This window comes from Cimex lectularius, unplaced genomic scaffold (genome assembly GCF_000648675.2).
Source record: "Cimex lectularius strain Harlan isolate CLEC.00 unplaced genomic scaffold, Clec_2.1 scaffold25, whole genome shotgun sequence".
Taxonomy (NCBI): domain Eukaryota; kingdom Metazoa; phylum Arthropoda; class Insecta; order Hemiptera; family Cimicidae; genus Cimex; species Cimex lectularius.
The window spans coordinates 644,496-716,584 of record NW_019392633.1 but is presented as its reverse complement, the minus strand read 5'-3'; the positions used below and the strand labels follow the sequence as shown (position 1 = coordinate 716,584).

The 72,089-nt window shown below is 33.7% G+C and overlaps 4 protein-coding genes and 1 long non-coding RNA gene across 13 annotated transcripts; 3 read left to right on the top strand and 2 right to left on the bottom strand.

Annotated features, from left to right (window-relative positions):
• Positions 1 to 715: 715 nt before the first annotated feature.
• Positions 716 to 22,198, bottom strand: LOC106668775 (ATP-binding cassette sub-family A member 1-like). 9 transcript variants are annotated; one of them, XM_014397851.2, is made up of 47 exons: positions 22,019 to 22,191; positions 21,844 to 21,937; positions 19,633 to 19,768; positions 19,417 to 19,568; positions 19,075 to 19,202; positions 18,846 to 19,016; positions 17,491 to 17,606; positions 17,258 to 17,434; positions 17,051 to 17,203; positions 16,838 to 16,997; positions 16,032 to 16,132; positions 15,888 to 15,966; positions 15,674 to 15,828; positions 15,364 to 15,585; positions 15,080 to 15,302; positions 14,732 to 14,953; positions 14,461 to 14,665; positions 12,939 to 13,043; positions 12,696 to 12,870; positions 12,506 to 12,637; positions 10,894 to 11,088; positions 10,751 to 10,836; positions 10,466 to 10,656; positions 10,353 to 10,401; positions 10,103 to 10,290; positions 9,337 to 9,388; positions 9,178 to 9,261; positions 9,055 to 9,099; positions 8,498 to 8,634; positions 8,200 to 8,426; positions 6,997 to 7,135; positions 6,850 to 6,938; positions 6,631 to 6,787; positions 6,411 to 6,577; positions 5,894 to 6,071; positions 5,701 to 5,816; positions 5,501 to 5,645; positions 5,097 to 5,220; positions 4,895 to 5,037; positions 2,664 to 2,777; positions 2,488 to 2,601; positions 2,228 to 2,425; positions 2,031 to 2,165; positions 1,678 to 1,874; positions 1,371 to 1,602; positions 1,214 to 1,313; positions 716 to 948 (listed from the first exon to the last, which is right to left on the bottom strand). In XM_014397851.2, the coding sequence occupies exons 1-47, from the start codon at positions 22,082 to 22,084 to the stop codon at positions 929 to 931; spliced, it is 6,594 nt and encodes a 2,197-aa protein (XP_014253337.1). In that variant the 5' UTR covers positions 22,085 to 22,191; the 3' UTR covers positions 716 to 928. The 9 variants fall into 9 exon arrangements, 8 of the variants coding, with proteins under 8 accessions (XP_014253337.1, XP_014253338.1, XP_024080469.1 ...); XM_014397852.2 differs by having other exon boundaries at positions 17,258 to 17,431; XM_024224701.1 differs by lacking the exon at positions 9,055 to 9,099 and having other exon boundaries at positions 9,214 to 9,261.
• Positions 22,199 to 33,972: 11,774 nt separating this feature from the next.
• LOC106668837 (rho GTPase-activating protein gacO) lies at positions 33,973 to 49,247 on the top strand. The gene is made up of 5 exons (XM_014397973.2): positions 33,973 to 35,738; positions 43,652 to 44,105; positions 48,691 to 48,814; positions 48,877 to 49,071; positions 49,126 to 49,247. The coding sequence occupies exons 1-5, from the start codon at positions 34,225 to 34,227 to the stop codon at positions 49,221 to 49,223; spliced, it is 2,385 nt and encodes a 794-aa protein (XP_014253459.1). The 5' UTR covers positions 33,973 to 34,224; the 3' UTR covers positions 49,224 to 49,247.
• A 123-nt stretch (positions 49,248 to 49,370) lies between these two features.
• On the bottom strand, positions 49,371 to 51,582 carry LOC106668838 (adenine phosphoribosyltransferase). The gene is made up of 4 exons (XM_014397974.2): positions 51,440 to 51,582; positions 50,681 to 50,918; positions 50,357 to 50,435; positions 49,371 to 50,294 (listed from the first exon to the last, which is right to left on the bottom strand). Exons 1-4 carry the CDS (start codon positions 51,520 to 51,522, stop codon positions 50,158 to 50,160), a joined length of 537 nt encoding a protein of 178 aa, XP_014253460.1. The 5' UTR covers positions 51,523 to 51,582; the 3' UTR covers positions 49,371 to 50,157.
• An 893-nt stretch (positions 51,583 to 52,475) lies between these two features.
• Positions 52,476 to 55,229, top strand: LOC106668857. Its single transcript, XR_001340818.2, has 2 exons — positions 52,476 to 52,750; positions 55,040 to 55,229. It is a non-coding gene; the product is annotated as an uncharacterized LOC106668857 (long non-coding RNA).
• Positions 55,230 to 58,214: 2,985 nt separating this feature from the next.
• Positions 58,215 to 66,676, top strand: LOC106668847 (mucin-2-like). Its single transcript, XM_014397987.2, has 8 exons — positions 58,215 to 58,313; positions 58,392 to 58,539; positions 62,282 to 62,422; positions 62,486 to 62,612; positions 62,670 to 62,838; positions 63,020 to 65,641; positions 66,298 to 66,375; positions 66,446 to 66,676. Exons 3-8 carry the CDS (start codon positions 62,334 to 62,336, stop codon positions 66,535 to 66,537), a joined length of 3,177 nt encoding a protein of 1,058 aa, XP_014253473.1. The 5' UTR covers positions 58,215 to 58,313; positions 58,392 to 58,539; positions 62,282 to 62,333; the 3' UTR covers positions 66,538 to 66,676.
• The last annotated feature ends 5,413 nt before the right edge of the window (positions 66,677 to 72,089 follow it).

Below are 72,089 nucleotides of genomic sequence, written 5' to 3'. Positions count from 1 at the left end.
TTAGGGCAGCGTCAAACCTGAACCGTGAAAATAACTTTTGCACTGAGCCGTCAGCAATTTTGACAACTTTGAATTTTCCCTCCTTTTCGCCATTTTTCAAATGTCGTGTAATCTATTTGATTCTCGGCGACAAATGAAATGGCCACGCAGAACTTTAGTATACATACTCAACCACAAAAATGGCAAAAAGAGGGAAAATTCAAAAGGTGGGGTTGAGATGGGAAGTTGGTGTCCGAGTGGATCGAGGTCACGATAGCTCAAGTGGTAGGGCAGCGGCGTATCTAGCCAAAGATTGTGGGTTCGAATCCCGCTCGTGCCATTGACTTTTTTATCTCAACTAAAAACCTTAATTAATTGTAATATATTAATTGGTCAAGTGGACCACGAAATTAGTGAATTGAATAAATGATATTAATGATATTTAAATAAAAAAATGAAATTAAACCTTTTTTTTTAAATGAAATTTTTTCTTTACAAAGTAATAATTATAAACAGCCTAGATTAAGGACAGGGACTTACCCACGGAGACTGGAACATTTTTTTCTAATTACTATTTTACAAGCAACAAGGATGGTAGCATCTTCACCAGCGAGCAGATTACCTCTGTTCCTCAATGTTTACTTATTCGCGGCCTATACTCGGCCCCTCCTTTTCTTAGGGCTTTATCGCATGTACATGACCAATCCAAACTGNTATATATTTAAGAACAAGATAATAATTTTATAATAATTTAATTAAAAATTGAATCACAGAAAACCATCAACTGACTAAAAATTACGAAAAATGTACATAAATTAATCTAATAATATATTCTAGCCGTGTAATAATATTAATTTCTAGTGTTACTTTTCACTAATTAGTTAAAAGAATTAGAAATTTAATAACCAAATATTCATAACATAGTGTATATTTTATATAACACTTTTCGTCAACCGATTTCTTCTTTACCTGTACAAAGAAACAATTTATTTACTCATCTAATCAAATAATATATATAGATATGTTACATATAGATGTCATATTATACAGACTATATATAGATTTAAATGTTAAGCATAATTTGTCTTGAAATATTTTAAGCTTTTGTTGAAAATTTTAAAACATGCATTCATACAAAAACTGAAATAATCATAATTTAGTTGTTATATTAAAGATAAATAAAGAGTGATTTTTATTACCATCAAAGCATAAAATTACAAGTGTGAAAACTTACCTTTTCCATAGCAGGCTTTACAAATTTTTAAAAAACCTGGGCTCTGTCTATGATTATTATCCAATATTTCCACCTGTTCGTTTGCAAATCGCAGGAAAACCTGAAAATGACAATGGTTAAAGAATATTACAGCACTAAATCCTAACATCAAACTCACTTCCTCGAGAGTTGTTTGGGAAAGTGTATAATCTGTAATTATTTTCTTTTCTTTAGCCCTTTCCATAACAGAAAACAATGTAGTAACTTGTATATCCTTGACTTCATAGCGAATTTGATTATAATGAGCTTCAACCATCTTTGACTTCGGTAAATTGGTCACCATAAAAGTTTTGGCTTTTTCCATATCATCTTCATGGCATCTTAATATAATGAGGTAGCCACCACCATACCTACAGTAGGAAAACAATTATAATATGAACAAATAAATAAAATCTTTAAAAAAAAAAAGCTAAAATGATAAATACTTGTTCTTCAAATGCTGGGATGACCCCAAGCATTTAAACTGCCCATTAACCATAATCGTTAGCCTTGTACAAAGAGCCTGGCATTCTTCCATGCTGTGTGATGTCAAAAGTATACATCCTCCTTCTCTTACAATTTCCTGGATGCATTTCCATAAGAAACGTTTTGCTTTTGGATCCATTCCTGTTGTTGGTTCATCCTGTAATTTCAAATAGCTCAATATTTTAGGTGTATTTATACATTTATCAGGATAGATATGACAGATCTTATTCTAATACTGTACGTTTTATAGTATACTATTGGTCACCACAAAAAATATAGATTAATAACTTGTTAAAAAATTAGTTTTGCTTACCAAGAATACAAGAGGTGGATTACCAATCAGGGCAATGGCCGTAGAGAGCTTTCTTTTGTTACCTCCAGAAAGTGAACCCGCAAGTCGATGTCTATAAAATCCTAAGCCCATTCTCTTAATTAAACTATCGACTCTCTGGTGGGAAAAAAGTTGTAAAAAAATATGTAAAAATATGTTTTATTTTATGAACACCTTACTGCTTGAAGGATATACGAGTTCAAATTTCTGATTCTCCCATATAAGATCAAATGTTCATAAGGTGTGAGTAGTGGATCTAAAGCATCAAACTGTGGGCAGTAACCAAGAACAGATCTTGCTTTATCTATTTCTTTTGTTATGTCATATCCTAGAATAGTTGCTGTGCCAAAACTTGGGTCAATATCTCCCGTGAGCATCTAGTTGACAATATTTACATGTACAATTTATAATCAGAAAAGAAAAGTAAACTAAGTCTTACCTTGAATGTTGTTGTCTTCCCAGCTCCATTAAGTCCAAGAAGGCCAAAACATTCACCTTTTTTTATACCAACACATATCTGATTTACTGAAGGTGTCACCTTTCTGGGATAAATCTTAAAAATTGATTTGCAATTTAGTATAGAATTTCTGTGAGAAAAAATGTATAATTAGTTACCTTAACAAGATCTTTTATAACTAATACATCATCTGAAGTTGAACTGTTGTTAATTCTTCTTCTCTCTGCAGCGACATCATCTTCTTCACCAGTAATCTGTGCCTTGATATTGTGCTGTGGAAGAGACATGTTAATATGGAGGAAAATATTCTCCTAATAATCCATTTTTAAACAAAGTAATTCAACTGTGAAGTTATATGAACCCCAGGGTGCCAGTGTTTTTGAAAAAAGCCCATTTGTAAGTACATTGCAAGGGACCTTTACCTTACAATGATCAGTGCGATGTTAATGCCTAACCCATTGTGGCTACCGACCCCCCCCCCTTTTCATACTTATTAAAGTTTACTGCACATCTTTGCATTTAATTATGAACCCTTAACTTCACAGTAGTGGTTTTAAGATTTACAATTTTTTTCTGAATTTCTGACCAGATGCTCATTTACAAAAATAAAACAAAATCATATATATGATGTAGCAGAATATAATTTATAAACTGTTTGCTAGAGTGCGTAATAACTTATGGAAGAAAAAGGGGATGGAGCCTCGAACCAAAGAACTCGCGGAAGTGGGCATTGTTTGTTGTTGTCTCTTGAAGGAAGAGAACTCCTTAGAAATATATCAAAAGTGAAAAGAATGTTATTTTATAATTCAACACTTGATTTTTCTTCAAATCTTCCTATGAAGTATTTCGAGCAGTATGCTCAGAATGAATGAATTACAAACCAGAGCAGTGCGAAGGGACAATTAGCAGGAAGCTACATTTGTAACAAATGATTGTGATAATCCGGTAGTCATTTGAGGGTGGGAGTTTGGCAATTTGAGCAAACTTATTCCAATCTGCCATGCGGGTATTCCATTTAGGACAAAATTCAAAATCCGTTTTACGTATATGGGATTCTATTTTAATGGGGAGGTGATCACTTTGGACATCCGTTTCTAGGACGTTCCATTCAAAATTGGTCGCTAGGGACGGAGAAACAATCGTCAGATCTATTGCACTAACTGACCGGTATAAGTATTTAGATGAGTGTATGTTCCATCATTCAGTATTACCCAGAAGTGCAAATTGTATTTTGTTTTTAGAAATAAAATCAATCCAAGAGTTTTTAATTTTTTTTTTTTAATCGATAAATAAAACAGTATGTACTATGTAATATTTCAAATGTTTTAAACAGTTGAGGATGTCTTTGATGTTAGTTGGCCGTGTTGCAGCAGAATCAAATTTATAAACAGCCTACTGAGAATTCCAGAACTTATGGAAGAAAAGGGGATGGGTCCTCAAACCATAGAAGCCTTTTGTTTTCTTTGTTCATTGTACCTCTTGAAGAAAGGGAACTCTTTAGAAATACATTAACAGTGAAAACAATGCCATTTTCTAATTTCCGACTCGATTATTCTTTTGTTTTTGCAAGAAAGAAAAAAGAAGCCCATTTGTAAGTATGTCAACACCTTAACCATTGTGGTCACTGACACCCCCTCATAACATATTATCTTTAGTTAAAATCTAGGATAAAGAGAAAAATAAATTTATAAGTTGTATACAAAAACTGGGAATCACTGTAGATTTGACTCGCACTATGAACTCTCATATTTTTTACACTTCATCCATTTAATCATGGATAAGTAGTCTAACCTGTCCCATTTTCATAAAAAGTTACAAAATGAAATTTTCATTTTTCATTTGCAAAATCATCAGATCCATTAGATTGTATGACAAATGGCAAAAACCATGGTTTAGAAAACAGTTAGGTATTTCAAAAGTAATACATTACATCAGATACTGCACCACTTTTTATCTATTCTATATAAATTATAGTGTATTTCTTTTAAAGGTGTTTTATTTTAAACATGGGATTTTAAATACTAATTTGTCTTATTTAAATTGGTTTGTGTTAGAAAAGATTTCCATTTTTTTATTTTTAAAAACTCATTTGCATATAACAACCTGACAAGTAAATTATAATATATATTATTACATAATTAATTTTATCTTTAACAAAGAAATGTTTTACAAGTTTGTTACGGAAAATTTGTAATAAAACTATGCTAAAATACAGTATTTTTAAAGACAGTAAAGGCAAGGGGGCTTGTGTCGTTCTGGGATGACACCTATATGTGTAGGAAAAGCTTACTTGTAATAAATGTTACAACCAAAATAAAAAATAAATAAAAAAAAGTAAAACAATATAAAAAAATTATAGTATATGTTGTGTAAAATATGTTTTACTTACCTTGTAAGATTTCTTCCAAAGCCTGTGTATTCTATACTCAATTGCAAGAGTAATTAACATGAACAGAATTCCCAAGAAAAACATACATACAAGATTTTTACCAAGAAAACCCCAGCTGAAAACACTTTGTTCGTACACAATATCTAGAAAAATAGAGGTCTTAGAGTGTTATGGTTGATATTAATAATTTCTACTATTCTACCTAGGTCTAACAATAGTGCTGATGTGATATAGCTGCTTGAGAGCTTCATAAGCCCATCGCCGAGACAGAAATGTGGAAATATCATAAATACCTGTCCAATTATTTTTCCTATTCGCTTAAGTTCCTATAGGGAAAATTACATAGTATTTTAAAATATAGAGTTTAATAAATAAAGAGGCAGATATTTTCATCAACATAGAACCATTAAGCATCCCCTAGCTAATGTTGACGGAAACTGCCATGTGTTTGTAATTTGTTGTTTGTGCAAATTATCTCTTTATCATTGGGCATCTATAATGTTTGGTAACAACTGAATGCTCAATGAATGTAAGAAAGTGCATTATGAAACTTATTAAAGCACTAGTCAGTTATTAAGTATATAATAATTGTTAATTATGTATTACCTCATCATCAAAGAAAGAGAGGACAGTGGTCGTGACTGTTGTGATAACGCCAATGAACATATTTACACAAGAAAGAGAGACAAACGCTGAACTTGGAATGTCAAAAAAAAAGCTTGCTGGGTACATTAGAGGGATACACGACCATCTGAAAGTGAAATGCTTTGTAAATTTTAATTTTACAGATCCAAAAAGGAACTTACCCAAAAAGTAACATCAAAGAGAGAACTCCTGGGAAGCGGTCTGGTGCTATGAATGCTTGTTCATTAAATATTAAAAACACCAGTATGCACAAAATAACAGACAAAGAAAAAGCACACTGGAATTTACAAAGATAAAATAAATACTTACTTAAAAATAATATATAAATGTTAATACAATTTAAATCTTACAAACCATGTCCCAAACAAATGCTTCAAACCAATATATAAGCCTATTGACACCAGAAACCAGTTGCAGATGTTTAGAATTTGACTTCCTTTCTTCAATTAAATATAGACAGAATGAAGCTGTGACAAAACTTAAGGCAAATATGACTGCAATTGCCATTAAAATTATACCAATTCCATTTCGTCTTGAAAAAAAAAAGAAAAGAAAAAAGTACATAAATATGTTGTGTGGCAAAGGAATTTCAATTTTCCATTATAGTTTTTGACTGGTCAGTTTTATATCCTGATAATACATAAAATCCATAATAGAAGCAAATGTTCATGTGTTCAACAGGTTATGTTCCCTTGTACCGTTATTTTAAAGATATTTTAAGATTTTAATTAAAGAATTTATAACATTAATTTTATAATAATATAAATCATCAATTGTCAGTTGGACAACATGAATCAAATGCTTATTTTTGATATTGCTCACGGGTTTTATAGTCACTCACCATAATCATAATAGTTTTAAATTTACTTACAACAATTCAGCATATTTTTGTTTTTCATTGAACTTCAACGGATGATTAATTGTTCTGATACCATGTTCACCAGACTTACTTGAGTTCATCAATGCTCTCAAGATAACATTATTAATAGCATTTAGGTTAGCGACTGAGGCAATCCAGTTCTTATTGTTGAACCAAACCTAGAACTAAATTGTCTGAAAATCTATATTCCCATATTAATAACGTATGGTACCTTTATATTATTATCAGTAGAAATTGATTTTTCAGGTAGATAATTTTTCAAATATTCAAATAAAAGCTTGAATTGAAAAGGAACGTTGTGAAAGGGAATTTTTTTCAAATCAATCGATTGTGTCACTAGGTTGGCATTTAATGTATACCCACCCACTCTGAAAGAGTAGACATAATGAATAAACACTATTTAAACATATTTTGTAATAAATAGCCAAACCTTTGGTTTTTATATTTAGGCCAAGTATTTATAATCCAGTCACTCAAATCTGATAAATTGACAAAGCGTAATATGTCATGAGAGGTTAACTGAAAATAGTGTGTTGTTAATTATTTGTCATATAAGTATTATAAAAATTCTTATTACCACTATGGAAGGTAACGAATCATCAATTCTATATGGACAGACTTGAGCACCAGTTTTACAAGAACATTTTGTTACTCTTGGGCGACTCAAATTGAACAGAGATGGAATTGGTCCTGACGCTACAGAGCACTTGGTGTGGCTGAAAAAAGTGGATGAATGAAATTATTTATTGAACGTATCAAATTATCTATGTGTATGACTAATTATCATTCTGAATTATGAACTACGTATTTTAAATTTACATGTTATCTACTTAGAAATTACGACATATTAATTTTAATATAACAAATTAACAAAATTAATTTTGTTCCATCACACGTCCATATCATCAGCAAACTGGCGGGTGCATGCATTGCTTTGAGTTTTGGTGTTCCATCATGGCACAAACCCTAACTCAGCCTGCCGGTCTGTCATTTCAACATGTTTTCAATCCAGGTTTGACTGGTTTTTGACTGTCAAAACAGTCCGATGTGCAGATGTTTCCTAGTGCTTTTGCTCTCATCAAATCACAAAGTTCTTACTTCACCAACGACCAGATTTATATATGAAATGAAATTCAAAGTATGTACATATATATGTGTTATTTTTTGTTATTTGCAAATAAAAAATATATTAAAAAATAGTTATGCATTTCTTTAAAGAATTTTATAAATTGCACATATTAGTTGAACAATGTGTCAAAAAAGAAATGCAACTACATAGTTAATAAACTTTTAATTTTCAAATTTATTTTAAATAACAAACATTTTTACATTTTAAATGTAATACATTAATGTAAATTTTTATAAACTGTACAGTGTGTCTTTTTTAACATGCGCCAATCTGCTGGTCTGTACTTTCTGAACAGATACAAAAAGGGGGTGTTAGTGGCGCAATGATTTAGGCGTTAACACGGTGCTCATCACTATAAGGTAACCTGCATTTGAACCCCACTTTTTTCAAAAACACCGGCACCCTGAGGGTCAATGTTTGGACATGCACAGATATAAGTCATCGGTTAGTTGGCAACTGGTTTGTGCTTGTATGTTGGAACAAACCTGATTATAATTATTGAAGCAATTAAAGTGTACATAATAAGAATATTTGTAAGTCTAAAATTTTTATCTGTCAAACATTTTGCTAATTTAATAATAATTAAATCATAATTTAATTTTTAATTTATTGAACATATATTTTTTCTTTAATTTTTAAATTATGACTTACGTGACATTGTAGTCAGCTGGTAAACAAGATGTGCCAAGGCCAAAGGATCCATCAATTTCATTTACAAATAAATCCATGTCATTACCACTGTGATCAGCACTCAGAAAAAACACTAATGGCTGGGTATATTTCCATGGAGTCAATTCTAATTCTGGCCTATGCCTAAAAGATGGTAAGATAGATAAAACTAACATTGCTGCACAGACCAAAAGAGCGGGGAGTATGAGCTGAAAATAAGAATATATATTATGTGATTATAAGTACAATTTTAAGAGAGAAATGATTAAATTTTATTAACTTCTGAAAACAAAGCCTTCAAATTCCTTTTATTGTGAAGGAACCTTTTAGTGTGCAAGGCAATAAACTGTTTCCACAATTTTGACTGTCTCTTCTCTACTTGTTCTTCGTGGGTTTTAACCACTGTTACTGCAGAATCTGAAAAACAAACATTATTTCATATCAAAAAGTGCAATTGTTTAAAATAAATCTGTCAATTAAATAAATTATGTAAAGTAGATTTATTGAGTTAATAATCATTACATTTGATTTTAATTGTTTATATTCACCATTTTTGTGCAAACTTAACATAAACAACACAAGTGACAGTATTATGAGAATGTATGAGAAAAAGACTAGATATAATTTTTTCCCCATGTTTAACCTAATTTTAATATTTCTACATTTTAAATTGTTATTAAATTAAGATTACTTTTCTTTTAATGAAATGATCGCTAGAAATATGAATCCATTGTTAATAAAAAGCAAAGCATTTGCAACAAATTTGAACTTCAAAACTATTAAACAGCACAGAAGAAAGGGAAAAAACATGGCCACTTAAAGATTGTACACACTTACACTTCACATTTGTACCATTAACTTGGACACGGATCTCCTTTGGTTCTAAAATGACAAAAGGAAACAGACTACACATGTGTATAAACAATATGCACTTTATGCACAGCATATATCAATACAAACCTGTTTTACTTTGAACAGTGGAATGTGAATATTTACCAATATCCGCACTTTCTACAGATAAGGACTTTTTGAAACAGCAGCAACCTGTGAATAATAATCTCACAGGTTATACATGCAGGACAGACAGACATGTACACATTTATAAATAGTAATTTGTACCTGTTGTTGTGGAATCATTTTTCTCTTGGTCGGTCGCTACAGACAAAAATATCTACAACAAAATTTAGGTATTTTATAAGAAGTACACATGTGAATAACTGTTCTAGGCTATTTTTTAATTTAAAGCCAGGGAAATATACCATAACAATCCTGGCAAATTGCATACCTAGTACATAAAATACTTCTCAATAATAAAAACATTTTGACCAGACATGAATTAATCAAAAAATAAGTTATGATGGAACAAGTATATCAATTGAATAATTGTAAAGAATAGTTCTACTCACAAACTATTTTTGGCAGTTATCTCGATTTCAAGCATTTGAATGTTTGTGAGTAGAACTATCTGTTACAACTATGCACTATGTACAAAAGCTAAAAAAAAAAAATCAAGTTTTACTTAACAAAAGTGCCAACCACTACAACCAACAATGCACAATTTAAACTGTGTTTCTACTACTGATTTTTATGATTTGATATTTTTGAGTTAGGCTGCCCATGGTTTTTATATGTTTTACTTTTCTTTTATACATAAGCTTGAGCTTTGTGTTGTATTTGAATAGTACACTTCTCTTTACATACACCTTCAATTATGAATTTTAAGAATTAAAAAAAACAAAAAAACATTTGGTTAATAAACTAAGTTTATAGATACACAAAAATAAAACATATACAAAATCATACTTTAATATCAATTGTTCTATGCAAACGTTAATGAAGCTCTAATATCTTTAGTAAAATCCATGAAGTGTTACATTAGTCTTACTTCTTCTAAAGAAGAATCTGAAATTCCATAAGACACTATGTGCAATCTGTCCATCTCTGAATCAATCATTGAACACAGTCGAGATAATTGTGATGGGTTTTTACTTGGGAGATTGTAAATAACTTCTTGTCCAATTTGATCCACAATAGTTGCATTTGGTATCACATGTTGAATAAAATCTGTTATATCTATAAATTTAATAAGACATTTAATTGTAATTCAATTTATCAAAACAATATAAACTTCCTACTTTTAATGTTTGTTTCAGAAGAAATGGATACATCGCTTTCTGAATTCAACTGAAAAAAAAAAAAAAAAAATTGGATAAATTATTGCAATAATTGACACTAAAGATAAACACACATCTGTCTTGGGTACTAATGTTGGAGTATTCAATGCCAATTCAACAGTTAGATTATATCCTTTTCCAAGCTGGCTTTTTAGAAAAACACCCGATCCAACACAAACTAGCCTGCCTTGAGCTATAATGGCAATCCGGTCACCAAGTAGGTCTGCTTCGTCCATGTAATGTGTTGTTAGAATCAACGTTCGACCTGAAAACATTCATTAATTAATAAATTACTACTACCACAAGTACTATTATTATCTCTACTGTTACTAGTAATAATATGTAGTAAGTAAAGAAACCTTTTTTGTATTTTATTAGCAACTCCCAAATAGAACGCCTCGAATAAGGATCAACGCCAGAAGTTGGCTCATCCAAAATGACAGTCCTATAATATGAAATATATAACCATTTTAAATAAAATGAAAAAGTAGAATTTCTTTACTTTGAACCTCCTATAAAAGCCACAGCTATTGAAAGTTTTCGTTGCATGCCACCTGAAAGGTCAGTGGAGTAAGCATCACTTTTGTCAGCTAAGTTCAAGTCTAAGAGCATCTGTTCAATCTCATGATGAAGTAAATTTCCTTTCTTCCCACCTCTGAGCATTCCATAAAACCATAAATGCTCTTTAATTGTCAGCCTAGATAACAAATAAAGTATATGATAAAAATGGAAATTTGTGTGTAGCAAATGACACAATGAAACAGAAATGCAAAAAGTGAGTATAATGCATATTTATAAGCATAAATAGGAAAAGCTAATGCAGGAAACACACCCGATGCAACCCAACACCTTGTGTCACTTTTGGTATGATGTGCACATCTATTCGACGTCAAGCACACGCCATGTACAGTCACACAGCGTGTATCACGCCTCTTTTGTTCTTAATGCACTATTTTGAGCAAAACCTTGTAATAAATTATTATTTAAATTGTTATTGCAGTGTTTCGATAAATTTTCTGCCTAACCATCATAATTAAATAATTCTTATAAAAACTCATGAATTTTTGATCTCGATTAATTTGGTTCACAGTAAAATAAGCATGTGGTAATTAATATAACGACAAAATTACATATACATAGTTCAAAATAAACTATAAAAAAATGTCCGGTTCTGTCGCTACTCGACGAAAATGGTGTAATTTTATGAGCAAAACCATGTTAGTTGACCATAAACAAAACCACATAACAAATTGTAAGTTAAATTTTATGAGTAAATCCATGTATTAGTCCAAATTGTTAGTTAAATTCATTCTATCAATAAATGGCGTTCCGGTGTTTTGATCAACTTTCTGCCAAATCTTTCAAATTAATTTAAACAAATTAAAACTAATGAATTTTTGATCTGGCTTAATTTGGTTTATATTAAAATAAGTAAGTTATAATTAATATAACGACAATAATACATGTAGTTTGAATAAAAATATGAGCGTCCGGTTCTTTTGTCTTCGACTGTACACAATGCTACCTGACAAAAATCTGGACAGTGGGGAGTAGGGTAGTGTTGCTTGGCATCGGGCAGAAGTGCAGGGGATAATACATTCTTATGGAAAATTGGACTTTGGATTTGCATTGAGTAGTATCAGGTAGTGTCACATAGCGTTGCATTGGGTAAGTGTGTTCCGTGCTCTAAACATAAATTTTTAGGCAAGAGATGTATTTTGTTATAGTATGACAGAAGTACTGAGTACAGAGGTACTCCTACCAGAGTGAATGATAAGCATACTAGATACTAGCAGCCACTTGAGCCTAATTGCAGTGGATAAGTAGCACCATGGTAGGCCATTTTCAGTGTTTGACTTGCAAGTGTTCAATCCAATAATAATAATTTTAAGAATAAATGTGTATTTAAAAGAAATTTTTGAATCTTCTTGTTTGTTGTAACCCTTCGGAATATAGTTTTGATGTTTGCAGCCTAGATTAATTATTTTGTCATGGTATACATAATAACCTATGTACATACATAAATAGAGATGTACATAATTACCTCCTTACATTTGAAAGCAAACACGACAAATATTGTATTGTATAATATTAAATAATTAAAATTTGTGAACCTGTGGAAAAGAATGTTGTGCTGTGGGCATACTCCCAAATTTTTTCGTACTCTGTACATATCAGTTAGAATATTATTTCCATTTATCAAAGCTGTTCCTGATGTTGGAGGCAATAAGCCTGTCAAAATGGAACTGAAATAAATGACAAAACTGTGAAATCTATCACAGATTATATCTAATCAAATCTCACATGGTAGTTGTTTTTCCAGCCCCATTATGGCCGAGGAAAGAAGTAATCTGACCTTCATAAAATGCAACAGAAATATTATCAATAGCTTTTTTTCCATTGGGATACACCTTGGATAAATTGATTATTTTAACACCACTTATCAGGCTAGACGGTCCATCTTCTCTGGTTTCATTAACTGTTAAGTATGATTTAGAATTATAATAGTTCCTACTACAAACAAATATTCACAAGGCAGATTCTTACTATCATTTAAGTTTTCTGCATTAGTGTTTATCTTTGTTGGATATACTCCAGTCCAATATGAAAGTGTAAATGGGAAGTTCCAGGGCTTAGGTATGCCATACTCCCCTGTAAAAAAAATTATCCTACAGAATCTATTTAGTGAAAGAAAAATATATTGATAAGATTTAAGATTTTCATATTTAGCATTAACACTACTACACTCGTATCACCAAATAATGGACTCCTAGTAACACCAGAGCAGGTGAAGTTTAATTTCAGTAATAATAATAATAGCCATTGGAACCTAACCCCATTGGTAGGGAAGCAACGATCTTCTGGGTATTTGGCTTAAGGGGGATACTAGCGACCTGGTGGGTAAACTCCCTGATGTGTAGCACTGTCAGCACATCAGGGAGTAACAACCCTTTGGGGTCAAAGTCCGAATAATAACAATAGACATTAACCCTGGTAACTAGCTGGCTGGGGAGAAAATACAAAAAAGAAAAAAATAATAACCATTATTGTGATACCAATGTCTTTCTTAATTTATTTACATACCCTTCACTCAATTAGGATGAGTGAACACTCAACACTTCACTCTCGAGATTACTCCATCAACCTTTACACCTACATACTTACAAAATTAACCTAATTGACAGCTGATGGGGTATCCACTATTCCGCCTTTAGACCTTTCACACCACACATTCAAGTCAATAAATATATTTGCTCTCAACACACACTAGGGACACAAAGGGAGTGGGAACAAATCTAAGAAAAAGATAAAATCGTCAGTACTATATACAATAACCATATCGGGTAGCATTCCTACACACTCTCTACATGGAGTTGCATCCTTCAATAAGGTAGGGCACATCAAGCAACTTTTCTCTACCAAACACATATGCGGGCATTGGCCCAAAAGTGTCCGTGTGTGAACATCAGATGGCCTATCACTGACCAGGTGAGGAAGACCCTCACCCATGACTCTTCTGTGAATCAGATCCTCTGAGGGCCACCTATCGACTTGATATGTCAGAGCTTCTCTACCAACCCTGCTACACACCTTGTCACAAAGGTCTCGGCCAGATAATGTTACTCAACTGACCGAGTTGAATTCCTGTGACACAACTCTTCTTTTGTGTCTTCTTTCTTCTTTTGCCTTATCTTCAACTCATCTTCCTTTCTTCTCTTCTTGGCAGGTTACACCAGAGATGTTGGGACATTTGGTTCCAGCCTTCTCATCCGTGAGTGAGCCAGTGTCTGCTCTTCTCCTCTTTGATGAGGTGAGCTTCCACTCATTGTGTTCAGCCTGGCAGCCTTTACCATGGACTCTACTGGCATCTGGCCTCTTTTTGGTTTATCACATTGTTATTTTTGGCTGCTGTGTGGAGTGTTAATCTTTTGTTTCAGGTTTTTGTTTATTAAAACAAATTATAAAGTGCAACTTTATTTTGGCTAAATAAAAACCTATACCATAACATACCCAAGAAGGTATATAATAAAAATGAAGACCATGATCAAACTATTAAGAAGCCACCTACCTGGTCTCACTGTTTCAATGTACCATGTCAAAATCATGTAAAGTACTGCATCTAATAATAGCATGTAAATAATATACAGCATATTGTATTGGTCTCCAATCATTGGACTTTTGTTGATGTTACTCCAATGCATTCCAACAGCAGACTCTTCATACTGAGCAAAATAAGCAGCACCAAGTCCAAGAGCAACGTTAGATGATAAAGACTAAAAAAGAATTAATATATTTTATATTAATTGAATCTAGGTTCTTGTACAAATATGTAAACATACCATCAAAATTTTTGAGGAGGTAGACAAAAGTGGAAACCAACGAGCCAAAAGAGCATATGGCATGTAAAGAATAAAATGGATGATTCCTGCGCAAGCAGCAGCTAAATTGGCTTTCCCAAAGAATACAGATATCAGAAATGCTTGAGCAACTGTTGCTAAGCTGTATGCAAGTAGAAATATGAAAACTACCATTGGATTGCTGAAGGTCAAAATTCGCCCATACTGAAATTTAAAGCTCTTTAATAAAATTCCTGCAACTTGCATTTAATTAAATTTTATTTGAACTCTCATAACTCATAACAGCTACTGTACCCCACTTATACAACCAGAGAAATAAAAATAACTCACAACAAGTATTATGGAGAGAATGGCAATGGTAAATAGCATTGGTACCAGACTGTCTATTGTCCAGCCGACCCAATGAATTCCATTTCCTAAACCCATCACTCTCATCGTCTCTTTTAATCTAAGTTCTTTCTCGTGCACTATTGACTTGACAATCATTGATGTTGTATAAATCCAAGCAAGGACCATAAACAAAGGAAAAGTTCTAGAAACTGCACCTATGAATCTAAGAACCACTAGTTTTAACATAATGTAAAAATTGTTCAAATTTATTAAACATCACATACTCATCATCAATGTGACAAGGGTAAGGAAGTTGATGTAGAATGGCACCAGGTATTTTTTCATATTTTGTTTTCTCATATATAATACTATGATCCAATAAATCTTGAAGGTAAATGAATCCGTGTGTGATATACTTTAGATCATAAGTTGGTCTTACCCTACCACCAGGTGTGTCTATCCTGTCAGTTATGTATTCTGTGTTATCAACTTTATCTGGGCTCATTCTAAAGAAAAAGTAGTAAAATAAATCCAATAATTTAGAAAAAATGTAAAACATACTAAAAAAAATTGTTTTTATTGGTCGTGAAGTACCGTATCTTATAAGTAGTTAAAGGTGAAAGTTCATTCTGTCCAGGAGAAATAAATTCTACCAATGCCCAAAGTCGATCAAACAAGATCAAATCCTCTCCATCCTTCTCTGCTTTCTTCAAGTCTTTATATGGCCTGATTTTGTTTCTTTCAATGCACTTTAAGACAAATAATGAATTATTTCTTTATTTTTAATTGCTTGTATATGTTAAAAAACCTTTAAAAAAGAGTCAAATGAAGATAAGTTTCTTCCTATGTTTTCCAAATTGTATTTTGACTCAAAAGAATCGATTGTCCTACAATATATGATATATTTTTAAATATGAAACAAAAATAAAAATAGATCACCTTGATGAATCACCATTCTAATAATTTAGCTATTCTTTCTAAGTCATCTTCAAGTACATTGGAGTCCGATTCATTATCAAACAGGGTCTGCCCCTTATCTGATCCAAAATAATTCTAAAACAATTAAATATTTCATCATAACAAATTTTAATTTTTATCAATTTAAAAAGCAGGCATATTTTTCGACTTTATTGTTTGGAACATGGCCAAACACTTAACAACACTTCTTTGACAAATCAATCTATCACTGAAAATTAAACTATTGATAATGAATAAATTATTTTTATTTTGATGTATTAAATGTAAAATTTAATTGATGATAAATGATAATAATAATGATGAAGATAATAGTAGTATATCCTTTGGTAGTTCTGTTATCTGAAACTCAAAATTCACATTACGAAAAAATGAATACGTTTTTTAAAAGTATTTTTGTAAAAAGAAGAAAAATAATTACACATAAATTCTGAAATATAAGAAAATATTAATAGTTAAAGCAAAGCAATGTACAGAGTACATAGGTAATTTAAAAATTATTATTGTTATTCCAACAAATTTCAATTTTTTTGTTTATATAATGAATTGTTTTCAATGCTTTAGTGAATTTAAACCAACAAAGTAAGAGTTTTAATTATATTGTTTAAGTTTTATTTATTTATTTATTTTTTACTTCATGCAATATAATTTGATTGATGAATCATATCGTGTTGTAGTCAAATGAACACAACATAAACCTAATTTTGGTTCAAAATGGCTAAGCTAATTCACTTAAAATAAGAATTTATAAATTGATTTATACTTTAGGGAAAACAGACTTACTTGAATTGAACTAAGAATGCGATTTGTTTCTACATTAGGATCTAGTGTTCCAAGAGTAATAAGTGTGTTTATTGCATCCCCTATCTTTACAAAAGTCATATTAACCCTTTGCATCACTCGTCTAACGACAGGCGTATCAGGGTAATAAAGAATTTGGCCACTAGAAAGATATATCTTTTAATTTAAAAACAAAGGAAATAGTCAAATATTTACCATAAAAATGGTTTGTAAAGTCTCCAAATGATTCTTCCCAGAGGGTTCCTTTCAATTGCTTTGAAAATATCATTGCATTCGGGTGTTGTATAGTTATCATATTGGTAGTTAATGAAGGCATTGTCAAAAAACATTTTCTGCATATTTTCTATTCTAAACAAATGAAAATATTTGTAACTCTTCAATTTTATTTTGACAAAAACTTACTGTTTTGGATTGTCTTGAATTATTCCTGTACTAATTTTTTGTAGTCCACCTTTTACTCCACACAAATATTTAAACACTAGTGAATAAATTTTAAAGAGTGTACTGTTGCCTAATAAGTCTGGGTTTTCTATTTGGTTATCTTGATTAGAATTTACTACATTTTGTTCATATAACCTGCTGGCATGAAAATAAAATATATAACAAATTGTAGTTACAAAAATGAAATGACTTACTCTGTCAGTCTTGTATTGTGAGTAATTTTCTCAAATGAATCTATGACCTCATCTAATGCCATCCAATTGTCAACAGATGCAAAAGAAGTTAAATTAAATTTTATGTATTTCTCAACCTACAACAACACCAATCATCATTAATAAAAAATAAGTATTTGTTTCTTTACATAGGGCCTTCACAAGAATAAACATAAAAAATTTTGTTCTGCATTTTGTTCTCAATTTTTTCCAATTTGTTATGCCACTTGGATACGGTACCATGATTATCTTAGTCCATCTACTTTTTTATTTATTCCAATTTTCCATACACATTTTTTCTCTTCAAAAGAATTTTTTTCTTCAATTATTATATATTATTTTAGGAATAAATAAGAATGAGCAAATTATAATCTCCCAAGCCTAGAGGCAATATTTGACATGAAGTGACTATATTCACCACAATTGTTCAAATTTGCAATTGAATCTACCGACAAAAAGTTTGTAGAAAATGATCGAAACAAATCAATTCAAAGCGACTTTTATATTTGACACTAATATGGCTCATATGGATATACATGACCTAATTTTAAGTTTGGCTGCAGACAGTCTTTTGAAACACATCCCCACAATACACAACAAAACCGGGTTTTGAGATTAATCAACAAAGCCCAACAGTTTATCTGTAATTCTACACTTCATATAGATTTCGATATCCCACAAGTATCCTCTCTCCTACAATATGTGTACTACAAGATACATATATCAATCACCATTCATGCTAACCACCCTCTTATCAAACTAGTAAATAGCATGCCACCTCTGCCAAAAATTCTGATTGAAAAGGAAAATGCTGCCTATTGGCTTTTTCAACTTTCAGTAACTTTTAGATAGGACAGCCAATGAGGTGAAACCTATAAACAATTGTTATTTAAATTGGTGTACATAATATGTTGTGTAATTATATACTACCACATATTTCTTCAGCTCAAAGCACAATTGAAATATTTTGAAAACAATAACATGATCAAATTTTGTTAAAAAGTGCAGTTTTTTTTGTTAAATTAGCATTTCCACAACCAGAAAGATCTGAAAAGTGTTTTGAATTAATAAGTATATAATAAGTGTCTGGTCATCCTAGTCTGTCTGCTTTGGTCTGTGAATTTTTATTCTGTTTTATAAACTACATTTACAAGCTCTACAAGAGCTTTGAAAATAAACCATGTTTTACACTACTAGTATGAGATTTATTAATTTAAGAAGAATTAAAGAGCTGCAATAATCAATGAACAAGGTTATAGTTTTAAAATATAAGATAAGATATGAGTATTTATAAAATAACAATAAACTTAAAAAATTAAATAAAAACAGTAACATGCCTTTGGTTTTGCATAAAAAGAATTCCACATTTCATCAATATTTGATTTTATTCTGTATAGCTGTGCTCTGCTCAAATTACACAATACTTCATCAATATTACTGGATAATTCATCACCACTGAAAGAGCAGTGTTTAGGTGTATCATTGTTGAAAATTAGATGAACTAAATTCTGAAAGCAATAGCTTTATGTAATGCACATTTATTTACTAAATTTTTTATAAACATACAGAATCAGTCTTTAGGTCAGCATCTAACATCATGTCAACTATTTCCTTATTGATCGTCACTCTATCAGTTTTTAATGTTTCATATAAATTATCAGGATTTTTTAATAAATTCCTTAAAACCAGCATTCCTAAAAGTAAAAATGTTACTTATTATAAAAATTAGATACAATTTAATAATATAACTATAATATGCACTCTATGAAGTATAATTAGTTTAGTCTGTCCCAAATTTAAGAAAATATTCTTTATTTTATTAAAAGACGCAGATAAAGTGTTAAAAATAAAATAAAATAATGTGAAAATAAAGACAAAGCTGACACTTTATAAACTTCCTCTACTTACTACTTTCAACACTGTCATCATCTTTTGCAATTTTCTTAATTGCATATAAAAAACGTTCCGAATTTTTGCTTACACGTTCAAAGTGTTTAGTCAATGTACCATTTGGAGCGCTGTCTAAAATTTTCATAATTTCATTTAACAGTTGGGTTATTCTAAAAAAGCATTCTATTAAATGTAGACCATTTGGATAGTGCACTCATTACATGAAATACTTACGTCTCTTCGTTAATGGTTGGAAAAAAAGTTTTAGCAGATTCTTCATCGGGAAAACAAGTATTGTTGGCAGTACAAATAAAACTTTGAATAAAAGGAAAGAACCCAGTTGAAGGCATTGGTTTTTCAGTGAGATGGCCTTGTAACAAAAATCAAATCAACAATTCTCATCAGATGAATAACTGAAATTAAGCTAGAACTAAAAAGTAAAAATAATTTATAAATCAATTGACTTATCATCGTATGATAATATACATATTTAAGGATATTGTCAATGGTCGATTATCTTAAACATTGTGTTTTTTAGCGACCAATCGTTCAATACTTTGTTGAAGAAGCAGTCCAGGATGAAGTATTTTAGAAAAACACCTTTTTCATTTTTTTATTTTTTTTTTGCCGTAAATTTGAACTTTATTTCTTTATTTAGATCATCTACAGGTCCGGGGTGAATTACAAAACATGTTGATTGGAAAAAATGCAATACAGATTATATTATTTTTAATTTTTAAGGGTGTTTTAACGGCTAAGATCACGCCATAACATTAAACCTTCTTAGGTTAGTTAGATCCCTTCTGAATGCTATAAAGCTCTGACTACAAACAGTCATTCATAAACTAACCTATACTATTGCCATCCAAAGCTTTAATTTATTCTTTTAAAATTTTTAATTTGGAAGGCAAATGTATGCAAAAAAGGCATTTTAAATTATAAAATGTATCCCTGTTTTCTTTAATTAGACTTTCAAATTTTTGTTCCATAATTTAAACATTTCCCATAGGCTTGTATGGCCAATAATAATAATAATAATAATGGAGTCAGACTAGCAGCAGTCTCAGCACGAGTATAGGCTCATCGTTATCCTTTTATTCTTCCATTCAAATAAGATAATGCTACTTAACTATGATAAAAAAACAAAAACATGAATAACACTTTTTTGAGGGAGCTATCCATTATTATTATTATATTATTTATCTAGTATTATTTACATATAGAAGTGAACAAGTAAATAATAAGTTAAAGCAGGTTTGGTTGTCTTATGCGTTTCAGCTTTTGCCATCTTCGGTGGTAGGTTTATAAAAATAATTGATACTTTTACAAAGGGTTTTAGATTCAACAGTGAAGATGGCAACATGCCGAAACACATTTGACAGACCTTTCCAGTGAGGAGATACAGACAAAACGATCGTTAATGACCAAGTTACAAGTTCATTACCAGACCACATAGGAAAATCTCACAATTAAATAATTTTGATTTAAAATCAGGGATAGGGACAGTTTGAAAGAAAACACTTAGATCCTTTATCAAACTTTCAAGTTATGCATCCTTTCCATAAGGAATTTGGAACTATTATTAATAATTTACAAGTTTAACAAATATAAAAATCTATTTACAATATTAAAACTTATGGTTTCAAGCATAATTAAATCAAGAACTGAATTGACAGTCTTTTTTGTCAAAAAAAAAAAAAAAAAAAAAAAAGCTAGGCAAATAGGCAAAGAAACTTTTTCTTTCAGATTAGCCTTATTCCTGATTTTTAATATGAACAGTTGATATTAAAGATATCTAAGATAATTTAAATAAATATGCACTGTAGTATTATAATTCCAATCACCTAAACGGAAATGGTATAATAAGTATAATGAATTTTGTAAGACTTTTTTTGAACGGTTAATCATTAATGTATAATAGCATGACCATGCAATAAAAGGCCTTGAGGATTAGTAATCAATCCAATCCAAGGCCAACTTACCATAAATTGTTAGGATGTAACTAGCCCACCTACATAAAACCATGTCGTATTTGAAAAAGACCCTTTACCATATTCCATCATTTATGATCACGTATTAATTCTATTACTATCAAACTATGAACTTTGTTTTGTTTTAAAGAACATTAAGCAAACATTATGAATCTATGAAAGTGTAACTGCAGTGAATATTAACAACTTTAGATTTAAAGCTATCATTTAATGTTATGAACTGTAGACTGAATATTTTATTTTTTAAAATAATTATTTTGTAAATGTTTATCTAACACGTTATTTAATAAGAAATCGTATTACTTGCTTGTTCTGGTCTGAATAGTTAGTTATGTGTCATAAAAAAATTCAGTGATAAAAATAAAATGTTTGCACTGTTCTCGACTGAAAAAGCCAAGGGCAGTTATGACAAAAGTAAAATTGTAAATTAAAAATAATGAAAAACCTTACTTACATTCTTCGATTCTTGTTTGCAATCCTCTCGTTCGGACCCACATTAAAATGAGGAAAAGGAGCAAAGGCCATATCAGCTCGACGACGAGTCTAAACTGCAAGCAGAGATGAAAAAAAATTCTTAGCCATTCAATACGAAGTGAACTGAAGGATTGTGAAAAACGAGAGCCATCCACCTTGTTTCGCTTCCTTGTGACCGTGTTCTTCCAAACGATGAGCTTGAGCTGAAGACCGAATCCCATCCCGCTCGCCGGTCAGTAAACCAATTTCGACATCAAGTCAGTAACGACTAGGGAGTGGGAGCGGACGCCGGCTTCGAGGGCCTGTCAAGTGTCAAACTTCGAGTGTCACGGACCGTCGTAGGGAAGGGGGATGGCGAAGAGTGGGACACCAGCTGTTGGCCAGGACTTGATCTAACCGCTTACCGAGAAGAGGAGCCGCGGTAATGAGTACCAAGCTAAGCACTGGCGCTGCCACCAGGTGTCTATCTAGTCTAAGTCCAAAATGTTCCAGGAAATTTAGTAAGCTAGTTGTGTTCAAAGTATGATTTCAACTCCGTTGTAAATAGCAAAATAGAAATAATGCTTATTAAATATTTTTCTTTACTACCATAACTTCTTTTTAAACAAATGTTGGGTGAGGATGATATTATGGATCGTTGACAATTTTGTAGGTGCCATCAGTCCATAGGATAAATTAGGGATGACAACCGGTTCCACTATATTCTTATATTATCTTCAGGTGTGGTTATGAAGTTATTGCCTTAGGTTGATAGTTTGAAGAATAACTCAAGAATTGTGAAGAGTGTTGTTCGGAAAATAATGCAGGTTTGCGGTTATAAAATAGAAACAATTAAATAAATAATTTTAAACATTTTGTATTGATTAAGAAACCCTAGATTACTTACTATCAATACCCTAGCCACTTCTCTATACCCTCTGAATAGAATTTTTAAATCTTTATTAATAACAAATTCTGTAAATGCATTTTCTAACGAATTTTGATAAATAAATTTTTTATATTGTAAAACGTTGACCAGGTGTCCAGGAGAATAGGGAGGATGAGGCAGAACTTAATAACCAAGATCCGACAGTTGTCCTGTGAAACATGGGGCCGTGCGTTGTCGTGAAACAGAATCTGCTTTTCCGATTGACCGAAGATGGCAATTTGTGGTGATTTGCTTCAATTTTAGAGCAATGATTTCGGGATTGATTGTTTCGCCAGAATTCAAAAAAGCACACCAAAGAGTCACCATCGCCTTTTTTTATGCGTTGGGCCAGGATTTTGGTGCTGCCCTTTGTAGAGGAGCCACTGTCCAGAACGTCTGCAGTTATCGTGGAGAATCCATTTTCATCACAAGTGTGACAACAGCACCTGCTCAAAATATCAAGCACATATTGTATGACTGTCTACTGCTTGAGAAGTAGTGTACAGTGCGAGTCACGAGAGAGGGTCTGTGCACCGGAAAACAGTGGCCACTTGAGAAAAGTGAGTTGTCGAAGGGAGATATTGTGGACAATTGGGGTGTCTTTTATTAAAAACACTTATTTCATAAAACTAGTGATTGACGTCTTATTTGTAAAAAATACAATGTAATTAATTATTATATTAATTTAATTCCAAACTGAGAGGAATGTTAGTGCTAATTACCGGCCACTAGCATCTGAGAAAACATCTACACAGCATGTGCATATTTAATGGCGATCCCATTTGTAGATTATGCAATGAGGAGGAAGCCACCCACTTAATCTTCGAATGCGAAGCAACCGTTCCATAGAGACATAACGTGAATAATTATAAACAGTCTGATCTAGCATTTTAGGAGAAGGATCGAGTCTATTGAACTGAATAAGGAACTAGGAAAGTGCAATAAACCAGAAAGCTGCATTGCTTGGGGAACAAAAATCCCAACTTTCTAGCATCCATCATCATCAAATTAATTAATTATAAATTTTTAAAAACTACAACTCGTAAAATTTCATATTGCACATGATTTTGTATAAAAGAACGTGCAGAAAAAAATAATAAGAAAAACTTTATCTAAGTTTGGTGGTTCTCAGCTTACGCAATATTCCATTCAGGACGCGATCCCCGTTCGCGTTAATAAGTACATTCACACAAAAAGAAACCTTTCAAACAATATATACAATTTTTTAAAAAATTAGCGAGCCACCAGGGTGTGTGATATTATGCCACGTCGGTGCTTCGTCCCTCCATTCACCCTACAAACTTCTTATTTGGTGGTTGTTATCTTCCGCCAGAAACCCACCTCCTCATACGCAAAAATTCAAGGTAATAAATTCATACTCATTAAGGGACAACCACCCATGAAAAAGCCAACAATTGCGACATATGCATTTATCTGTTTCAATTATCCAATAAATATCTCGCTGTAATCACCGTTGTGTTTTATAAGCCCTAAGACTCGTCGGTTTACACTCTCGTAGAAAATTATGTACTGGTGCGCTCTACAGAGGATATCTCCGTGGCCCTCTCTCAAATATGATATGTCCATCCATCCACATGTCAGCTTGGTGTACCTATTCGCAATTGAGTCATAACTTTTTTTGCTGTCCATTCTCTCAAGGCCCACGGTTTGACCGACAATTGTACTTCTCTTAATTTGTTCATCATTGCGGTTCAGCGATTAGAAAGAAATTTAATACTTTAATCTTATCCTTTATTTTTATGGTCAATTACTGTTTTGTGTTACCGAAAAAATATATTTAGAGTTTAGTCAGAACGACTAATGCCTTGTTTTGCCGGATAGAGGTTGTTCACACCTACGTTTCTCAAACGGGATGTCCCCTACTATCTCATATAGATGTGGTACCCACCATCAATAACGACGGCGTAGCATAAAATCATTGGTTTGTTTGACAACGAATACCTTGGCGTTCGAGTAAAATGAAAACTTAACGTAAGAGTTTTTACTGATTCGAATTGGCAAGGATGCGAGTGCCATCAATATTTTCCGCGAATCTAGGTCGAGTCTTGTTATTATGCTCATGTTTTCAATTTTAAAGCTTTAAGCTGATAACATCGAATATCACATTTTTGCATGGAATGAACACCCTTTCTTCATCTTGCTAATGGAAGTCATTCAAGACTTCCTCACCTTTTTCTTTCAAACTGGACCTCGCGTTATACAAAATAAAAACTCTCTGATGTTAGAACCCTGTCTTGTCTTACATTAGCTGTGTTGTAAGCCAAATTGTATTGTGTAGCTAGCGTTTATGTAACTCGGGCCCAACTTATATTAAGAATATTTTAAAAAGATAACTCCTAAACAAACTCGTTTATTTGTATAATTTATTGACTTATGTAGGATTGTAGCAATTGACGTCAAGATCAAGTTTTCTGAAGTGTGAGTCTTTTCCATTTAACCATTTGGAATATATCTTTGCAAAAGGGTGATTGCAGCTATTTTATTTGGATAGAAGACACTATTCGAAAAGCTTCTCATATAAACAATTCGGGGTTGATGGGTGTCTAGAAAACATCATCCATAAATAATTTACCTTGAAACGTAATTAATGTACTAAGTAAGGCTGAATGAATTAGATTATTTTTATTCAAATGTCGAAAAGTCTGGTGAACGTCGCCACAATTTGAATTCACCACTACTTTGTATAATAAAATCTAGAATTTTCAAACAATAACCAAAAATGTCTACCAAATATTTAAACCATACCATCTGATTAACTACTATTATTACAACAAATCTGCAAAGCAACTGATTTTTTAAATATATTTTTCTCGCCATTAATTTAAATTCAACTGTTTAGTTTTGTGATTAATTTATTTTACTTTATTTTAATTTAATTTATAATAGAAGCTTTACAGACAAGGCCCAATAAAGAGCGGTCATAAGCATACAAAACATAATCAAAAGACTAACATAAATAACATAAAAGTAACAAGATATGTAATGAAAGTAATATTATAAAGCAAAAGACCAGTTCTATGTAAACAACAGATAAGAACGTTAAGCATTAGAGATCTTCTTTTTCAAAGTATATAAAAAGTTAAAAGTATTTAATGAAAAAATCACAGTATGCAAGAAATGAGTTTCCCAGGGAGACGAGACGGCTATGTGTGTAATGCCTCGCGTATCCGTCGCGATAGTGATCCATACAAAAATTTGAACCCCTCAAGAAGCAATAATTCACAAGAAATAATTCACAATCAATTTATTTGCAAGAAGAAATAATTCACAATCCACAATTGAAGAAATATTGGAAAATAACTTTAGTTCGTAAGCTAAAAGTGAGTACGAAGAAAAACGAGAAATCGATTAAATGTCATTGAAAAACAATTTTAAAAAAGTATCAGCCAAGATTAGAGATAGTATTTGAGACCCTGTAAGATCTTCCACTCTGAAAGGAATCGGTTCAATAAAGAAGGGGGTCACCTACAATAGGTCATTTACACCAATAAAATAAAATAATTTTATTTTAATTATACATACATACATAAATATATATATATATATATATATATATATATATATATATAGAGAGAGAGAGAGAGAGAGAGTAAAATGCAGAAACTAAGCTCATTTGAAGGCAAGTGTCTTTTGACTTCCCTTCTTTTGTTTGTTTAGCTAGTCTCTCAACTGGAATTTTTCCTCCCACTCGATCGCTTTCTATCCGCATAAGGAATCCAGGAAGTGCATCTTTGCCTTCCGTTAAACGTACTGTAACTTGTTAGAACGAAAATTGCATTCACGTGTTCGGGATATAAAAAGTTATGATTGATAATTGAATCATATATTCTGCACCTGTTACTTCTCTGTTACTGGTTCACCTTTTACTTTCTAGTTCTGAACTGCAACAAATAGTAGACTACTGCATCAGAAATTGAAAACCACTTAAAAACAGGTAGGGGAATTAGGAAATCGAAATCTTGTGATTTTCGGCCATCAAGAAAACGGTTTATCTTTCAAGAATTCAGTAAATTTGGTGTCTCAGTGGGTAGTTGTGATAGTGAAATGATTCCAAGGGAACCAGCTGACGGCAAGTTAAGGTTGATACTAATTGCTGCGACAACCACAAACCTGAAAATAAAAATTCTAAAAAATTCATACGAACTAAAAGAAACGAAATTTATATCACCTAGGACTACCCTAAGGATGTTTCCGGACGAAAGTTATTTATAGAGATGATGGAGGTTCGAAAAAATGGAAAATTCGCTATAATTATAAGAGAAAAACAGGACCCGCTCATTGGCTCAAACGAAAAGAAGAGAATGATGTCTATGACACGACAAAACTCAGAAATACCAAACAATTAAATAAAGAGGATACAAAGAAGAGTACCAAAGGATTTATTCAAAAATATGAATTTGCACAACGAAAAAATGAAACTGGGATCAAAATGGGAAAGAACACCTAAGGGGCCCGCGCTCGAAGGAGAGTGATGACAGTAAACATTCACACAATTAATTATACACGATTTTTTGAAATTAAACATTTGTGCCACAGGCGGGATTCGAACCCACGACCTTCGGCTCAATACGCCACTGCTCTGACTACTTGCACTATCGTGACTTTACTCGTTAACACCATAAACCTCTCATTTCCATTTGTTGTGACACAATTTTTTCATTTCGAAAAAATCGTGTGTAATTAATTGAGTACGGCTCTTTATGTATATGAGGTCTGGGCATTAGAGTAGTTAAATGAGATAAAAATGGTACAAACAAGAATTGTCAATATGCTACCTTTATACTATAAAAAATATACCGGATCACTTTAAACGAAATAGGCGCTAAACGCGTCAAATCTTCTGTTTTGCTAAAAGTAATTGATTGGCTTAAAATATTTTCATTTCCTCCTGAAATCACTGTTCACAAATCTTTATTCTGCTATTAATTTAATTGAACTGTTGAAGAAAGAAAATAGAATAACTGATATTGTTAACTCGATTTGATACTTGTGACAATACGATTTCCTAGAATAAAACAAGTTGACAACTTGGACAACAGCTGGTATCGAACTCGGGACCCCTACAACAAATTACTGCTGAGATTCAAGGCAGATTTCCAACATCTAACATCGATTCATTAATGAACTGTAATATATGTAGCTTTCAAGAATCAAAGCATATTGAGAACCCACTTCTAAGGAAAAATTAGGCACTAGTACCCGGGTTCGAATCCAGCGGCCCTGCATTCGAACCCGATTTACTTTTTTTAAATTAATTAATTAATTTATATATGATCTGTATATGCATCCTTTACAGATAGTTATTACAGATATGAATAGAGAAGGATAAATATGTGCGTAAAAATATTTAGAAAAAAATAATTATAATACAAATAATACATAAATTAATAACATTAGTAACAAATAATAATATTAGTAATAAAATTATACTAAATACTAATAGTACATTATAAAAGAAGAATAACCTTGACAATATGTGAAGAGAATATAAACATAAGAAAAATACACTAATTATCCTCGGTACTATTGATTGGGAAAGAAAAAAAAATTAAATTCACAAACACAATATTACACTTTACTCTTCATGGTATTGTAATTAGGTTACTCTTCTATTTATTAATTATTATTCGGAGATCGTGAGATGGAGTCTGGTGTGACGTAGGTTTTAGAAAAACATTTTTTTTTATCGTGCCAACGTTTCGATCTTTATTGAGATCATCTTCGGGGCCTGGGATTTATAAACATGTGTGTGCTTATAAATCCCATGCCCTGAAGATGATCTCAACAAAGATCGAAACGTTGGCACGATAAAGAAAATGTATTTCTAAAACCTACATCACACCAGACCGCATCTCACGATCTCCGAATAATCATTAACTAACTAACGGTCTCTAAACACTACGTTATAATAAATTGTCTCAGTTTTAGTGCTTTACACAAATTATTAGCTTCTTCCAATATCTTAAAGCGGGACTCAAATTGGGGTCCGACTACCCTAACTAATGTGTATCGATAACTATACAAAAAAATATTCTGCTAAACCATCAACTCTTGCTAGTTTTGATGGTTTAGACGACTGTAGCGCCTTAAAATGAAGCGTAACCAGGGGCTTCCCAAACTACGGTCCGTGGCGAACTTCAAGAAAAATTAATAATTAATAAATGAATAAATAAAATTAAGAAACTAAAAACAATGAGTTCTGAAAACGAAAGTTTTTATTATGTAGCAGTAGTCATTGTGTTCTCCACAGACATGCTTTAGCTGTCAAACATGCCATTCTCTTTTAAGTTTTGGATGAGTCTATACAAATTATTAATTAAATCAAGTTGCGTACATTGAAGTCAAAAGTTTTCCCAATACTATGTGTTGATGTGGGAATTCTTCATCAATCCCACCTTCAACGTACGAAGGAATTCAGGTGGTTACAGGAATTTAAGTCTTATTGACCACAATTTCAAATTGGCCAATGTTTTCAATGGTGAGAAATGACAATGTATTCTTTCGTAATTATCAGATTTTTTCATTAAAATTAATGAGATGAGTCTTTCTTTCTAAGAGAAGGGTATCTCATCTTTCGATGACAAAGTTCTCGCCTTCAAAAGAAAAATCAAGTTTTTAGTTGAAACTGTTAAACAGGAAGATATCGAGTGGTTTCCAATGTTAAATGATTTTTTAAAAGGAAACAAACTGGAGCTTGCGATCGGCACGTTGATTGATGAAATATCTGAACACCTTCGAAGTTGGGAGATGTCCTTTTCGTACTACTTTCCAACAGCTCGAGTACAATCTCCTCTCAAACCTCGTGCAAAAACTGTTAATGAAAACTCACTGAAAGCGTCCTGGGTAAGGTATCGAGTGGCACAGGCAGGTAAAGTTCATACCAACGCTGAAACCATCATAAAACCCTGCGTTAACGATATTGTATCTTGCATGCTTGACGAAAAAACAGTAAAAGTTATATGTTCGGCGCCATTATACAATACTGTCAAAAGACGGATACTTGATTTATCAAATGATGTGAATGGACCTCTGGTTTCTTTCATCCATCACAATACATTTTCTCTTCAAATCGACGAATCAACAGAACTCACGGGGATTGCTATTTTATCGGCTTTTGTCCGTTGTGAATATTCGGGATGTTTCGATGAGTACTTGACTTGTCTAAAACCACTTCCTGCCAATGGGACAGAAGCCGAATATTCCGTTTGTTGTACGATTTGTTTACATCTAACGAAATTCCTTGACGTGTGCACACATGGTGCAAAAGCAATGACTAGCCAAACGATCGAAGTGATTACTAAAATAAGATAGAAATCGAAGGATTGCAGCAACATTTATTATGTGTTCCACAGACATGCGTTGGCGTGAAATAAATGCCAGCCTCTTTTAAGAAAGTTTTGGGTGAGTCTATTCAAATTATTAATAATATATAGTCGCGGCCATTGAAGTCAAGACATTTCACAATACTGACGATATGGAAAGGCTTCATCATTCCCTGCTTCATCACACAGACGTAAGGTGGCTGTCTCGTGGGAAAGCCCTTATTTCTATTGATGGGCAATGTCAAATTGGTCAACAATGTCAAATGGCCTACAGTAGTATTCATTAGATATTTGCCTGAAAATGAATGGGATGAGTCTTTCTTTTCAGGGAAAGAATAACCAACTTTCGGGGCTGAGTCCAAGGGCGCTCTCTATCACTTACAAAAGCGTATACCTGCCCATTGCCACGTACGGAGGAGCAGCTTGGGGAACAAAATTGCAAAGCAGGAGTAGAAGCATCCTCGAGCAGAGTCAAAGAATAGGGCTCCTGAGAACGACTAAAGCTTATAGGACAGCCCCTACTCACGCCCTCCAAGTCCTTGCTTCCGCTGCACCAATAGACATTGTCCTCCACAGTAAAATTGCAATCCGGCAGCTAAGAGATGGAAAGGAGCCAACAATGGTAAATTTGGATGCGGCAGATAGGGAAAGGCTACGAACTGCACCTAGAAAGGAGATCCGGGAGATCCTCACAGTTTGGATAGACAACTTGTGGCAGGAAAGATGGGATAGAAGCACCAAGGGAAGGCTAACCCACGAGTTTCTACCCAGTATTGAGGACCGAGCAAAAGCAAAGTGGTTTCAACCAGATTACTGGACCACACAAATATTGACAGGTTACGGAAATTTCAATGCTTACTTGCACCGATTCCATAGAGCTAACAGTCCACTGTGTCCCGACTACAGAGTTGATGATAGTGTCCAACACAGACTGTTCAACTGCCCCCTCCTTGAGAGTGTGAGGGAACCACTAAAGCTCTTCTTCCGCCACACTTGGCCACCGACCCTCAACGAACTGATTAAAGAAAAGAGGGCGTTTGAGGTCCTCAAGCCTGTTAGCCGAGCTATAGTGGACAAAGTACCTGATTAGTTTGTTCTTTCTTTTTCTTCTTTTTCTTCCTATGTTGTTACTTGTTAATCTTAGCGTTTCCCTGAACTTTTAATTCCGGGCTGGTTACTCCTTGTACCCATAATTGTTATTTATTTATTAAAATATTGTATTTATTAGAAAGTGTGTTCAAAAGGATTAACCAGCAAGGGGGAGACCTATTAGAGTAGATAAATTAATAATAAAAAAAAATTTCCCTTCTTCCTTGGGTCTTCCCTTTCAGGGCAAGGTCGAAGGAAGACGTTAAGCACAATAAGATCCCCTAAACTTGCATCCCATTTGAATTAGTTTAGTGGCCGTGGTCCGCCGGTATGGGGTCTCCCTTAGGTACGGCGGGGAGGTGGATGGGAAAAAAAAACCAACTTTCGACGCTATTGACAAAGTTCGCGCCTTCAAAAGAAAAATCCAGTTTATGGATGAATCTGTTGAAAAGAAAGAGGTAGTGTTTTCCTGTGTTAAATAATTTTTTAAAAGAAAAAAAACTGGAGCTTGCGAACTGTTGATTGATGGAATGCAATTTGTGAAGACCTTTCAAGTTTGGAGAAGTCCATTGAACACTACTTCCCAACAGCTCGATATACAATGCTGCAAGACCATCAATGGGTGGTCGAACCGTTCACAGTTTCGACAAGGCCAACCAGTCTATCTTCAAGTGAATACGAATTTTTGATTGACATTACTTCAGATTCCAACAAGAAATCTACTTTCCAGTCCGATAGTTACCACTATTTTTGGCTCCGTTTGAATAACAATAAGTTTCAACGGCTCGTTGAAAAAGCAAAACGTGTTCTTCAATTTGCCACAACTTACCTATACAAATTCGTATTTTCTATCGATACAGACACAAAACCTAAATACAGAAGCTGTCTATGAACCCGACATCCGTCTCCAGCTATTACAACTTATTCCCAACATAACCAAATTGTGCAGGCTAAAACGACCTCTCTCTTTGTTTTAGAGTTGACTCAAATTTGACTTTGTGTTCTGGATTTTGTAAATAAAGTTCAGTATGTCAATCCAATGTTTGTTTTCATAGTGATATCTCTCTCCATCACCTAATTAGGAATGTACTGGCTAATTTATAATTTTAATTTACTACATATAATATAAGTTCATACTTTGAAAAAATTCAATGCGAGGGGTCCATCTTAGGTTTTGTTCTGTGAAAGGAGTCCGCTGGCTGAAAAGTTTGTGCAGCCCTGTTTTAAAGCATAAAAATGAGCTTTCGGTCAAAAGCACAGATACCCCGAGGGACGATGTGACCTCTGTTGTTGCGAATCAACGTAAAAATGTAAAAAAAATGAAAGACATTAGTACATATCCTATTTTTCAAATGAAGAATAAATTCTGTGCTGTACACTTTGCTGTTGTTGTTTCGTTTTATTATACATATCTTATTGTGTGTTAAATTGTTTTTTAATGTTAAACTACTTCTTCTGTTTCTAGTAGTCTACAGCAGAAAAATGTGAGCGGTTTGTCGGTCTTATCGAGGTTATCTCTCCACTCTTGGACGGTATTCATCGAGTATCAATACTCAGTTAACTACACATTAATAAATTTTTAAACAATGTTCTGAGCTCTGCGAAATGATGCAACCTCAATCGATGACCGTTCTAACTGGCTTAGACGCGTTTTTCACTTTTTCGTCTTACCAATCGCTCAATAAAGAAGGCACAGGCAAAACCATGGAGAACTGGTAGATCGGGATAGTCAAAAGCTATAGATAAATTAATACTAACTACTTATTTTGCCTTCATGTACAACAATACTTTATCACTAAAATTTCTTTTATTATATACATTTGTTAAACTTGTAAACTATTTGGTAATATGTACAACAATACTTTATCACTAAAATTTCTTAAATATGTACATTCGTTAAACATGTAAACTATTTGGTAATATGTACAACAACATTGATGTGATTTATAATTAAAAAAAGGCGATAAACTGGGTAGATGTTATTAAAGTAAATAGTAAAAAACAATTCGTGTCAATCAATGTTGTTTGATTAAGCGGAGAGCAGGGATTCGTTCGCACTACATCAGTCCTGTCAATTTAAGTTGCCCCGGGTCGTGGTACCATTATTACCATTTAGAAAGGGTGTGGCCCTCCCCCTGTGACCCATCCTAACTAATATCCTAAATGCACATTAAATGAACGGGGTTGCACGATTACCTCTCATCTTCCGCATTGCGAAACTGGAAATTCCTCCCAAATACTCCGTAACACCCTCAAGCAGCCCTACTATCAACTACCAAAAAACCAACTTTTCTGTATTTGTAAGAGAATTTCTCTCCTCGTGCATAAAGTTTAAAATGAACCCTACTATTAGTCAAACGAATTATTAAATTGTTTAAAAAAATTTCATTACGGAAGCGAAAAACAATTCGAAGTAAAAGGGGAATTATGCAGAGACAATCTATCAACCGTATTTTTTTTAAATTAAATAATTAATATTTCCTTTTTGCGCATTTTTATATATTTATTTGTATATAATTTGCTCCATTCAATGTAGTTTTGCAAATATTATCAACTACATGTATTTAAAAGAGGATATTGCAATAAAGAATGATTTTAATAATAATTAATATAATAGTATTCTGTTGCTATCCTCTAACCAAAGATCGTGTGCCAGGCGAGGAGGATGGGGGATTTTTTGACTGAGATTTATCACGCTTAATTTTTCAGTTGCACCGACGCCGCCGTTACTTGGTGAAATGAAGATTCGATCTTTTCTGTTGTGGAGGGTGGTAGTCGGTTGATTATACCGAGAAGGCTGGACGTAGCGCCACCGGTCAGTAGCTCTCTAGTCGGTGAATCGCCCTCACGCGATCGTTGAAATCCTTCGTACCGACCTCGTTTCAGTCTAATTTGATGTTGAAAAGCAGACGAGTTCCCCGAAGAGCTTGGAAGTGGGAGGAGTGGGCCGAAAGATGTAACCGTGTGTGAAGACTAGTTGTTCGCGGGAGCGTGGAAGGTGGCAGTAGTATTACTGGAGGCTATGGAGAGGCAACAAGCGTTTACAGTACTTCCTCCACTGTCTCCTCGGTTGCCGCCACCTCCACCGACCCCGGCCGCGACGAGGATGGCACCACTAACTGTGGCACACAAGGAAAACAGTGCCTTTGTCATTTTGGCCGATATCGGAGATCCGCCTTCCGGAAGGGCCAGTCCGTTCAGAGGACGGGGCTTCAGAACGCCGTCGTCACCACCTTCTAGCAGGATACCAGTTCTGACAGGTAAGAGTGCGCCTTCGAGCCCCGTCAGGAGCAAACCTCTTCCAGGAGGAAAGAGTGCACCGGCGAGTCCCAAACGCGTCAACGCGAAACCCCCTCAGCCTAAGAGGCGCAATGAGTCCCCTTCGAAATTACCTGTGAGCAAAAACCGAAATTCTCCTCTGTCGACACCAGTAAAAGAACCAGCGAATCGGAGGTTAAACGCGAAGCCTCCAGTTTCGAAACCTAACTCACCTAGGCGGAACTACACTGCCGTAAACACGACAACGAATAGGGTTCCACAGTCAGAAAGAAAAAACGATTTAACAAAACCTCTTCCTGCGGCAAGGACTAGATTTAACAATAAGCCGGTGAGTACTGATCTTAAAATCGGCCTCAACAATAAATCGGATAGACCAAACTTAGCCGCCCCAATCGCCACAGCGAGGCGATCTACCACAGAGTCTAAGAAAGGGAATGATAATGGCGAAGGTGACAAAAATTCACATTTATCAAATGGAACACACTCGAATACAGCAGCAAAAGTTAAGCAGGACGAAACTGTCAACCCCCAATCGTCAGGATGTGCCATCGATAATTCGAACGGGTCTGAACGAATTCCGAATTCACAATCAGAGTCAGAAGAGAAAACAGAACATGGTGAAAAAACTACTGCTAATGTTGTCTTGTCAACCAATGAAACACTTCCAGAAACAATTCACAAACTGAATAAAGATATAAACTCGGTAAAAGGAGACCCCAAGATTGGAGCTACCAAATTACAGGAGGTTCAAAACAATTCGGGGGTGGAACTGGTTGTGACGAAGGTCGAAGTCCTTAAAGAAAAAGCTCCGACAGATGAAAAACTCGGTCAGTTAAAAGAGAACTTGATTGTATTAAAATCCGAAGTCGAAGATGACATAAAAACGGGAAAATCTAAAACCCAGGAAGTTATCGAACTCAAAAACATCAAAGAAAGAAATAAAATGGTAAACGGGTCGTACAGCGACAAAGAAGTTGATATTACAAGAGAGACAGAACTTATTAAAGAAGGAGGTGAAAGATACCAAGAACTGAAAGAGAATAAGATGGAAATGAACGGATTGGTCAAAAACAAGGATCAAACACTTGTGGAATGGACTACCAAGCAACCGATGGAGCTCGTCCAGCCGGACGTTATCCCGACTGATCACACGACTTCCGTCGGAGTTGGAGTTGGAGCAGTCCAGGTGGCCGAAACCACTGTGGAAGGTCCACCTGAGGTGGAAGTAGAAGCTGGAAATCACACTGTCACATTCAGGTATAATTTCAAAAACATCTTTAAAGTAAAAATCTTTAAAGTAACGCAATCACTCCTATATTTTCATTGCGCAATGTTACAAAGTTAACTTATCGTCGAATTTTTTGTACACTTCTTCAACGTTCAATTGCATGATCAAAATCACAGATTATACATATTGTAATATACTAATTTCGTCACAATTCAACATCTTTAACTACTTTCTTTCCATTTGAGAATTTGTTATGCCGTATGGGTTTTAGGAATGAAATAGATTACATAAGATAAAGTCAGCTTTATTAGTTGCGGTACTGGGTCTAGTTTATTTTCTTCTAATGAGAGTGGAACAATAAAATAACCACGTACAAAGTTGAAGAGGACAAACATCGAAACCACATTACCACCTTTCAAAATGTTAAATTGAGTAACAAATATAAAAACTCTTTCTTTCGCATTCCCTCTCCCTCCCCCTCTCACTCACTTCTCTCTCTCTCTCTCTCTCTCTCTCTCTCTCTCTCTCTCTCTCTCACACACACACACACACACACACACACACACACACATCATTGCATATGCGAACACAAACAATGATACAGCCTCTTCTCCGAATCACTAATTAACAAGAAACATTTCTTTACATGTCCGGAATTGACTAAAGAAAGAATAAATGTCCGGCGCCTCTGGACGTCTTAAAGGAAACGTTTACCCCCCTACATTATGTATTAACTGCGATGAAAATTGAGAAGATGGCGAGCGAATTATTTGAATTGTGTTCTCAAGAATGATGTTTTATGATTAGTTAGTGTTTACCAACCCACTGCTTCCCGCCATGAAGCTACTCATGGTTTTAGTCGGTTATTTCCAAGACAATTTACTGATTTAGGCAGGTTCACTTCATTTATGTCAACGAATCACGCGTTACAGATCATAAACGGCACGAAAAAAATATGATTATAATAGGCCTTAAAACCTACAAATAATGTTTTTTTTTTTCTTCTGATAATAAAATACTATTTCACAGCCATATTTTTGTGAGATTTCCTCCTGTGGACTGTAGGGTGATAATCCTATTGTTTTATAGTTACCTATTATCCTTGTTTACACATCCTCGCAGATTTTTTTGACTAGCATTTGGTGATATATACAGGGTGGCCCCAATCGATTCAGCCTCACTTCCAAATATAGGAAATTGAACGCTGAGTAAAAAAGGTCTGCAAACCCTTCAGTTCCGAGCTACAGGCAAAAAACCATAAAAAAACCACGTTTTTTGACCTTATTCGTGAAATTGTTAGTAAACCGTTGGCCTGACCGTAAAACAGCTCGAAACAACGCCTGTAGAGGGTTAATTTCTGCGTCGAATAAGATTAAAACCGCCCTGATCGGCCGAAAATTTCATTTTTAGCGATTTTTCGAAGTTAGGAGGTGAACGGGTACACAAAATTCACCATTTCTTACATTTTTATCGAAAATTCACAACTTGAACTGTTTTCTGATGGGTACCCCCTACTGAATTAAATAATGTACGAAAAATCTGAACGGCTAACCTAAGTTGTGAATTTTCGATAAAAATGTAAGAAATGGTGAATTTTGTGTACCCCTTCACCTTCTAACTTCGAAAAATCGCCAAAAATGAAATTTGATCAGGATGGTTTTAATCTCATTCGACGCAGAAATTAATTCTCTACAGACGTTGTTTCGAGCTGTTTTACGGTCAGGCTAACGGTTTACTAACAATTTCACGAATAAGGTCAAAAAACGTGGTTTTTCATGGTTTTTTTGCCTGTAGCTCGGAACTGAAGGGTTTGCGGACACAGGTTCATAAGACCTTTTTTACTCAGCATTCAATTTCCTATAAGATCTGGAGTGTGGCTGAATCGATTGGGGCCACCCTGTATACTGAAGACAATAAAATGCCGGAACGCGTCTGAATTAACAAAAATCAACGAGGATAGGATGAGAAGTAACTATCAAACAAATATATTTTCTACATGTCTCAGGTTATTACTTTCAAATTTGTATTACAAAATTGTTGATATTTTAATCGACTAGACAAGAAAACTCAGTGAAAATTAATTTACCTATGGTACCATCACGTAAATATTAAAATTTGGAGATTACTACACGAATTTTATAACTAATACATGAATAATTACACTTTGGATACCGCATCTCTAGTTTCATTATATTTTCTATTATTTACTATGTGATTTGCTATTGCCTTAAGAAAAGATACATATTATTTTGTTTAAAAGAGTAAACTACAAGATAATCGTTTTCGATTAAAGTTTTTTCTAACGGTTTAAAACAATTAAATCTCCTCGTAATGATAGGAATACAACTAACTAGTTAGCCGGTTAATAAATGTCGTGAACACAACTAGAGCAAAGAAGTACGTTCTTTAAGCTTAATTATACATCGTACAGCGAGTAAGCAAACGAAAAAAATAGAGTGAAAGAAATGTCCTCTTCCGGTAGATAAATTATCATTTATTTAAAAATATGAGAAACTTGAAAAATAACAATATGTATAACCACAGCAGTACTTTATTTTTTAACATTTTGGTGTGTGTGTGTCAACTTTTCCTACAAGTGACAAATTCAGCATATATGGAAAATATTTACTTAAAATACAATATTTGTAGTTTTAAAAATCAAAAAATCTAATAAAAAATATACATATATTTTTATTTTTGCTTTGACTATAAAAACAACTTTTTATCAATAACAAGAATAGGTTTGGCGGTTTTGAATGATTTAATAAATAAACAAATTCTTTTGATATTCAATCCATCATTTCCAATCCTACGTCATATAATTTCAATTAAATCTTTCAAAATGAAGGAAACGTTTTTCTGACAAAGTTTTATTATTTATTTCAAGATTTACTGAACACTTCTGAAACACGCGTTTAAAGCTAAAATGAGGTTGACAAACTCAGTCACATTAGATTTTTCAATTTTTATCTTCTAGCCTTACACTAACGAATTACTTGGGCTATTTTTGCTTAATGTTGCGAATCTTTCAGAGAAATATGATATGGTGAAGAGGTATAGTTTAGAGATTTTTTATATACATTTGGTGAGAATCATGGGACAGCAAGCCGAATCAAAGACTCTTTTTACATCCATAGCGACAAGTAATACAGTTTCTTTTCACATAAGTTTGACACACACACACCACACACACACACACACACACACACACACACACACACACACACACACACACACACACACACACACACACACCAACAACAACGACATCTACAATCAACCATATGTACAGATGTACTAATTGACCGTTGTTGAACAAGTTCCTCTCAAATTCCTATTCAAACTAGCTTTAGATGTATTATTAATATTAATATTGTTCGGTACAAATTGACAGATACATCATCCTGTATATGGGAGAGCGAGAGGTGTAGTTTGTACGGGAAAATTGATGGTTGAATATTGTTTTGCGGGTGTGGACAGATGGAAAGTGAAAATTGAGATGTAGCAATTCTGGGGAGTCAATATTATTATTAAGAAAGCCGACGACAAATAATTATATCGGATATATTTCTTCTTGCGTGGAGAGCATTTAAATTAAAGGAACTTAATTTGTTGCGGAAGGAGACTAATTTCAGGAATTTTGCTTCTAATTTTTCTAACATTTGGATGTTGATATTGATATGTGGAGAAAAAACAAAACTAGCATACTCTAGATTTGGACGGACTGCTGAATCGAAAAGACAGATTAGAGGAGTGGTTTCTGTAAAGACAAGGGAGGATATAAAGGGATTCTAGTTTGGATGCTCTTTTGAAAATGATTTCTACGTGAAGGTTGAATTAATTCCTAAATCTTTAATGCCGGATAATCTTGATAAGTGAGTTTTATTAATCATATATTGTAAAGCAACATTTGTAACTTTACAGGAGTAAGTGATAATAGAGGATTTGTTTAAGTTGAAGATATATTATTTTCATAGCACCATTTATTTAAGTTGTCTAGTGAATACTGAAGAGTAAGCCAATTTTCTAGATTAGAGATCAAGTGAAATAATCTTGAATCGTTTGCAAATAGTAATGATCTTACAAAATGAAGAATAGAAGGACATTGTTAAAGAAAAGAAACAGAACTGGTCCCAAGTGTGATCCTTGCGGTACGCCGGAAACTTGTGAAAATAATTGTGTTTGTTACTACCACAAATTTTGACAACGCATCATTATTTGATAACCGTCTCATGTCCACAATCTATCTCAGCCTGAAAGGGAAATGTTTTTATGCTTTCTTAATGGTTTTACATAATTATGCATATTGTGGTTTATTGAGTGGTCGATAAGCACCATATCAAATTGGAGAGTATCCATTGATTAATTTTCACAAATTCAGATTAATTTAATGCAGTTGAATAATTTTGAAACGGCGCTTATCTAGGTCATCTGTTCAGCACATCTCCAATTGTACGTTTTCTTGTTCATCTGCCGTAACGTAATCGAATATTTCACTTTCCCGTGACGAGAGAAGGAAACCATCAACCGAGTTGAAACCCATCTCTAGTCGGTTTCACTCGTTAGTACAAGTCGGTGTTACTCATCTTCCGATTCCTTTATTAATAATTTTTTATTGGTGTCTTAATTATTTGGATAAATATTTGAATTGAGAAGCGAAAAGCTTTTAATACTGAGGTGTCTAATTTTGAGAGTTATTGACAAAGATTGCATTTATTTTGAGAAATTCAAATTTGGATTCGTATTCATTAATTCATAATATTGACTGGTACGCAAAATTTTTGGATTTTCAATTAAATTTTATGCCATTTAATTACGTATCATATTTGTTTATTAATGTTTATCAGCATGAAAATAGTTGGTTATTATTGAATTGAATTAACCGCTGTCAATTTTTGGTTCAGGTTTTTGAATGGATCACAATCAGTAACAGTTTTTGTCACTCCGGCTCGTTACAAAATATCATAGAAAGTCGACTTTATACTGATGATATGAAATAATTTTTAAAAGCGTATTTTTATCCCGGATTATTTTTGAGGCAGAGCTTATTTTCATTATTTGATTGATGGCACAATTTAACACAATTGATTTGATTGATTCACCCCTAGGATGAAAAAGAGAAATAAACAAATTGAATGAATTAAAGAATGAATTTAATTTGTGTTGGTTAATTAGTGCTAACCTGCACTCATCTGTAAAACGTAAGTTTATAAGAACGCAAAGAAATTCGTATAGAAATTACCTTTTATAAACTAGACGATTTGATTTACATAAAAAAAAGATATACGACCGGGCGACCAATCAGAGCACTGCATAAGGGCCCAAGAGGCCTTCCCTCCTTCTATGAAGGTTTAAAATTTTGAATTTAAAAAATTGACAACTGATGCAACAGAAGAGAGAATTTTAAGGTCCTGTGTAATTATATAACCAAGCATAATCTCCTTTTCGCCTTTCCTTCATCGCTATTTAAACGTCTTTGATCGCCGACTGCATGTTCCTGTCAGTCGACCTAAGTTTTTTCCCCGAAGTATAACCCAATATAATACAAATTATAATATTCTGTCTTAGATGAGGAGCCTTCATTTTTAAAATGGTATTGGGCGAAAAAGTGTTGGTGTAGCGAGTGGTAAGGAGATCAATAGGGTCTGCGTGTTCCTGGCAACTGGTCAGTTTCTTAGGATATCAGATCGTCTTGCACGAAACTGGAAGTCTCCCCGGTCGATTTATGAACGGAGGTTATGACGTGTCGCTTTTTTTAGTTTTTAACGTCAGTCTACTTTGTCAAGCAATGACCTTTGAATTATTAGTATTATTTGATCGTTTTTTGTAATGCAAGTTGCTTGTATCAATTTTCTCCTAATTTTCACAAAACAGTGGTTCATGTATATTTTTTCCTAATCATGTAAGACATGGGCCTATATAATATACACCAGGAGTGTAGTTGGTTGCATAAAGATAAAGGAAAACATATTGCCATGCAATAACTCAAGTATCCAACAACGAGGAAGAAATTACAAAATTGCATTATATGTAACTAATCCATTCCAAGCTGCCATGTTGCATATATCATTAATTATTATATAAATCCCGTAATCAATTAATGTTTGATATGGGTAAATTAATATCAGACGTTACACAACTTTTTAGAATATTTTTAAAATGTATAAACCTCAATATGATGGTCAACAATGAAAAAGTTTTCTTTGGATTACTGGGTGATAATAAAATCACTCCATTTGTGATGCACAATCATAAAAAGAATAACGATACGAAAAGGGACAAATTGATTTAATTTACGTAATTTATTTAAAAATCGCGATAATTTCTGATCTTACCAACTGAGCATATGGCAATTCATATTATAATTAGTTACCCTCTGGTAACCCTATCCTTGTCGTTTTAAATAACGATTTCGTTGGGGTATCTGAAGATATTCAAACATCCCGTTGCCAATGTTCATATCTGTGATGTCGTTTGGATTTGTCAAAAACGCGATTCAGTTTCGTTTTTCTTCATATTTCTAATTGAGGGCCTCACCCATTCCGTGTTCTCTCAAGGACTCCTTAATTTCTTTGCTGTTGACCCACCCCTACGTTGAGAAATGTAAATCGAAGAGTGGGGAGCTGCCTTGACCACTTCTCACCCTCGCCTTAGTCCGTTCCTATGCCATGAAGTACCTCATATGTGGGTAAGTCGTGTAATTTTTCCGTCATATTGAAATATTTATTACTTTTCGTTTTCGAATTGGCGCTGTATATGTGCCTAATATTGAACAATTTTTCACACATTCAAAAGACATCAACGACAGTATAATCTCTGTAAATTATTTACTGGTCTCACTGTCGAATTTGCGGGTAATGAGGATGAAAATCGATTGTCTGGGATTTTTTTGTTTTATTGTGTAGTACTTTCAAGGGCGCAAGGACTCCCATAAATTTTTTGATCTTAAAAAAAGATCGATTTTTGACTCATTAATTTGAGTCACTGAGTCGTGAGGACTACTAATTCCAGTGTCAAAGTTCGGTTTCGCCCAAGTGTTACCGGGGACTGCCAGATAAAATAAATATAACTCATTCTCATTTTTAACTATATTAACAACAAATGCATTTGTTACGGGATGTACGATACAAGTCTTCTTATTTTCCCCAAAAACAGAAATATGATTGCGCATCGTCGTTGGGTTTTGTCACAACAGCAAGAGAATCTTATTAAAATCGTATTTATTGTAAAATATTTTTAGCAAATAAAAAGAGTGAAATGCTGTTAATTTCCGTGTAGCCGTATGCAAACAAAATTTAAAATCCCAATTACTGATTATCGTCGTTTGCCGATATAAAGGTTATCAATACTTTTATTAGTTATTTAAACGATAAAGTCGGGTATGTAAAAATTAATCCTTCATTTATACTTCATTTATAATTTCATTTGCATTCGTAGCGATTTAAACATGAAAATGTTATATTATTTGTAATCATTACTTTTTATAACGCAGTTAAATTGATTTTTTTTTCATTCGATCTTTTATTCTAGATACTGTTTCTTATTTTTAATCGTTTTACCTATTGCTTTTTATTGTAGTATTTATGAGAAAAATGGAAAGCAATTTTCATTTTTTGTAAAACTATTACTACTGAACGTAGTAATTAGTACTTTGACTATTATTCTCGAACCTGGTTGCGAGGGCATCCGATTTTCGTGTCGCGCAACGGTCTGCTGGTTTTGATTTCCGCCGTTGCACTTTGATTATTCTAACGGAGCAAATATTGTAAAGTGGTATGACCCACATCCACGAATATTACGAATTACTTTACTTTATTAAATAATCCTCAACTCTAATCTCACGAAATGCCCAGATATCGTCCGAAAGTCAAACGTCTAGCTCGTAATTTATGAAAATTTTCATAATTTAAGAGTCTATTAATTAATTTCGTTTTGATTTCAGCTCACCGGAAATACACCCGGTTTCCCCCCGCATTGCGAAGAAAACTGGCCTCTGTTCTCGGATCGAGGAGAGCATGTATTCGTGCTGTAGGAAAGATAAAAACAAGAACAAAGTGATCAAAGTGAAAGGTCCTGAAAGAGCCCAGACTGAAAAGCCGCCGGAAAAGAAACCATCGATATTTTCCAGACTTTGCAAATGGAAGAGGAAACCACGGCCGCCGCCGCCTAAACAGAAACCGAAGGTGCAGGAGAGGAGTCGGCAGAAGCAGGGGCTCTTCTCGAAAATTAACTGTTGTAAAAAGAAACAGCCCAAGCCTAAAAAAATTGAAACCACACCTCGTAAAAGTATCTGGCGGACGGTATTTTGTCTAGACAAAGCCTGTTGTTCTAAATGCAAATGCAGCAAAAAACAAGAAACCAAGAAAAAAGACAAGATCAGAAGCTCCAGTCTAGTGGTACGTATATACATCAAGAGTTATCACATTTTTAAAATTTTCATGCTCATTTTATGAAATGGAACAAGTTTTCGTTTTCTTCCCTGTCATAAAATTACAAAACATTATTACAAACTCGTTATTAATTAAAACCTGTAATATTTAATATTAATAAAAATATGACTTGAAACATGCGAAGCCCAGTGACTTTCTCACTTAATCAGTTTATTAATAAATGTGATAATAATATATTGCAACGAATTATTTAACAGTAATGACGAGTTTAGGATGGTACGAGGTCGCTTCCTTTTCAAAGTGTCTAAGGATTTTTAAAAAAAAAACGCCCGAATAAAAAATAATATGGGGCAGAAGTTAAACTCACTCTGTATTACAAAATAGTTTATCGCAAGATTTCCCAAACTTTTTAGCAATCGGACCCCATTCACAGAACAAACTCCAGGGCGGACTTCTCGCTTTCAAGTATTTAAAATTAGATACTTATAGAATATGTAATAAATTAAAGTTTTATAAATTAGCCAGTCCATTCCTAATTAGGTGATGGAGTGGGTTATCACTATGAAAACAAACATTAAATTGGCATACTTAACGTTATTTACAAAATCTGGAACACAGTCAAAAATGTGGGTAAGTATCGGACTCGAAATAGATATCAAGGTGGAATCTGAAGTAATGTCTATCAAACATTGGTATTCACTTGAAGAGAGTATACTTGGCTTTCTCGAAACTGAAAACAGTTTGACCACCCATTGATGGTCTTGCAGCATTGTACTCGAGCTGTTGGGAAATAGTGCTCACAGGACATCTCCCAACTTTAAAGGTTCACCTCAATCAACGTGCTTTTCGCAAGCTCCAGTTTGTTTTCTCGTAAAAAAGCATTTAGCACAAGAAAACACTACACCTCTTCCTTCTCAACAGATTCAACCTAAAACTGGATTTTGCTTTTGAAGGCGTGAACTTTGTCATTTACAACGAAAGTTATGATACTCTTCCCTTGCAAAGAAAGACTCATCTCATTCATTTTAATGAAATATTTGATGATCAATACGACAGAATACATTGCCATTTATCATCATCGAAAACATTGGCCAATTTGAAATTGTGGTCTGTAAGAGTTAAGAACGTAATTCCTGTAATCGTGAAAGTGCTTTCGCACAAGGAAGCCACCTGAATTCCTTCGTACGTTGAAGGTGGGATTGATGAAGGATTCCACATCAACACATTGTATTGGGAAAACTTTTGACTTCAATGTACGCGACTTGATTTAATTAATAATTTGAATAGACTCATCCAAAACTTAAAAGAGAATGGCATGTTTGACATGTTGTCTGTGGAAAACACAATGACTACTGCTACATAATAAAAACTTTCCGTTTTCAGTACTCATTGTTGTTAGTTTCTTAATTTTATTTATTCATTCTACATTTATTTTTGTTATTATTAATTTTTCTTGAAGTTCGCCACGGACCGTAGTTTAGGAAGCCCCTTGTTACGCATTCATTTGAAAAATGGCAAAAGGAGGGAAAACTCATAAGGTGGGGTTGAGATGGGAAGTTGATGTCCGAATGGATCGAGGTCACGATAGCTCAGGTGGTAGAGCAGCGGCGTATCTAGCCGAAGGTCGTGGGTTCGAATCCCTCTCGTGCCATTAACATTTTTTCATCTCAACTAAAAAAACCTTAATTAATTGTCATGTATTAATTGGTCAAGCGGACCACGAAATTAGTGAATTCATTTTAAGGCGCTACAGTCGACTAAGCCATCAAAACTACCACGAGTTGAAGGTTTAGCAGAATATCTTTTTTTGTAATTACCTATTGGAAAGAAAGACTCATCTCATTAATGTTAATGAAAAAATCTGATCAATACGACAGAATACATTGCCATTTCTCATCAATGAAAAGGTTGGCCAATTTGAAATTGTGGTCCATAAAACTTAAGAAGGAAGCCACCTGAATTCTGTATGGTGAAGGTGGGATTGATGAAGCATTCCCACATCAACACGGTATTGTGAAAACTTTTGGCTTCAATGGCGTGACTTGATATAATTAATAATTTGAACAGACTCACCCAAAACTTCCCTAAAAGAGTCAGGCATTTGTTTCATAGCTAAAGCATGTCTGTGGAATCACAATGACTGCTGCTGCAAAATAAAAAACTACCATTTTGAATATTCATTGTTATCAGTTTTTAATTTAGATTTAGTTATCTTTGTAATTATTACTTTCTCTTGAAGTTCGCCGCGGACCACAGTTTGGGAGCCCCTTTTTACGCATTCATTTTTAAGGAGCTATAGTCGACTAAGCCGTCAAAACTACCAAGAGTTGAAGGTTTAGGAATATTTTTAATATTTTTCACAAGCAGAAAATGTCCTGAACCCTTCAAAAATCGAGAGTTACACCATTATTCAAAAGTGGAGACGAAAAGTTACTATGTAACTACAGACTTATTTCACCAACTCTCTCATTACCCAAAGTATTTTGTAATTTACAGATATCATTTACCTGTTATAAAACCCAGTTATATCAATTCTTGAATATAACAAAATAATGTCAATCAATATAGTTTTAGATTGTATTCACCTACCTCATTCACTTGGTTTGACGTTGCCAAATTAAAAGGTAAATTTATGAAAGGAATCATGTTTGCAGTTTATCCTTGTATATCAGAAAGACTTTTGACTGACTTAATCACCAAATTTTGTTATTTAAATTAATAAAGTACGGCATAAGAGGACATTCTTTGAAAAGTTTCAATTCTATTTAGCTGATAAAAAGCAATTTGTAAAAAATTTTACAAAAAATTTGTAAATATTGCAGTGAATGTTGGAAAAGATACATCATTTGCCCCCACAGCACAGTTCTTAGCCGAACATTGTTTTTGTTATGTATCAATGATCTATTTAAATTACCTCTTAAGTCAAATATATTGCAGACGTTATCACTCTTAATTCATATGACAAGTCCCTTGAAACTGTTTACCGTTAATATAACGTGTGGTTCCCTTACTACGTTGGTGAGATTAGCGACTTGGAAAAAATACAAAAGAAAGCAACCAGGATAATGGGTTTCTGATTTGGTCTTGCACACCTGAATTACTTGGGAAGAATGAACTGGCTTGGTCTTGAGTCGCTTAGCTCCTGCCGTATTTTTGCCGATCTCATTTGGGGTTGGAAATTGTGGAATGGGGCCATTGATATCCTGAACTTACATTTATCGCTATGTGTGCCTCAGCAACCACTTAGGAACCATAATTTGTTCTTTGTTCCACACTACAAAACAGAATATAGACTAAATTCACCCCTACCGAGGATAATGAGATTGCTAAATTATTATTCTAATGAAATGTATGTATTTCGCGATTCCTTGAATTCAGTTAAAGTTAAATTAAAATGTTTACTCGCCTTGAATCATTAAGCCTTGTTTTTGTTATTGTTGCTTAATTGTTCATTTGTTCTTTTTTTTATTGTGTGCCTTTTTTTGACTACTCCTCTAGTAGATTCTTTCTGTTGGAGTTATAATAAATACATAAATAACATGATTTTCAAATTATGAATTTGATAATTATTACAGGTTACAGTAGAACATTGAGACTGATGTCTTCATAGAAATTTGAAACCCATCTACTACAAACTTAATTGTGTCAATTTTCAGACATATTTATAATTGTTTTGCCCTGATGATGAAATCTTGGCAGGTAACAATTGAATTTGTTTTCCAGTCCATACTGTGATTATTTACATGGAAGAATTATACAAAAGACAGCCTAAAATAATATACTTTAAATTGTAATGTTTCCTAACCACCACTTGTTTGATTGTACGCCCTTCTTTGAATTGTGCTAGATTTTTATTATGCTTTCATGATTTGGAACGGAAATTTAGTCTTAATCATCAAACGATTATTAAACAATAATTAACAATTTTTGAAAGAATTGTGAGAACACCAAAAAATGAAAAACTTTAATTATTTTCAACCCTACACTTCACTCATAAATGTGACAAATTCATATCAACCTTTAAAGCATAAGCTCTTTTTTAATGAGCAGTTACTACCTATAAACAACCTTGAAAATGTTACAATAACTGTCCAACATTGTTTTTTTTCTGGGAAGGAACATATATGAAAATAAGTCGTTCAAAGAACAAATGCAAAATATTTTTGTAAAATTGAGTACTAGCAGTTAGCCATTTATCATTAATAATAATACATCATAAACAACTTAACTTTAAGTAGAAAAAATATATTTATTTTAGACTGCACTTATAATTATTGACTTAGAAAACACCAAAAAATGAAAAACTTTTCTAATTATTTTCAACCCTACACCACTTCACTCATATATGTGACAAATTCATATCAACCTTTAAAGCATAAGCTCTTTTTTAATGAGCAGTTACTACCTATAAACGACCTTGAAAATGTTACAATAACTGTCATCCTAGATTATAGTAAAGTACAATAGGAAAAAACAACCAAACAAATTGTATATTGAAAAATTAAATGAGGTTCATCAATGTCCTTATACATAGAGAACATACCTTTTAAAAATATCTAGAGCAAAGAAAAAAAAAATTTTTTTTTAACAGGGTCTTCCAAAGCTGGAACCATCATTGGTGGAACACACATCAGTGATGAAAGGAGCAATACCTGTCCTACCTATCTGCCTAGCATGGTTTTGTTTATTATTGAATGTCTTCCTTCCTGGTATAGGTAAGTTATAATACGTTTTGCTGAGTTTGTGAATTTGTGAAGAAGATTAATTATTTTAACAGGGACAATTATTAGTGGATTTTTATGCATGTGTTTTGGGAAACCGAGGTTCACGGTGAATGATTCAGCAGTTGCTCGCTTAGGCGCTTTATGTGTGAATATAATAGTCGGAATCAGTCAGATATTCACAATTCTATTCTGCCTCGTCGGCTGGGGGTGGAGCATATGGTGGGGGGTCATCATGGTTCGGCTTTCAAGTAAGATTCTTTTACGCTCGATTTTTTAGTCATTCTAAAGAGTTTTTGCTTCAGGAAAAAACAGGAGGATTAAACTCGCTGAAAAAGCAGCTGAAACAACTCCAGCACCAGTTGCGGTTAATCAAAACCACGATGTTGAAAGGGGACACTAATAAATGAGAAAATTTGCCAAATGTTTAAGGTTTATAAATAAAATGTAAATAAATTTAATTTGTTGTAAAGAAAGGAAGGGCTGGCAATGGTTTTTGTAATTAATTGAATTAAAACTGTATTGACTATTACACTTTTTGAATATCTAGTAAGATTCTATGTACTAATTTATTAAAAATGATATTGTATAGAACATCATTGAGCAACTTTTTTGGTAACAAAAATTTTAATTTTATATTACAATAAGAATGAAAATAATTTGCAATTCAGACTAACAAATATCAACCGTTTTGTACAGATGAACGGTTCCCTAATGTTAAAATGAGTCTTCCACAAATATAAAATTTGAGCATTGTGATATAGACGTTTATGTTAACAGTCCTTAGTTTTGATTTTCAACCATAAACTCAGCTAGTGTTGACACATTGGTACAGTTGACAAATGGAAACAATTTTTTCAGTATTAATTCAAATAGTATTCTCTTATTGAAAAGGTTCATAAATTGAAATTCAATAATGCATGCCTATTGTGGTATACTAGAGTATGGTAATCTTATAATTACATTTTATATTGTTAAAAACTATTAACAATGACCATGTAAAATTACATTTAAATAATTATACGATGTAATACATTAAAATATAAAAATATATTGACATAACAATTTTATTTTTTACTCACAACCCACTGAAATAACAAATTAATCTTTTGTTGTACTTAGGTTACTATATATAAAAATAACATCTTTACTTATCAAAAGGAAAAATGTTTTCCATCTTTTACAAACAAAAAAATTAAAAAAGTGATACAATTTATTTAAATTACAAATACAATTTTTATTTTTAAATTTATTTCTGGATTACAAATTATCAAAAATATTCCTGTGATACAACTTTTGCACTCATTCATATTTACCTGAGTTTACCGAGCAAAGTTTTAATAGTGGATGAGTGCTTCAACCGTTGCTGGCACTGTTTCTTTTCCCCGAAATCCCAACAGCTCCATAATTACAATACAGTTCAAGACACGGACATTCAATTTGGTCATTAAATCACATGCTGCTTTTAACGTTCCTGAAATTTAAAAAAAAAGTTTTGAAACACAAATGGTAATCATTTTAAAGGTGTACATTTACCTCCTGTTGCTAATAGGTCATCCACAATAACAACTGAGCCTATATTGAGAAAGCTATTTTTCTGTGCTTCCACAATATCCTAAAATATGTAACGATTAAAAGTTTTGTTTGTTTTTATTATGATATTGTTGTTCAAAAAGAAAATAAAAAAAAATAATAAAAGGACTAAGGAACTAAAATAAATTAAAAGGAAGATAAAATACTTAATGTATTTTGTGTTTTTGTTTTTGTTTAGTGCAGTGTCAAGATGGTAAAAAGACCTTCAATATGGGACGTTTTATGCAGCCAGTAACTGGCTTTTAGTAATATTCAGTATGTACAAACCGAACCGTATTCAAGACTGAATTCCACGCTTACAACTTCACCGGGAAGCTTTCCTTTCTTACGTATCGGGATAAATGGGATTCCCAGTTTCAACGCAAGGATCGGACCGAACAGAAATCCCCTTGATTCTATTCCTACGATGGCTTCCGCTTCATTTTTGTATTTCTCCACACGATCGTACAGCAGGTCTAGAAGAACGTTGAACACCTCGCAGTCGAGCGTTACAGAAAAAATATCCCTGGAATAATAAAAGTTATGGGTATAAAGAGAGAGATCTAATTCTAATCTAAGGAAAACTTTGAACAAGTTAGGGAAAAAGTCAAGGTTTATTTTTCAAAATATTCAAATTTCACAAGAAAGCAATTTTACACACAGAATAAACTTAAAACTTTAAACAACAACGGACGTTTCAATTGCAAATCTATCAAATGTAACTAGTGAATTTATTTTTAGGGGGTCAAAGAATACATTAAAAAAAAAAAAAAAATCATCAGTAGAAAAATAAATTATATAACGTACTCATATTGTTAACATTCAAGAGTTAGAGAGCGTCATTCCACTAAATATTCAGTAACTAAATTAACTAACCAACTAATAGTCTTAATACTAAATAGTAACTAAATAATTAGTGGAATGAAGCCCTCCAATTCCTGAATACTTGCCAAATCCATATCTTTTTCCTTCATATCATCGTATATCGTTAACTATCATATTAAAATCGTTTAGCTCCAAAGAAATAAGAAATATTTTTAAAAATACCTGAACAAAACGCCCTTTTTAGGAAAATCAGGGTATGATTTAATGCGGTTCTTGACCAGCTCTAATTTGCTTTGATGGTTCATCGGAAATAATGGTTCTTAACTTCTTACGTCCCTAATCGTCGTAATCTCTTTATCTCTGGAAAATACGTTAGTGGGGCGGGAGTGGTAAAACGGAGGGCAAATCTGGCCGTCGACATTCCAAGAGTATAATAATCATAATCATAAAAAGATCACTGACAATCATTTCAAATTTATGTATGTTAAATTGTCCCAATCGACAATTTTTGATTCTGACCGTTTGATTCAAAAGGATCGTGAGAACGCAGTGTTTGTAAAAATTGGAACTGATCAAACCAAAATATGGTCATTTCTAATACATTTTTATTAACCGCTTATTCGTTTCAAATAAGAACTTTTATTTAATAGGATGATAATAATAGCTTGATGAAGGTACATATGTACTTATAGAAAGAAAAGAAAACGATAAAGAATTAACATTTTATCAACATTCCTTATTATAATTTGAATTCATAAGAAGAGGTCGAGAAAGAGGTAGAAAAACACTTTTTCATTTCTTGCCGACGTTTCGACCTTTATTCAGGTCACCTTCCGATCCTATGAGGAGTATGAAATACTTGGTTCAAAATTTATATTTACATTTTAAATTGTATTTTTTTCAATCATCATATGTTTTGTAATTTACCCAGGCCCTGAAGATGACCCGAATAAAGGTCGAAACGTCGGCAAAAAAATGAAAAAGGTGTTTTTCTAATCTAGCTCATTCTTGACCGCTCCTTACGACTTCAACAAATTATGAAACATGTCACTAAATAACTCACATTCTTTAATATTTTCCGTAGTCGCGAGTAGTTGACGGTTCTAGAACGTGGGAAATCTATTATTTTATAATAAATAAAGACTAATATTTCAAAAATAAATAAAGCTTAACATTTTCGTTAACCGGTGTCGTCACAAAATCGTCATCGGGTGCAATTCGTCGGCTTGGGACAGCAACGTCTATGTCTATATGCGTCTGTGCAGTTACATTGAAACTGTAACGGAAATTATGTAGACTGTTGTAAATTTGATTGTGACATAGTAGGCCGAAGATTGAAGAACACTCTTGCAAGTTGGTTCCTTTTTTGATAAATCGTTCGGACGTCGCACTCTTCAACGTCCCACGTGAAAAAGACCGCGACGATGAAGAACCCGGTGACGGCTACGCTCGATTTTCTTTCCTACTGGTATTTCAGATACTTGATGGTCACCGAGCTCTACATGGTCGAGAAATGGGAACGTGTTTTCTGCAGTATCCTTTGGTGGCATGAACTGCCCTTGTTTTAATTTAACTTTTTTTTGCATTGTTTTTCCAACTCCAGAAAAAACAAAAACAAACAATTCTTTCCTTTTAACTTGAGGTTATCACGTTTCGCTATTTCTAAAATTGCATTTACCCAAATGTGACATACAATTCTAACAAATACATAGGTACACCTGATGATTATTAAGAGAAGGACGTTTTTTTAAATTATGATCAGTTTTTAAAATTATTTTATTATTAATGGGCCATTCATGTTTAATTACATACATCGACTTTTAACATTCACCGTGTTAACCTTGTACTAAATTAACGAAACCTAACATTCACATCAGACTTGCAGTCAATTATAGGCCCTACAAACTCAAAGTTCGTTGCAGATATACTAAAATCCAATTAAAATTAAAAACATATTCTACATTAAGAACCCAATAGATGTAGAGGAAAACTAAACTTAACAATACCCCCAACTGTTATACTAATCTCCTTTGACATAACAAACCTGTATCCATCCATCCTTGTCAAAGAGACTATTGACATGCAAAAACTGCAACAATGAATTTACAACTTACAAAAATAACCACTGAACAAAACTACTTTAGGTTCATCAAAGACATGTACATCCCAAAAGACGGTCTAGGGATGCAGAACCCAACATTGGCCATTCTTGCAGAGGTGTTTCTCCAAAATGTCGAAGAGAATCATTTCCAGTCAGAATAGTGACTGTGAAGAGATGCTTGTATTTAGATATGTCAAGGACATTCTTGCCATATCAGACAACTCCTTAGAAAACATACATAGGACCTTACCACAATATACAAAAACATTACATTCACCAGAGAAACTGAAAACAACAATCAACATCATAAATGTACAACCATTCATACTAACACAAAATTTCAGCACTACGACACATGATACATGGACTGAAAACAATCCCACCCAACACTGAAGACTACAAACAATAATGGACATTGCAATAAAAAATGGATACATAACAAACACCATCTGGAAACGTTTAAAAAAACAACGGACAAACAAAACGCAAATCAACAACAAATTATTCAGGACATGAAAAGAAATCTGCATACTTGCAAACTTGGTCTAAAATAGCACTAAGGACCTACAATAACACAGGTAAACTGCTAAAAAGAATCATAGACTCAACTGATCACTAGACAGAAACAGTGTTTATAGCATCACATGTCAGTGCGGAGACACATACATACATTGGGAACACTAGAAGGAAATTAAGAGATTGATTCAAACAACATCTTAGATACTTCATAGAGAATGACAGGAAATCAAATTATACCAAACACTTAATACGACGAACCAAACACACGAGCATAACACATAACCAAAAATGCATGACTTTAATGTACAACACACAAAAAGGATGAACTCAATGTACTGGTGAATCTTGAGGTATACAAACAATAACACTTAAAGACAGGAAACATATGAATGTACTCACACCATTAAAAACACTGCATAACATAAAAAAATAAAATGTTCAGAAGAATACATCATCGAAACCAACGCCAGAAAAAACTGGCAATGGAAATTACTGTCATCTCGACCAACCAGTGAACACATTGTGTTCAGTGATGGACAAATAAGTCATATACATTGAATCAAACACATTTGTCAGACACTTTTTTTGTTTGTGCTTGCACAAGACACACACACTAGGTTTGATTAATGTGAAACAGGAAGGTGGGCTCTGTCTGATGGAAAAGGTCACAGTTTTCATCTAACCTCCAAAATAAAGTTACTCCAAGTATATGAGGGCATACACAATAATTTTATTTTTAGCCTTGTGTTTAGGTAAGGGAATAAAGTAAAACTAACGTTTTTGTGGAATAAAGGCTTTTGTAGGCCTCTTTGAAGATAAAAGTTGAACGAACACTAGTTCTCTTACTTGGTCCATCTACACTAGCATGTTTTAAGTTGTTACTCAAATGCGCGAGTGTTGATGGACCCAGTTAGTGATCAAGTGCCGGTTCAACATTTGTTCACCGACTTGCAAACTAACATCCACTATTATCACACTTATCTTGGAGACATAGTTTCTCATACTCATCAAGATACATTTTCTCCATGGAGAAAATATGTCATGTAGTGTGCCACGGGTATCAGTGAGTCCCCAGAAAATATTTTATTGGATTTTTCAATTGAAAACATTGAGAAATTTATTTTATGAAGTTCTTTACCAATTATTATTACATTAGATTATTCAAATTGTTTTGTGTCAAATTCCTTAGCTTTAGAAATCAGATTTCACCATTTTAATATTTTTAATGATTCTCTCCTTTGTAAACTGCAAGATGCTTACCTACTCCAGTGTGCTGATATCAGAAGGCTTTAGAAATTTCACTTTATTATCTTGAATTGTACATATAATGTATTATTTGTTTTCAGATATGGTTTCAAGGCTGGATTTCATTATGCCTGGTTTATCCTAGTCTTTTCTGCACGTTTGTAAATTTTCGAACAAATTTTTATTGAATTATTTAAATATTAGAACTTTCATGGTTCTACTGTATATTTGATATCCTAGTAGTTTATTACATTCATTCTTATTATTGTTAACCATTTTTCTCTCAATTGAACAAGAAGAAGTTTATGAAAGCTTGTATTTTTAAAATGTAAATAAAAAAATTTATATTACTTTATTAATTGTTGATCTTTGCTAATTGTCCAATCCTTGAGTTCTAAATTCTAAGCATTTACAACACTTGTAAGAGAAATTCATTTCTTATTTTATATTATATATATTTTTTATATTGTTTAGGTAAATTAAAACAGCTTTTAGTTCCAGATTTTTTTTATTTCTTCGTTATTTTTAATTAATTTGACTGTTTTATTGCGAAGTTTCGGCATCCTGTGCCATCTTTTTACCCACCTTCATAATGGCCTAAAAATATGATGAAATAAAACTATAACATAATCAAAGGATAACAAAAACGAAAATTATTTTTAACGAGGGTTTGTAACAGCAGAGGCCGTACAAAGATTCCGGTTTTTACATTAAAAAAAAAGAACATTTGGAAGGAAATAATCCTTTGCTTATGTTACATCTCAAATACTCTGGTTAGATCCTGGGATGTACCAGTGACAACGGCCGTTTCAGCCCCCGGCATCATTGTTATTTATAATTTTATTACAATTGTATAGATTATAGATACAAAATAACAACTTTGCTGCCCATATTGCAAACTTGGGAAATGAAACAAAAGCAATATATTTTAAATTTATGATGTCTTGTAACATCATTGCATGTTGTGATAAACATTCACATCATTGGCATTAATTGTTTACTTCACTACTTTCGTGGTCCGCTTGACCAATTAATACATGACAATTAATTAAGGTTTTTGAAAAATGGCAAAAGGAGGGAAAACTCATAAGGTGGGGTTGAGATGGGGAGTTGATGTCCGAGTGTATCGAGGTCACGATAGCTCAGGTGGTAGAGCAGCGGTGTATCTAGCCGAATGTCGTGGGTTCGAATCCCTCTCGTGCCATTAACTTTTTTTCATCTCAACTAAAAACCTTAATTAATTGTCATGTATTAATTGTTTATGTTCACGAATGTCCAATCCAAACAACATTAAGAACTGATTATTCTTTAAAAGAACATTAATTATGTTCATCTAAATCTTAAAATGTTTATAATAATTTGTAATATCGAACTTAAATAACGCTGCCAAAATCAAAGTCCAAAGTAAAGCTAACATCGCCTTTTGACTAGACAGTTGTACAGAATAAATGCCAACCTCCGGACTAAAACACCGCTATCCGGCCCTTTGATGCTAAAAATGCAATAAAAACACGATTAAAAGAATGTGGCAGCATCGGTGAGAAACTCTCACGTATCAAAAGCACAAAATACGTGGCCCTCGGAGGATGGCGAGGTTGACATACGTAGAGTTATTTTGGTCCAAAGCGCGCATATGTGTCCGGCATCAGGAATGTAGAAAGGTTTCTCGGTTTGTCCCACCTAGTTAAAGAGTGCAATTCCTTGGCCCCGTATAAAGAGCGTGTAGGAATGCCACTCGTGGAGGAAACGGAGTTGTTTTATTGTATATAATGCTGATAGTTTTGTGTACCTAGCGTGTGTTGAGAGTGAATGTATTTATTAGAGTGAATGTGATATGAGGCCTACTATAATTATATAATAGGTATAAAGGAGGAATATCTAGTAGTCCAGCCCTAATTGAATGAACGATATGTAAATAAGAAATAGTGTACTTTTAACATAATGTATCGCCTTTCAGACTAAGTGAGATTATTTATGGGTTTGGTTTTAGGATCTGATTGCGTTGAGACACTTTACACGTGTGTACATACATGTGCAGATTTGACCTTAAATAAATCATAAATCAGTAACTTTTATTTCGTGAAAATCGATGTTTGCTTTAGGCTATAAAGGAAATCAGTAAAACAATCTTAATACCTAGTTTACACACCAAAAATAAGAGGAACAACAACTGAGGCGTCAATTATTAAAAAATAAATAAATTGAACTAGTTAATGAAGCACTTAAAACTTCTTTCTGTATAGATAAAAATATCCGATTGATTGATAGGTAGAAAAAATAAGATTGCATGTATTGAATAATAGGTTCTGTGCTGCAAATCTTTTCGGAAAAAATTAAACAAGTACAACGAGCGTTAAATTCTCAGTAAAGAGTTCAAACAAAGCGGATGTAGCAAAGCTGGGTCAATGTTGAACTGACAGAAATCGGATCATTTATACTGGGGACGCCTACGGTCCTGGGCTTAGATTTCACACAAACTGATTGAAGATGTCATGAAGCCGAACGCGTCGAGTGAAATGTAAATCCGCGAGATTAAACGGATCCAGTAAAGTGACAAGTTTACCGACTCGCAGACCATACCACTACTAAATGTTTTACCTCACTACAACCCTCATTTTATTTTAAAACTTAAAATATTTTAGACACGATTCCCCCCCCCCAACATGGACCCGGACGAACTTCATTTCCGTTTCAGTTTTAATTATAAACTTATTTTTTAAATTAATATAGTAATTTTTTACTCATACATCTTAGGAACTGTAGTAAAATTAAAATGAAATAAATGATTACACAAAAATGTATATACTCGCATAAAAGTTGTTTTTTTCGCTTAAGGCGTACTACCTACCAGAGAGCTTCATTCCATTTTATAGAGAATGAGATATGTTGATAATTGAATCGTGTCAATGGGAAAAATCAGATATCGTGTCGAATAGAAGCAATAACTTATGAAATCGTCATGTCACCAATTTCAATCGCGTGGGTGTACACGTTCTAAACAATTGCACGATAATAGCTTGTCTGCCCTTTTATTTCGGTCTGATTCGATTAACCGTCAATTGGCACGCTAATTTGCCTAAAACTGACAATGGCCGGAGAAAATTGTATACTACTATAACAGGCACTTGGGACGCTACGTGATGACAACAAACAGCCAAGACGGTTTCTCAGGTGTAAATGGGGAAACGGTTATGTACTCAACAGAGCACACATCTGGGTCTCGAATATCTCGTACGGTGGCAATTATATGTATACCCTATACGTTGTTTCCTGCACGGATATAAATGATTACAATTGTTTGCCACACAGCCCTTTGCTAGGCCCCCACCCGCAGCCTCGTCTCATATCCAGAAGGAGTCAATTATTCCATTATAGACGGCGGATATGGAACCCCTTGGCTCAGTCACAACTTAAATCCCAGTGCTTCTGTCCGGCTGAGATTACTACCTACACTATTGTAAGTAACTGTGTTATACCGTCACAATTTCGCTCCTTCATTGCACGTCGAGTTTCGTCTTTTGACAAATAATCGGGCGAACTGAAAATCAGCAAGCCGGTATATTTCTTCGAAAGATAATTCAATGAACCAAAGGAGCTGCATTTTATTAGCACGTAGAAATAATTTAGTAAATTTGAACGGATTGGGAACAAGTAAAAGTGCCATCGGTTTACAATATGTTCATGACAGTGAATAAATTTGTGAATTAAATAATTTAGGATGTAATATTTTAATGTCTAGGTGTTAAAACAGCTTTTTCTTTCTATCTTTTACGGCTGTTCATCAATTGTACAGACCATTAAGGGAGCTAAAGTAACAATTAAATCCGTTAAAAAATAAATCCATCATCCATGTTATATTTAACATTCCGGTAAGACAGTTGTCTAATGGCTAGTTTTATACAATTAGCGAAAATTACGATTACTTCAATAATTAAATTTTCTAAAAAAACTATGAACCTAGAATTTTCTTAACGTAGAATCCTGCAGTTTCAGAAAGACATTTAGGGACAGCAAGACTTTTTGAAGTATGTATAGGAGAAAAAGGTTTTTTTCTTATTTCGTAAATAAATAAGTCTCAACAGGTATGCAGCATTGATTGTAATGATTTATGTACCGTTTGATTCGGCATGTTATGCTTAGGTGCCTTTTGGGGAAGGAGAGATGCCGCAAATGAAAGGGGTTATGCTCCCGATGAGTGGGGGCCCCTTTATACGTTTTGTCTTCAGTGTATTTTCTTTATCTGATGTACAAATTAAACTAATAATAGTATTAGATGTAACTTTGACAATAACTATACGTGCCTCGAACTAACGCCCTATAGGCTATCCGCTTTTTCATAAAATATTTCATATAATATGACGTCTGCACTATTAATTACCTCGATAATTACATTACAAATATCACCTTTTATATTATAATTTTTGTTCTTTTATAACCAAGAATAAGGCTAATTTGATAAAAAAAATAAGACCACTAAGTTCCTTCATCAAGCTTTGAGAAGTAAATCCCTTTCATCAGAGCGATGAAACTTTTGTTCATAACTCACAAGATTAACAATTATGAATATCGATTTGCAATATCTAAACTTATAATTTCAAACATAAGTAATGCGTTTATGTAACTAAGGTATAACAAAAGTTATTTATTAACAAGTTTCAAAGCCCTAAAGAAGGTGGTATATAATTTACCCTCGGAAACATGTCAAAGGAACTGAGTGTTTTATTTTCTTTCATACTGGTCTCTATCTACTTGCAACATTTACTAATTAAATAAAAAATATTAAAAAGTTTTTAATTGTTACCCCCTTTTTTAAATACTTATTACCAGGGTACTTCAGGGTCAGTACAACTTTGAAATTTTAAACGAGAGCGTACCAATATTTTAAAGCAATTTTTACACTGCAAACGATGGCGCAATCAGAATTTAAATTGACACGGATACATGATTCGGGGGTTTTCCTGTGCCCATGTTCGAAAATTCCAATTTGTGGTAAATTCGATTCATGAGTCCACAGGATGTATGGGAGAATAATTTCTTCTGTATCCCAAATCGAAATCTCATTAAGAAACATTAACGTCTATCAAAATTAATGTCCAAAGATCTCGGACTAATTAAATAAAAAAATATTAATAATTATAAGAAAATAAAAAAATCAGTCCCTTTGACAAGTTTTCTAGATATAAATTATATACATGGTATCTTTTTTAGATGGTCCGGTTGAATTTCTCTTTAGCAAATAACGTTATCGAAGATCCGAAAAATACGTATTTAATATTTTTTAGTATATTTTTAAATTTAGGTATAATTTAGATGGTAAACAAAAGTTGGAATTCAGCCCTAATGCTTTTATTGTTGTCTAAATCCAATAAGATTAGTTGTGTAAACAACGTCGAAACAATCATTGACAAAGCAAAGAAAAAAGTTAAGAACCACCTGGAAAACAGTTATGAATTTCTTGGGTTGATGTTGGTGGGTCTACTAGTAGTAGGTACGTACGCTACTGTAACCGTACCAACGCCCGTTAATAAACTGTCGTCTATTTTAAAAAGGTACTTTACATGTTTCGAATATCTCGTGTTCCTGGTTTTTGTTCTTGATATTGGAAACTTGTAGATATCTGTTTTTAAAAATGTAACAGTTTATTAACTAAAAACATGCGTACCCATGATGACCCAACAAATCCAAATCCCAAGTCTGTTAGGCCTATTTTAATGTCTTTCAAATAGATAAAATGGATAAGGTATGCAATAGATGCAATGCAAAAAAAGTGGGCTGATGAAAGGAATGCATTCTGTTGTGCAGCTCGAGAAGTTACTTTTTCAGAGAATAAAGCCACCGGAGCCAATTAAAGAATTGTTGATAAGTACACATCCATTGTTTGCATATTTTTTTAATCAAACAATAAACAGTACAACACCCTTTTCCAAATGACGTCGTTTGGTGCAAAAATGAAGGTAATTTTAGGCCAACTTTTAAAATCCAAGGGCAAATAACCATCCAATTGGGAGTTTACATCCGGCGGAGCCATCTCCAGCTGGACTGAAGGCGCATATACCTTGGATTCCAATAGATTTGCCGTCTATATTTAAGAAATTACAATTCGCTATTAAACTATCTTTCGCTACAACGATAAATAAATCGCCAGGACAAACGTACAAATATGTGGGCTTAGATTTGCAGGAACAATGTTTCTCACCAGGACGGTATTATATCAAGACCAGGGATTTTTGATTATCTATTTATTTTGATAATAGACGGAGTCAAAAAAGTATTCAGAAAAATTGTAATAATAAAAAGAATGTAAATAAACAAATAAAGTTTCTGTACAAATAACAAATTTGCAACTAATTATTCAAATTTTCATACACCCGAGTGAAGCTCTAGCTAGTATTTAAAAAAAGGTAAAAATTTAAAACTAGACTAAAAAATATTAAATACGTATATTTTACTTGTTTTTTCGATGTAGTTAAGTTTAGGAGAATTCAGCCGGGCCATTTAAAAACGATACCCTGTATTTCATCTTCACTAGGGCTTTGAAACTAACCTCAGTTAAATAAACACATTATGTTTGAAATCATAACTTTCGGTATTGCATGTTGAATTGTTAATAACAGCTTAAAAGATGAATATATTCCTCGAAATTCTCTGGGAAAAAATGACAATAGTGATATATTTCCTTGCAAATTAACCTCCTCTCTGGTTACAGAAACATGGTAATGTGGTAACAAATGGTATTACTTTAATTTATATATTTCACACAGTTTTATTTATCGATGATGCGTCAACGTAATTAAATCCTATCCTGTTTAGAAACTAGCCGCTGCAAACTGCGACAACCTTAATTTTATTTACGATATAGATAATAATTTCAAACGAGCTTCTTGTTCTAATTTTATATCGCTAATTACCTTATATCCAAAAAATAATAATTCGTTAATTTTTCTTACCAAGTAATAAGCACAAAAGCCCTTACTAAAAACGCACTCTTGGATATTTCACTTAGAAAAAATTGGACGTGTTTAATTAGGGGTGGTTGATTGATTTTGTTGAGAGTATGGTTATTAGTAGTATATTAGTTAGTTTAATTAGTGTCTTAGGTCGGCAGTTATTAGTTTTACTTGTATTTAGTAGTTTTTACTTGTTTAATTATAATGTATATAGAAACTGTCATACAAGGCTTAAAGATGTTCTTATTACAGCTCACGAAACGAATAAATGTAACCCGTTCGTTCAATAGGATGCTTATACGGAATGCTGTTCTTCACAGTCATAGTCAGTTCACTTATATGGGTGACACAAGGGACTCCGTCGGGGAATCACACTTGTACAGGTGTTGTAAAGTGAGTATAAATTTCGTTAGTATTTGTTGTTAAATTAGTTTAATTCGAACGACGACATTTCAGGCACCCTGTGACAGTTCGCGTGAATGTGACAGAACCTGTCACCTACCGTACGTATACCTGGTGCCTTCGTGTCCCACCCAGGTGTTCCAAATACACCATCCAACTCCAAGATCGAGTCAAAATCCATGTTGGTTACAATAATTATAACTTTTTTCAAACACTATAAATACAATTACATTTCCAGACTGAAATGCATAATAGGACAATAACGGTTTGCTGTAAAGGGTATGTGGAGATGGATTACAAATGCGTGCCTGCGTGCCCGCCGCAGACCGATTGCCCCTTCATGCATTGTAATAGAACGAACCACTGCTACTGCACCCCAGGATATACTGGTTTATATTGCAATGATCGTAAGTAGGAAAATATTTAAAACGTTTTGTTCTCTATCAATTAAATAACAACGCAGACGAAACGTGCATGTTCTAAACACCAGGCTAATTGAACTAAACAGTTGGTACTCATATGTAAAAATAATCATTGTCTAAAGGTATTGCGAAGGTTTCGTTTTAACAATTCGTGTTATTTTTCCAGCGTGCGAAAGAGGATTTTGGGGTGAAAACTGCATGAAAGAATGTGATTGTCCACCTGGATACACATGCCACCATTTGACAGGTGATTGCATGCTTGATGATAAACGGCCGCCCTCTAAGACTCGAAGGACTACGACAACGACGACTTCAGAACAGATTACGTCCACGATGCCGACGCTGACCACGTCTATGGAGACAGAAAGTAAAACTGTTTCACCAGTGGTGACTACACAACCGACGACGACGAATACCGTGTTTCTCACCTCACAGGAAACAACCGTAAAACGGGTCACCGCACCATCACTCCCTGTCACACCTACGTCTTCCCCAGTTTCTGAATCGACTAATAATTTAACTTTTCTTATTACGAGTATGGCGAAAAATGCTACAACGGACGCTTCAAATTTTGAAACATGGATAACTAGTCAAACCGAAACCGATAAAAAAGAAACGGCAACACCGATGATTACATCACCTTCCACTGTGCAGAGTACGATGGTAACTACACGTCCAACAGATATCTCTAGTTCGACTTCTACGTCGATAGTAAATAATTCGTCTACTGTTCGAACGATTTTTCATTCCACCTATCCAACTGTTATTTCCACCTATCCAACTGTTATTTCCACAATCATTTCTTCAACGTTTGATAACACCACTCAAGAAAACAAACCATTTTCAATCAGTACAAAAATTTCGACACCCTTCGAGAGCACGATCAGTCCGAGCACGACGGTCGCTAACACAGTGGCACCTAATATAACAGGCACGGAAGTCTCCAAAATTGTCCAGACTATGTTTACTACTCCTGGAATGATTACTTCAAAAGTCAGTTCGACAACTCCCTTCCATCAAGCTACTTCTACGTTCACAACTAGTAATATCCACAACTATTCAGTTTTACAAACTGCAGAAACAACTAAATATGCTGATATGCTCTCAACCCTCCTTGAGCCAGATCACTCACATACAATTATGACTGAACCGAATACTAAGGAAACGAACATTATCTTTACCAGCACAAGTGTGTCATCTATCTCCAAAACGCCAGTCGATCAGAATACAACTAAACGACCTCTGAGTACCGATTTCGAAAGTAATGAAGATGGTATGTTAGAAGGCACTCAGACAAAATCAACTACTGAAAAAGTACTTTACGAAAATTTCCCACCTCTCATCATCAATCGAAAAAAAGTAGAATCAACCCTTGGGACTTATACGACTTCCTTCCAAAAAGAAACTTTAGACGGGTTTTCTTCGACCATTCTTCCTTCGTTGGTGCAAAGTCTACCTAAAGGCAACGAAAAAATCCCCGCTTCTTTCCCTCATCAACCGAAAACCAAACAAGTAGACAAGGGGGTAAAACTTTTAACCACCACAGACACAAAACCTACATCAACACCGTTCATATTAAGTTCACCCACTTCCTTACATGTTCCAGTGACGACCGCCAGCGAGCCTACATCGGATTTGATCCAACCTGTACATTCGCATGACCCAGCCGTTATTTCAAACAGCCACGATTCCATAACTGCCAAACGCCCTGTCTTCCGAGAGAAGACGACGACCGAGAATATCCCGTTTATCGACTCCAACAAACGTTTGTGGGAGATTTTTGAAACCGGTCTGAATTTGAAAACGACAATGTCACCTGCACGAGTGCTACGAACGACAACCACTACGACAGTGTCACCCACAAAACGATATGTTATCGAAGATTTGGAGCAATACGGGAATCTCGAAATGCCTATAAAAAAATCTCATGTTTATACCAGCAAGGCATCGAGCGAGACATTATCAATTAAAACAACACGACCTGTCCTCGACCTCGAGAAAGAGACCTCTACGGACACACCACAAATCCTAAAACAACCGAAACACAAAGAGAAGTATCAAAAGAAACACAAATCTAAGATCTACGATGCACCTTCGACGACCACAACACACCAACATCAGACGGTTACCGAAAACGTTACTTTCTCAAATACGGATGAGAAATCTCTTCGAAACAAATCTTCGTATAGTTTATACAAACCGACGGAATCTCTGATAGAATCTTCAAAAACCACCTCCAACGATAAAGAGGCAGAGTTGCCCGCATCCTCAGAAAGTACGTCGAATCCTACGTCCGCTCGACCGTCTCACACGTGGTATTCTCACGCTAGAGAAAAGGCGAAAATCAAGGAAGCGTTGAAATCCCTGAAGACGACGAGCCTGTTGGACAACTCAGTAAGGCCGACAGCGGCATTTGACAACGACTCCAATGACATCAACATGATGCAAACCTCTTTCACAGAAGGGAAAAACTTCAAAGAGGCAGAAGACGACAAAATAAAGGAGCTGTACCTGAAAGAAAATACTATCAACATGACAAGGACAGAAACCCAATATCCGCCGTCGAAAATAACGGCAGTGAACGAGAGTCTGTTTTCATTCGATTCCAGCACGTTCACCCTCAACATCCTATGCGCTCTGATGTTTGTCGTTGTCATCACCTTGTTATGGCTCCATCTGTCAAAAAAGCGAAAAACCGGGAGGGTTTCGCCCGATAGGCGTACAACGGCCAACACGTCCCAGGAAGAGACGGTCAGTCCGACGTACGAAACCGTCTTCCCCTTAAATCGTAAGTATAGCGAAATTGAGTTATATTGAAAACTCAATGGTTAGCTTTTCATTTCTGTGCAAAACATAGAGTATTCATTCATGTCGTACAATGATAAAGGGAGGATTAACGGTGGTACAAACCAAGGGGCGAAAATAATATAAATACATTTTGTACAAAGAGAGGAAAAAACCTCTTCTTGACATAGAAATCAATCAAATAATTAAGATTTTTAGTTGAGATAAAAAAGTCAGTGTCACGAGCGGGATTCGAACACACGGCCTTCGGCTAGATACGCCGCTACTCTACCACTTGAGCTATCGTGACTTCGACCCACTCGGACACTAACTTCCCATCTCAACCCCACCTTTTGAATTTTCCCTCCTTTTTGCCATTTCTCATGTCGTGTAATCTATTTGATTCTCGGCGACAAATGAAATGGCCACGGAGAGCTTTAGTGAAGATATACTTCATTTAAACTTATTCAATTCACTAGTTTTCGTGGTCACATTTCAGTCAATGTTGTTTAAATAGAATTGCTTCTGCTTTTCGTTTTTCATTTCTAATCGCTTCATAATTTAAATAATCGTAGTATTCCATGTAACACTCATCACTTTTCTTCTATGTTTATTTAATTAGTAATGCTGATTTTACCAGTAGCAATATCAAATTTTCAGAATGTCCAGAATCGTTAGAAGCGTCGACATTTTTCGGTCCAATATTAACAACCTACTATGCTGACAGGATCAATAGAGGTACAGCTAAAAACTGTCTCAATCATATTTAAACAAATGATCAATGAACATGAATTGATGGGTTTTACAGGACTCGCGGAAATGAATTACGATCACCCACGGTCGAGCAATTTCAACCAGCAATCTGCGCCATACGCGGAAGCCCAGTTCGATTATTTTTAATTTTGGAATTATTTATTACTAATATGTTTTATTTGTAAAAATGTTTTAAGTATATTTTATTTGTACTTTTTTTATTTGAATGCAATAAGTAAAAATAATTGAGTAACTCCTGATATTATACCATGTACAATTATTTATAATTCAAGATGTATTGTATTTGAATAGTGTATTTACATTTGAATTAAATTTTTTTAAATATTTCCATAATAGTTGATGCACATGTCCTCGGTTTCATTATTTAAATGTAAGCCAATACACGTTTAACTTAAGTGCATACATACAACAATATGCAGTAATAAACATCCTGCAACGTCATCAAATCGTCATTTTCACCGATAAATTCATAACAATTGTGACTGAGGTTAAAGGTAAACACTAAACGAAATTGATTCGTTGGTAACAAAGATTTGCGAAACCAACCTCGCCCTTTCGGCTTTTATCTTACAAGGTTAAATGTAAAATTAAAAATAAATTAAATTTAAAAAAAACTATCAAGGCGAAACTCGAATGAAGAATGAATCAGGTTTTATCTGTTGTTATCATTCCATCTTAAGTGAGGATCTATTCTGAGGGCTTTTTTTAATTACAAATACTCCTGCCCTTATTCCATCATCACGATTTTTTTATACAAAGTTGAAAAAGTTTCCCTTGTCTGTCCAAAGGTTTCTATTGTAAGAACAGATAAGTACATGGGAAAAAAGATCATAGTAAAGGTTTTAATTTTTAATCATTTGAAAGAAAATACGAAAAAAGTTAAGAGACTATATTATTATAAGTTAAGAGACTCTATTATTATTAGATTTTATCAAGTTTGTACAATATATTGTATATATTGTACAAACTTGATAAAGTCTCTTAACTTTTTTCGTATTTTCTTTTAAATGATAAACAATGCAAACACATTGTATTATATATGTACACAGTCGATAAATCGATAGGCGTGTACTAAACCGTCACGTAGGCAAAAGGAAATTCTTTACAATCTTGAAAGACCCTTACTTAGCATCCCCTCAACTCACCTTGTCCATTAGAAAATGAAAATAGTTTAGCCGTTACACAGTAGAAGAAAATACCGAAATAATAGAAAAACATCTCCTTAAATACTTCAGCAATACCAGTTACATTTGTGGTGCCAAATCCCCTGTAATTTTTCGTGCTGAATCGAATGTAACAATTTTCGAGTACTAAAGGACCAACTTATTATGCTGAATTATTCAATGTAATTATCTACAAAACGTGTTTTTCTTTAATGTAAATTATTAAATTTTTACCCATGTTTTGCCTCCTTGTTGAACTATTTATTTTTGTGTCACTAAGATGAACAAATATGAAACTATAGTTAAAATTATATTTCAAAATGAAAAAAAAAAAACAAAAAAAAACTATATTTGCGTTGGTTCTATAGAATAAATCAGCTTATTACAAAATTTATACTTCAAGGGTCTATTGTATATTATTTCTTGTTATTTCTGTGTTAATCCCTTTGCGAATGAGCTTAGACAACCCCGCAGGGGAGTCGATTGACCAAGAGATTCTATTATTGAACAAAGCGAAATCAAAACATTTATTTATATGTATATTTATTTGTTTTATTATGTAAGTATGTAATAAGTTTGGTGTGTATAATGAAGTTACATTAAATTTACATATAGTTCGTAAAATAATTCATATTTGAAAATTATTTTAGCGTGCAAATAGTAGGTGGAACGTTGTTAAGTAATATTTCGTTACATTTCATTACTTGCTGTTCGCGATGATTTTCTACTGGTGCAGGATGTAAAAAAGCTAACATTTTTATTTCAGTTCTCTTGAGCTTCTGATAAGGAGCCTATCGGTAAAGCAGAATTTTCAATAATTTTCTTCCAGTGCAAAAAGGGATTTTGTGACAATCGCGGGTAAGCGCCTTGCCAAGGGCGCCAAGTAAGCTGTTTCATTAATAAATTTTCACAATCATTAATAAATGGAACGGTTCTTTTAAAATCTGTATAAATAATTAGTTTTTATCAAAAAATAAACAGAATGAAAAACGAAATAACGCGCGGCATTTTGTTAAGCTTTATACACAATCAAGAGGCAGACTAACTTTATTTAGAGCAAGATTCACATTCGCATAAATACATAATTGCTATTAAGGGAGTAAATAATTTAACCAAATCCTGTTTACAATCGGCTGGCTATAAAAGTGATTGGATGATTGAAGCAGCAAGCATTTAAGCGCTTTTCGAATGATCAACTGAAATCGGAAATTGAACCTTGTAGTACCTACTATTTAAAGAAACATCTAAAGAAGCAAGAGGTTCTTTGGAGGCAAGCAGAGCTGGTATTCAAAACTCAATAATAATAAAAATCTATTATATTAAGGAACGTTCATACTCGTTATAAACGTAGTTATTTATTATTTGATATCTATATGATTGATTATTGTGAGAGAGTTACTTGGGAAAAAATGTTTCCAGAAATGTTGGGATATACTTAAATAAAAATTAACAACAATTTTGTAAAATTAGAAAAAAGGGCTTTTTTCACCTTTGCCCCTATGCGACCGACCGTAAGAAATTTAGTCGCCAAGTTGACAGTTGATTCGCGAACAACACTGGTATCAGCAATTCCATATTTATCGAGTCCCTTAATTCTGCGGTTACGAATGAAACAAAAAGAGGAAAAAAGCAGATTCAGATATTTAAAGCAACTTGTAATAAGTTTGGTTGGCATACGTTATTTAGATCTGCTGTGCGTTTTGCACTAAATCAATAATTTTATTTTACACCGTTTTTCCGTACATTTTAAAACACTTTTTATATCAGTTATATATAAAGAAATTAACTAAACTATTTAGTATGTAACAAAGGATATGTACAGATTTCTCCTTTCCGCTAACAACGTCCTACTAAATATCTTAATGCATTTGCACTACTATTATTTATGAAAGCCTTAACTAGTAAAAACTTTCTAACAATCGAGAGTACCTTTTATAATTGAAGGGTAATCGCGAGGGTGAAAAAACAGTGGTTATTAATATGGAAGTGGTTTAATACCTTTATTATATAAATGGCTATACACAACGGCTTTTCAGTTCGTACGATGCTTCCACTGGTGGCGGTCCTCTTATTTTTTTTAGTCACGGCCCGCTCTGAAAGTCTAAGAAGAGACTTCAACATCCAAAACTTCAGCGATGGCATCGTTAGGGAACTGAGAAGTTGGGTTCACGGAGAAGAAAGGACGCAATCTTCGTCGCCTTGGAAAAGTATGACGACCATAACGAGGAAGGTTCCGGTACCCTATCCTGTGACAATAGAGAAAAGAGTCCCTTTCAAGGTAGTCGTTAAGGTAGAAAAGCCTTATCCGATTTATGTACCGAAGCCCTACGCCGTAGTCATGGAAAAGAAAGTCCCTTATCAAGTTTTAGTTCCAGTTCCCAAGCCCTACAAATTAATTAAACACGTACCTTATCCTGTTAAAGTGGAAGTTGACAGACCGGTCCCTGTGAACGTTCCAAAACCGTATCCCTTCGTCGTCGAAAAGAAGGTCCCGATTGTAATCGAGGATGAGATCAACTATCCCGTCAAAATGCCATTGGAAACGTCTTATCGAGAAACCCCCGACGACACATTCCAAGAGGAAGGCCGGCAGTCGCCTCAACATCTACGCGGGAAAAGTGGCACCTCCACAGAGATCCGTAGAGAACCGACGTATCCTCCGAGCAGACGAGAGGTTTTTGACTCCTCGCCGATAAACACCGATAATAAAGACGAAGCGACAATTACAATAATGGAAGAGTTGCCTGGTATTCCGTCCTGGGAAAAGGGAGATAATTATCAGCAGTACAGCGACAACTCCACTGACGTGCTCGTTTCCGACGATGATTGGATGCGCGCTGAAGAAAACATTTTTTTGCAGATAAACGCGGCCAACGACACCGCCGAAAGAGATGTCAACCGTCCCGCAATAGACGAGAAATGGCCGGAAGTACCCGATTTGGTCGAATTTCTTCGGAATAACGACAACGATCCCAGTGCCGTTTTTCAAATCAACAACTTAACGAACTTCGATACCGACGAAATTGGAAAAGTGGAAGACCAACGATTTCCACACAGCCACGAAAACGAACAATCAGGTCACAGGGAAATGCCAAATTTATTTGGAACGATCAATCGAAAAAGACCCACCGATAATGAAGACAAGGATAACTATAACGTGGATCCTTGCAGTAAAAATGAAAGCAAAATCAACCCTAGAAAACGCATTCTTATGAGGAAACGAAAGCAAAAACAAAGTAAATTAAAATGAGTAACATCAATATTATAACATCTTTAAATGATAAGTTAGTCGTAAATATTTAAAAAATTTTATTATTCTTTAAAATATGTATTTATCACATTAGTGTTCAATAGAATAATTATTAGTGTAAAATAAAACTGTATCTATCTGGTACAGCCAATTATTAACTTTACCATTCCAACAATTTTGAAGAATTTTTGTTTTTATTTAACAGTGTATACACCCAATTATTATTGTAGAAAGGAGTAAAAGTTGAAATTACTAAAATATCATTTAAATCAAAGTTACATAAACTTTAATCAATAAAATATGACTAATTGAGCTAAGATGCTTACAGCCAGTCTTACAAGGCGGGGGCAAATTGAAGAAGCCCATTTAGGAAGAATAGAACTTGACCAACTTCATTTCGCTGGTGTCGAAAACTAGCTTCGATTTGGACTTAATTTGATATGTAGTTTTACGATATATGCGTATGATCTGATTTAAATTTCCGCAAATTTGTGCAATGTTACCAATTAAATTATGTATTGGTCCGAAACAAACATGACCAGAAGAATGTGCCCGGCAACGTTGTTGGAGCGCAATTGAAAACAGCACATTAATATCTTTGGCCAATTCTGTATCAGAGTTTCACTGTCGTATTATGCTTCCACCAAGAGTATGGTTCTTACGTTAAATTACCTACAGGAAAGTTTCTTTAATTACACACTCGACAGAAAACATTCAGGCTTTATACAATTCATCATCTAGAGGCCCACGTTCCGTAAAACATTTTGAGAGCATTTCTGAATGAACAACGAGGACTTGCTAGTCCCATATTCCATCCATGTTTTGACTAATAGCATATTGAATAACTTAACATAATTAAAAATACGAACAATTAAGAAAATCTTTTTTCTCAATATATTTATATACATAATCTTATTGTTAATGTAATAATATACTAATTAATTAATTTAACGAATAAATTTGAAATTTTCAACCTATCTAATACGTCAAGTTTAGCGTAGGGAATGAGTTAATAAAATTAGATAAAGGTGTATTAATAAATTATTAGTTTACACAATTTTAGTGTAGGAATATTTTAAGTTGTTTTAAAGTACTTTTAAAACAAAATTCCTAATGACGTTTCGGCATGCCCTGGGATTGATCAGATCCTTAGAACAGTACTTTCTCAGATAGAATTTGAGAATAACCATTGTTAGACGGGCGATTTGAGACGATATAAAGAGAAAGCATTACATATCTTTTGCCAAATCAGCCAGTTTCCCATA

Coding starts and splice junctions, on each gene's coding strand:
- LOC106668847 (XM_014397987.2), top strand. CDS start 62,334: ATGCTGTTCTTCACAGTCATAGTCAGTTCACTTATATGGGTGACACAA. Junction 62,423..62,485: donor ACTTGTACAGGTGTTGTAAA/GTGAGTATAAAT, acceptor ACGACATTTCAG/GCACCCTGTGACAGTTCGCG. Junction 62,839..63,019: donor TGGTTTATATTGCAATGATC/GTAAGTAGGAAA, acceptor TTATTTTTCCAG/CGTGCGAAAGAGGATTTTGG.
- LOC106668838 (XM_014397974.2), bottom strand. CDS start 51,522: ATGAACCATCAAAGCAAATTAGAGCTGGTCAAGAACCGCATTAAATCA. Junction 50,919..51,439: donor AAAAAGGGCGTTTTGTTCAG/GTATTTTTAAAA, acceptor TTATTATTCCAG/GGATATTTTTTCTGTAACGC. Junction 50,295..50,356: donor TGACCTATTAGCAACAGGAG/GTAAATGTACAC, acceptor TTTAAATTTCAG/GAACGTTAAAAGCAGCATGT.
- LOC106668837 (XM_014397973.2), top strand. CDS start 34,225: ATGGAGAGGCAACAAGCGTTTACAGTACTTCCTCCACTGTCTCCTCGG. Junction 35,739..43,651: donor AATCACACTGTCACATTCAG/GTATAATTTCAA, acceptor TTTTGATTTCAG/CTCACCGGAAATACACCCGG. Junction 48,815..48,876: donor TGTCTTCCTTCCTGGTATAG/GTAAGTTATAAT, acceptor TTATTTTAACAG/GGACAATTATTAGTGGATTT.
- LOC106668775 (XM_014397851.2), bottom strand. CDS start 22,084: ATGGGATTCGGTCTTCAGCTCAAGCTCATCGTTTGGAAGAACACGGTC. Junction 10,837..10,893: donor GCTTTTATAGGAGGTTCAAA/GTAAAGAAATTC, acceptor TTCATATTATAG/GACTGTCATTTTGGATGAGC. Junction 1,875..2,030: donor ATCCACCTCTTGTATTCTTG/GTAAGCAAAACT, acceptor TTGAAATTACAG/GATGAACCAACAACAGGAAT.